This window comes from Lissotriton helveticus (assembly GCF_964261635.1).
Source record: "Lissotriton helveticus chromosome 1_1 unlocalized genomic scaffold, aLisHel1.1 SUPER_1_unloc_5, whole genome shotgun sequence".
NCBI classification, from domain to species: Eukaryota; Metazoa; Chordata; class Amphibia; order Caudata; family Salamandridae; genus Lissotriton; species Lissotriton helveticus.
The window spans coordinates 1077652-1149740 of NW_027611692.1; the positions used below are offsets into that span (position 1 = coordinate 1077652).

The 72089-nt window shown below is 46.0% G+C and overlaps 1 protein-coding gene across 1 annotated transcript; it reads right to left on the reverse strand.

Moving 5' to 3' along the window:
* Nucleotides 1–24026: 24026 nt before the first annotated feature.
* LOC144806130 (uncharacterized) lies at nucleotides 24027–56036 on the reverse strand. Its single transcript, XM_078672561.1, has 2 exons — nucleotides 55928–56036; nucleotides 24027–27607 (listed from the first exon to the last, which is right to left on the reverse strand). The coding sequence occupies exon 2, from the start codon at nucleotides 27179–27181 to the stop codon at nucleotides 25817–25819; it is 1365 nt and encodes a 454-aa protein (XP_078528687.1). The 5' UTR covers nucleotides 27182–27607; nucleotides 55928–56036; the 3' UTR covers nucleotides 24027–25816.
* Between the last annotated feature and the right edge of the window lie 16053 nt (nucleotides 56037–72089).

The window sequence follows — 72089 nt, forward strand, 5'->3', positions numbered from 1 at the left end:
CCAATAAACATACTTGTTTTAAGCTGTTTATTGTAGGGATAGCTTTGGAGAGACCTCTTCCCCTCCCATCAAGACTCTACACCAAGTATCAGTATGGAGAGCACGGACTAACTCCAGGAGAATGGCCGGCATGCCAAGGTCTGACAGTTTTCTCCACAGCAAGAGACGATCTACTTTATCAAATGCTGTGGAGAAGTCTATAAATGCTGTGTACACTTTTCCTCCTCTGACTTTAACATATATTTCATATATTACCTGTAATGCCGTTAAATTATCCATAGTTCGATGTTTTGACCTAAATCCGGTTTGTTCAAAGGGTAAGATTCTACCCGTGTCCACCCAATCATTAATTTGCATCAAGAGGCATTTGGCAAACACTTTACCCACAGCATCTAAAAGTGCAATTTGTCGGTAGTTATGTGGAACATCTTGGTCTCCCTTCTTGAAAAGGGGGACTAATATACTCCCCTTCCAAGACGGGAGAACCGTTTTCTTCATATAGCAGTAACTAAACACCGGGTAAAGGATTTTACTCCACATTGTACTATTTTGTTTCACAACTGTAATTGGGAGCTCCTCCGGGCCCATCGCCCCGGAGGATCGCATCCCCTTGATGGCCAATTCAATATCTTTTTCGGATGGCGATCCATACGATGAGAGGTCTTCATTTACTCCACTACAATCAATTACAGTTCCATTACTTGCATATAGGTTCTGAATATAGGCGAACCCATTTATGCTCCTCAACAGCAACTGGAAGTGGTCTTGATCTAACTGCACATCCCTCCCCGATGAGAGACCAAAACTTTCTTACTTGACCTTTCAACACGGCTTCTCTCAGTTTGATCCAAATGCTATCTTCCCTCTCTTTTCTCATCTTAACCTTCACCCTAGTCCTCCTCCTCTTTAATAGTGACATTCTATGATATTTGTCAGAGGAGTAGGTCAAGTACTGTTCTCTAATTAATTTATTTATTTCAATATTTAACAGACGTAGAGATCTGGGAATTACTTTAGTGTTTCTTTTTTGGTTCGACTTCTTTGCAATAGCAATCACCGTATTCATAAAGTCATCAAAACATTCGATTTCTGACCCATTCCATTTAAACAAATTCTCCACAGCAGCCTCTAAAATACTTTCCAAACCCCTGATTGCCCTTGTATCCCAATAGCATCTCCCTGATTTCTTACCAAAACCAACAGATTCACTGTTTAGTGACCATGGATCGCTCAGTATGGGATTTAAGTTTACAGTGAGAATTAGTACTTTATGGTCACTGTGGAGAGTATCGGAGACCTTAAGATCTTTCAAAAGGAAGAAGGAGGTACTTCCCACTATCACATAGTCTAAAAGGGAGTCACTGCTGTTCGATTTACAGGTAAAGTTTGCCCGTGTATCTGAGGGCAGTCTTCCATTTGCTGTAATGCCATCAACTTTTAGTAATTCATAATGGAGCAATTTCCCTCTCTTATTCATCCTAATATTTTGTGGAAAGAGTACATGTGGAATCTGCAAGGATTCTTCCTTTTCCTTATTTCTGAATATGTCCAAATTAAGATTGGCGATTTTACAGTTAAGATCCCCTAACAAAACTATATGTGGGGAAGGTTCTACTTCATTGGCTTTCTTAATTATAAAAAGACAGTCTTCAGGAGTACGTTGTGACAGGCGTCCGGTGGAATATAAGCATTTATCAAGATCAATGGTTTACATTTTGCAATGTTATCAGGATTGTACAATGTTATTGCCAGAAAAAGGTTGCTAGGATCTATATAATAATCATAATTCCATTTTATCTTATTTGACAGCAGGCATGCCACCCCTCCCTTGCATGTCCCCTCCTAGATGAAATTGCTATACCATCTAGAGTAAAATAATCCTTACATATTAATTCCTCTGTACACCAAGTCTCCTGAAGACAAATCACATTTGCATCTAATGTATATAAATATTGCAACTTCTCCCTACTATTCTTTATTCCTGCAGCATTCCACGATATTATTTTTAATTCATTGCTAACTGGATGGTTGCTGGGGGAGATTATTATTAGATCTGCTCGACAGGACACCAGGTAGCCAGTTCCATTGTTGGCTCTCCTCTTTGTAGTTCCATAGAGAGGAAACAGGGATATAGTCTTTAAATTTCACTTGTCTACCATTTTTTGTAATATAGATTTTTAATTCCTCTGTCCCTTATAGGCGATCTCTACTGCCTGAGTCTACCTGAGTTAACCAAGGCTTATTATCAAGGACTCTATTTCGTGGTTTCTCTAAAAACGGGATGACATCAATCCCCCTACATTGTAGGGCTTCTGACCATTGTAATATAAGATTTGCGATAATTTTGGAATTAAAACTTACCCTCATTTTATGGCCAACTTCTATTTTGAGGATGAAGACTAAACTTATTTCACTAGTTTGAATAAGTTTCAAACTTTCAATCTCCAAAAAACATTGAGTAGCGAAGACCTATTTAATATTAGATCTGTATCAAACAGAGGCATAAAATCTAACTGGAGTGTGTCTATACTTTCCCTGACACGTTCGACATCAGGCATCTCGGATTCTCCTTTACTTTTTAAAATTTCAGGGAAAGGGATAGCCAAGGGATTGAGTGCTGACGAAAATAGGCTGGCAGGTCCCTGCGGTACCGCAATTTTAACAGATGGGAACCCCTCTATTACAGTATTATTGGGAACTGGTATGGGGTGTGCAGTATCCGGGGGGGAGCTTTGTAAGTCATCATTGGCCCTATTGCTAGATCTTTGAGCTCCAGATTCACCTGATCAGCTTCATCTTTCTGATTCATATCTTGTGATACATTGTGCATCGTCCCATGGGAAAAATCCTTTGCATCTGAGGCCTCTAAGTTTTCTTTAAAGCAAGTTTTTCTGTTTCTTTTTTAAGAATCTTCGTATTGGTTTCATCTTTTTCCCTCTATTCTTTTTATTTTTCCCATTTTTCACCTTTTTTTCCAAACCTGAAGCTTCCAGAGCATCCTCTTTCTCATCATTTAACTGAGTTTTAAAAATAGGAAATAGCTCCTTGTCTATCCTTTTTTCTGAGTCCACCGGGTCTTTTACTTCTTGAGCTAACTCATGAACATAATCAGCCTGTATAACTTTTGATGAAGATTCGAGAGTCTTCTCTATCGTCACCACTTTATTCATTTGCTTATTAGCTTGGGGATTACCATCATGATCAATATGAATTAGATGACAGTTAGCATTGTCAAATATATTCTCCACCACCTTTTCTATCTTTACTTCCATTTCTACTTGTTTAGAGTCAGATTTTAAACTAACCTCCTTCTCCTGTTTACTTTTTAATAATACCTCTAGTACTTGAGTAACAGTTTCCAACACACAGTATGAACCTCCTACGAATTTTTCAAGTAGCCTTATAATGGAGGATAATAGGTGTTGTAAAGATAATAATGAGTCCGAGACTAATATATCCTTCCTAGTGGTTTGACTCGGTTGGATATCAGTAATATTTAAATCGGGGCTCGTAGAGGTGTTTGACAGCAATGGAGGATAATTGGATTTATTAGATGGGGTACTGCTGAATAATTGAAGTCCTGTAGGGACTGTTGTTACTGGGGTATTTGCAAATTCAATAATCCTGCTAGTATCACAGGGGATATATCTCCTGCAAAGCTCTAAATCTAGATCGGGAAGAGTAAAATACTTACTTCGAGCATCCTCAGCTAAATGGTGACCAAGAGGTTCTTGTATGGTTCCACAAGGGGCGTGTTGAGGTCTGTGCACAATCACATCCACTGTTTTAAAAGTAGGACCAGAAAATCCAAGGAGGATTTGTGAACTAATTTGATCCCCAGGAGTTCGTGCCGAATGCCTCTGGGTGTCCAGGGATTCTCGGGATCCACCCTCCCCGATAGTATGTGGTTCTGCAGCCTCTACCGTATTTACCATTTCAACCGTTTCAACATAATTGCTTTTCTCACTCACAGTTACTCCTCCATCTCTGTCTCTGATATTTGATCCAACTTGGGGATTTCTATCCTTTCTCCTTTCCAATAAACTAAATAGTTGACATTTTCCTTTCGACAGCATACCAGGAACATCATTATTTCGTAAAGAATTTGATTTGATTTAGTCTTTGTGCAAGTCCTACCTACCAGTAGTCGCCCAGACCTTAGTTTTTTGCTGTCATTATATTTAAGGATTATATAAAAAGATACACTAAAAACTAGTGCAAGCGTGTATGCAATAAAATTTGACAGAAAATCAAGAGATAATTTACAAATTATAAAAATATAATGCGGTGATATAAAACTCACACAGTTCATATAGCAACCATAAACGGCTTAAAAAGGAAAAATATGTCTGATTACTTCAAGTCTCAGGTTCCAGGCCTCCAAATCTCAACGCAGCCTCCCTTTGAAATAGGAACTCTTTCGCTGCTGGCATAGGATGGGGCCCAGAACTGAAACCACCCTTCTTCTCCGAGATTTTCCACACAATTATTTTTAGCCAAAAATGACTCAGTCAGCCACTGGACGTACAGGGGGTACGAGGGCGAGAAAGGCCTACTTGGATCTGCTTGGTCCTCCCTCAATGCCACCGCCTCGTAGTGTGCCAGTTGACATCCACTTCACCCCTCACGCCACCTCACCCAGGGCCTGGGCGATTCAACAACGTTTCAGCAAGAGCCGTATGCTGACCCCCGTCTGGCAACCGGGACTATGGTGGCTGAAGCAGTACCGGCGAATCGGTAGTAAGTGCGAGGGGAATGGCAGGGGCTGGGCCAGGGGCAGGGGCATCAGGCAAAAGTCTGCACGCAGAAGCTGGAACAAGATCACAGCCGACCAGCTCGCGACTTCCCTGAGCAAGAACCCACCCACCAGCACAACGAACCCAAGCCAGGCGGCCACCAACCTCGCGAAGTGGATCAGCAACTGCGCAGACGACCTCGCCCCTCTGAAGACCCCGCCTAGCAGACCCGGTAGCAAGAAAGCCCCATGGTTCACCGACGAACTCAAGAGCTCCAAGAAGAACTGCCGAGCCCTTGAGAGAACATGGCGCAGAGACCCAACACCGGACAACATGACTGCCCTCAAGCTCGCCACCCGAAAACACCACCAACTCATCCACGCCACCAAGAAAACTGCATTCAAGGAACGACTGGACAACAACGCACACAACAGCAAGGAACTCTTCAACATCGTTAAAGAGCTCTCCACCCCCAACGCCGGAAACAACGACATCACCCCTTCGCAAGACCTCTGCAACTCCCTCGCCTCCTACTTCCACAACAAGATCGCAGACATACACAACAGCTTCAGCACTCAACCGACGCACGCCACGACTGAACCACCGCCCCCCACCACCACCCTCCGCGCCTGGACCCCGATCAGCACCGAAGACACCGTCCACATGATGAACTCCATCCACTCCGGATCTCCTACCGACCCCTGCCCTCACCACATCTTCAACAAGGCCGACGCTGTCATCGCACCCCACCTGCGGGACATCATCAACATCTCCTTCGACACCGCTACCTTCCCGGAGAGCTGGAAGCACGCCAAACTCAGCGCTCTACTAAAGAAACCATCAGCTGACCCCACCGACCTCAAGAACTACCGCCCCATCTCGCTGCTCCCGTTCCCTGCTAAAGTCGTCGAGAAGACCGTCAACAAGCAGCTGGCCGCCTTCCTCGAGACGAACGGATCCCTCGACCTCTCGCAGTCCGGCTTCCGGGCCAACCACAGCACCGAGACCGCCCTGATCGCAGCCACCGATGACATCCGAGCACTGCTTGACAACGGAGAAACAGCAGCCCTCATCCTCCTAGACCTCTCCGCGGCCTTCGACACTGTCTGCCACAGTACACTAGTGAAGCGACTAAGCAACGTCGGATTCCAGGAGAAGGCACTGGAGTGGATCATCTCCTTCCTCGCCGGAAGGACACAGAGAGTCCGCCTCCCCCCGTTCAGATCTGAAGCCACCGAAGTCATCTGCGGCGTTCCTCAAGGCTCCTCGCTCAGTCCAACCCTCTTCAACGTCTACATGAGCCCCCTCGCAGACATCGCACGCCAGAACAACCTCAACATCATCTCCTACGCCGACGACACCCAGCTGATTCTCTCCCTCACCAACGACCCCGCCACCGCCAGAGCCAACCTTCACGAAGGGATGAAAGATGTGTCCAAATGGATGAAGAACAGCCGCCTGAAACTGAACTCGGACAATACGAAAGTCCTCATCCTGGGATCCTCACCCTCCGCCTGGGACGACTCCTTGTGGCCCCCCGCCCTAGGCAGCGCACCCAAACCAACAGACCACGCACGCAACCTAGGCTTCATCCTGGACTCCTCCCTCTCCATGACCAGACAAGTCAACGCCGTCTCCTCGTCGTGCTTCAACATCCTGTGCATGCTACGTAAGATCTTCCGGTGGATCCCCACCGAAACCAGGAAGACGGTCACCCAGGCCCTCGTCACCAGCTGTCTGGACTACGGCAACTCCCTCTACGCCGGAGCCACCGCCAAGCTCCAGAAGAAACTCCAGCGGATCCAGAACGCCTCAGCACGTCTCATCCTGGACATCCCCCGTCGCAGCCACATCTCCGGACACCTGAGAGACCTGCACTGGCTCCCGGTCAACAAGAGAATCACCTTCCGACTCTTCACCCACGCACATAAAGCCCTACACAACCAAGGCCCAGGATACCTCAACAGCCGCCTCAACTTCTACGCTCCCAAACGCCAGCTTCGATCGACCGGCCACGCCCTCGCCGCCGTCCCCCGCATCCGAAGAGCCACCACAGGGGGACGGTCCTTCTCCTACCTCGCCGCCAAGACATGGAACTCCCTCCCGACCCACCTCCGCCTGACCCAGGACCACCTCGCCTTCAGGAAGCAACTCAAGACCTGGCTGTGCGAGCAGTAGCGGACCCCCCTCCCCCAGCGCCTTGAGACCCTCTGGGTGAGTAGTGCGCTATATAAATGCTTTGATTGATTGATTGATTGATTGACTCAGCTACTCCAGCAGTGCCGTCCGTGGCTCCGCTCTCTCAGCACTCAGCGCTCTCCAAAGAACAGTTTACACAGTCACTTATCACAGCTGCTGTCAACTACCACGCTGTCAGCTGCAGCTCGCGACCTCACCACCACCTCCTCTTCCTCTCCCTGTGAGCCTGGGGGGGTGTGGCGAGGGCGTTTCTGAAGCCGCGGTAATGCCGCGCAGAGCTGCTCAACAGCGCAAGTTGGTTCAGGGGTTGTAGTCGCGGTCGCAGTTTCGCCTATGAGTTCAAACTCCAACTCCAACCGCCGCAGCTCTGAAGTCTGGGCTCTGAACACTGTAAAGCACCGCTAGCACAAACACCTCCTCCAACAGCACGTGGGAGGTGTTTCCTTCTCCTCTCAGGGGTTAAACTGGGCTTCTCAAATCTGCACAACCTGGTGTTAAGAATTCTCCTCAGACCTCCCAACCATGTCGCAAGTACAGCTTCAGTACCTTGGGACAATGGTGATTTCCCACCGGTGATTCACCAGCTCGCTAGCCACTCCCTCCTCACTGTGATGTTTGCCTACTTCCCCTTTAATGCTCAATGTTCTTTACCCACATTCTATGTTCTGAGAATATGCTTGCCTGGAAATTCTCACCATGTCAGTTGCTGTTGGCTGTTCATGGGATGAGGTTTTAATAAACCCACCTAATCTCTAATCTTAAGATTCCTCGTTTTTATTATATACATTTAACTAATTTTACACTGGCGACGATTGGACACCTCAACCTAAACAACTCGACAAAGAAAAGTACCTCGCTTTCTCCTCCAGCGGCAGAAATACGATAAGAGAAGCGTCGACTTCCCAGCGGCTGATTTCACATTGATAACGCGGTGAGGAGAGCGGGAGGACTGTTATTAGCATAAAAGAACTCAAGGGTTTTTAGTTGAGTCTATAAATTGAAAAGAAAAGTTTTCTTTTAGTCAATGCGCAATTTCAACGTTTTACGGCTTGGCTCGCGCTAGACTTGCCTCGCGCTACACTCAAAGCTGAACTGCGCGCACATACGTCAGACGCTGACGTGTGGGGAACGTACGCTGCGTTTCAATACCATAGCTGCGCTGCGTTCCAGCGCGGAGCGGTCCATTTCTGCAAGTACGTGGCGTTTCAGCACGTCATAATAAGCGCATTGGAACACAGTATGCGAACAGATTCTGTTTAACACAGGGAAAAGAATCTATCCTTCTGGAACGCATCTTACAATACAAGGAACGTTAGCCAAAGGACTATTCTAAAAATAGAATTGGTCTTTTATTGAAGTGTTCTACTCCCTGAATTTATTTACTAAAATGTGAAATATTATGATCTCATAGCCAAAGGAGTAAACAATACTTAAACAAACAGTCTACATTATCTATTAAACAATAAAGACTGAAATTGTTTTTGAATTATATAAGAAAGTGAAAGCAGAAGGACTACTTTAATTTAAATAAAAGTAGGAAAGCAATTTTTTTTATTTTTTTTGGCTTTATTGAACAAAGTATCTATTACTTACCTGGAAATTGAGTTATTTAATTACACAAAATGCAAAATGTTACTCAGCCAGCGTTCTTTCTAGTCAGTCCTGGTGAACCAAATGTGAAATGGAAGAAGTGGAAAAAGATTTTTGCAAACTATGCAAGAGTATGTAGAACAAATCTCAGTGCCGAGAGAAAACACTCACTTTTATTACATTGCTTAGGAGGAGAAGGGCAAGACGTTCTTGAGCATTTACCTGACCTTTCAGCTGCGGAACAAAGAAATCTAAATGAATATGAGATTGCTATAGTACAACTAGATAGACATTACTTACCTAGACTCAGCACGATAATGGAAAGGTACCATTTTGGTCTGAGAGAACAAAAGAAAGATGAGTCCGTCGAAGACTATGTATCCTCCTTAAGGAAACTTGCTTCCTCTTGCAATTTTGGTCAATCACTTGATGAGAGAATTCGTGATCAGTTTGTTTTAAGGTGTGCTCATGATGATATAAGAAAAGAACTTTGGTTAAAGGATGAACCACCTCTTGAAGAGGTACTTGAGATTGCTAAACAAGTCGAACATATGACGAAATGTGTTGGTGAACTTAAAAAGGAGAAAGATAAACCTTCTGTTTCTGACTCTAAAGAAGAAGTAAAAGTTGATGAAACGATTTGTCAAGTTAAAAAAACTGATGGGACAAATCTTGATGAAAAAACATTTAGACAAATGAATTCTTCAAATATTAGGTTCTCTTGTTTTAGATGTGGTCAAATTAATCATTTGGCTAATTCTCCTATTTGTCCCGCTCTGAAAACAACTTGTAACTTATGTAATAAAAGGGGTCACTATGCTAAATTTTGCAGGTCAAAGCCACAAAGCAATGATAATCCTAGGAGAAGATGGTCACAGCCTCATGTAAGATCAATTTGTTTTGAGGTGAATGATGGTGAATCGGATCATCCTTCATTTCTGGTCAAGGTAGAAAATAACATGATAAACTTAAAATTTGATTCGTGCTCAAGGATAACTATAATAAATGAGGAAATGTTTAATAATTTATTTGCAGGAAACGTAAAAATGTTTAAATGTGACATTGTTCCTTTAGGTTATAGTGAAAAACCAATCTCTATGTTGGGATACTTTTTGGCTGAAATTGAACTGGGATCTCGTATAATTGTGGGAAAAGTATATATTTCAAAAAAAGGAGATGCATTGTTAGGTTGGTTACATCAACGACAGTTGGGTGTCACTCTTGATCCCAATGCTTCTCCTCAAGTTCAAATTCAAGAGATATCTGATTCTCCTAGTACAACAAGTGATGTAAATTTGTCTTTTGCTTTAGCTAAAAAAATTCCAAATGTTTTTAAAGATGAGCTAGGATGTTTGCGTGGGTATAAACATTTGATCAAATTGAAAGATAATGCTATCCCTGTTGTAGCTAAAGTTAGGAGAATTCCCCTCTCAGAACAGGCTAAGGTACAAGATGAGTTAGATAAACTTATCAAAAGCAACATCATTGTCCCAGTTGAAGCTACAGAATGGCTTGCTCCTGTTGTCATAGCGAAGAAACCCACAGGTGAAATTCGCCTTTGCATTGATTTGAGGTCATTAAATAAGGAGGTGGTAGTCGATAGGTTCCCACTTCCTAACATTGATGAAATGATTTGCACTTTAGAAGGAGCTAGATATTTTACCACCCTTGATCTCACTTCTGCCTACCACCAGGTAGAATTAGATGATTCATGCCAGGACTTAACTGCCTTTATTACACCGATGGGTATCTTTAAGTTCAAAAGAATGCCGTTTGGCCTGGTTTCTGCGGCCTCAGTTTTTCAGAGGATTATGTCAAGAATTTTGAGAGGGCTAATTGGTGTAAAGTGCTACCAAGATGATCTATTAATATATGGTGGCAGTGCTGATGAACATGATACTCGAGTTTCCATGGTTTTGAAAAGGTTAGAAAGTGCTGGCATGACTTTAAAAAGGGAGAAGTGCAAATTTGGTGTACAAGAAGTTAATTATCTGGGTCATCGTATCACGTGTAATGGAGTTTTTCCAAAAAAGGAATTAGTGGAAACTATTGATAAAGTGAAGGAACCCACTTGCAAAGAGGAACTTCTTTCCTTTTTGGGTATGGTAGAATTTTATGGAAAATTCATTTTTAATTTTGCAGAGAAAACACATAACTTAAGAAGATTAACAGTAAAAAATTCTGTTTTTAATTGGTCACCTGATTGCAAATCTGAATTCTTAAACTTAAAGAAAGACTTGAATAAGGCACCGCCACTTCATGCCTTTGTCCCTGGTCTGCCTACTATGTTGTTCACTGACGCAAGTGACAAAGGACTTGGTGCAGTCTTAGTACAAAAGAAAAATGGAAAAGATTCTTTGATATGTTGTTCTTCACGTTGTCTCAGGGGATCGGAGTTGAATTACTCTGTAATAGAAAAGGAGTCTTTAGCAATTTTTTGGGCACTAAGAAAGTTAAAGAATTTGATCTGGGGGACCAAAATCTGTGTTTTGTCTGACCATAAACCGTTAAAGGAGGTTTTTTCAAAAAAAGGTTTAGACGCAATCTCATCTAGGATAAGAAGATGGATTGTTTCCTTACAAGAATTTGAATTTGAAGTCGAATATATTCCTGGAGTTGCGAATAAATCAGCAGATTGTTTATCTAGGTTGGTTGACCATGAAAACTCTGAGCAAGATGAAGTGTGTGATTCAGAAGATTTTGTAAATGTGTGTGAGGTGACTGATGGTGCCATTATCGAGTCTGAATGGAGATCTGAGTTGGAAAAGGATGAAGATATTTCAAAGGTTATTCTTTCTTTGAAGAATAATTCTCGTTTAGACAAGCCATGGTTGTTGGTTGCTGATGAATTGTCGGTGAGTGATGGTCTGTTAACTCGTGGAACTAAGCTGGTTCCTCCTTATTCACTAAGGAATAAATTGCTGTCACATGCTCATTGTGGTCATTTGGGCATAGTCAAGACTAAAGAGTTTCTTCGCATGCAGTTCTGGTGGCCTGGCATGGACTTAGAAATTGAGAGAATGGTCCGTGAATGTCCAGAATGCTGCTCTAGTGACAACATTTTAAAGACAAGACAAATGCCAATGGTGAAGAGGGCATTACCTGCTCACCCATGGGATGAGGTTGCAATTGACATTCTTGGTCCTCTCTCTGGGGTTTCTGATACCCCTTATCTTATTGTCTTAATTGACTTATACTCAAGATGGATTGAAGTCTCTGCAGTCAGGGAAATTACTTCCAATTCTGTCATCAAATTCTTAGAGTCTATATTTAATAAGGAAAGTTTTCCTAACAGTCTACTATCTGACAATGGTCCTCAATTTTGTTCCTCCCTATTTGCTGACTATCTGAAGAAATGTGGTATTAATCATAAAAGATGTTCTCTTTACCATCCTGAAACAAATGGTGCTGTGGAGAGAGTTAATAGGACTCTGAAAGAGTCTATACAGCTTGCTCGTTCCTCTGGGTTACATTGGAAGTCTACTTTGCAGGACAGGATTAATGTTTATCGTTTTGCTCCCCACTCTACTACTGGCAGGTCTCCATTTGAGCTTTTCAAAGGGAGGGTTCCCAACACGTTGTTGTGTCCTGGGTGGATGTGCCTTAACAAAGGTCTTGTTGATAATGATGTTAGTGATTGGAGAACTAAGGAAATTCTCAAACAAGATGCTAGAAAAACTAACTTTGATCTCAGGAAACGTGTATTTTCATGTGAGGTCAAGGTGGGTGATTTTGTAAAAATAAAGACCCCTGTAGGATGTAAACCTTGGTCCAAGTACACTGACATTAGATCGGTTGTCAAGATTTTTAAAAATGCTGTCAAAACTGATGATGGTAGAATGTGGAATAAGAGTCGAATTGTTGTTGTTAATGCTGATGTTTCTCCTCATGATGACAATCGGTGTTTTGGTACTCGTTTAAGCACTAACTTTCCTTTTCACAGGTCTACGTTTCCTTCCAGGAGAAGTCTAAGAGCACGGAAAGCTCCATCTAATTTGAAAGATTATATTTAAGTTTGAGTTTTATTGAGACGTTGTTTTCCTGTTGTTTCGCTGGTGTTTTAATTATTTTTCTGTATAAGAAGGAGCTCTGATGTTTTAATTTTCTTTTCTGTATAAGAGGGAGATGTGTGATGTTTGCCTACTTCCCCTTTAATCCTCAATGTTCTTTACCCACATTCTATGTTCTGAGAATATGCTTGCCTGGAAATTCTCACCATGTCAGTTGCTGTTGGCTGTTCATGGGATGAGGTTTTAATAAACCCACCTAATCTCTAATCTTAAGATTCCTCGTTTTTATTATATACATTTAACTAATTTTACACTCACCTCAGGACGTCGGCTCCTATCCTGCTCGCAGACCGTTGGTGAGGCGTGCAGGGTCACGCTGGAGATTCATATACACTCAGAGTGGAGGCCCAGCTGCCCATTCGTTAGGAGTGCTGCAGAGGGGAACTTAGCGTGTCGTTGTTAGAGGGTGGCCCCCGTCCCGTCCTCGAACGGGCTCAAACGGGCCCGCCCTTCTCCCGGGCTTCTCCCGGGACGCTCCCGCACAGCGGCTCAAGTGATTGGCTATATGGCGTCAATGGGAGATGGGCGGTACTCAGGGAGAGGAGCATGTGTGTGGATAGCCCAAGTGCTCCTGGGACTTTGAGTCCTGCACTGATGCCGCCGTGTCCCCCTCGCAGCTAAAGTTCCACTCCGGGTCAAATGAGCGAAATCAGGCAGCCCCCAGAGACCTCCGTAGGTGAGAACAACAGTAGCACACCTCAAATAACGATGCGGCACCTATTATCTATAATAGCAAGATAATCTAATTGCCACTAAATAAAGAAATGTAGAAATAAAAAGTTAAAGATTCTCTCCTTGCAGCATCTATGAGCAGTCCATACACTTGTCACAACCAGCGTTGTGTCCACAATTAATATTTGAAGATTTTTGGTGACTCAGCTCACTCACCAAAATGTTTCCCCGTCTTCCTTATCTGGGGCACTAGAAACAAAACAAACTATCCAAGATTATTTCCTGCACCGCTCAATTGCCAGCGTTAACAATTCCCTATCAGCAAGCACCGCTCTCTAGCCTGCTGTGCTGCGGCGTCTTCCTGCTTCCTGCTCACGAATACAGCCCAGTTAGCCTTTCATAAACAAGTAAAGCGAAGCAACCAGTTTTTTTTATAGCCTCTATGCAAGTATTGATGTCTTCAGGATGGTGAAACACTGACTTATCAATTGCCCCGTCTGTCCATTCAAGGACTGAGGATTTATTTTGCATACTTCCCCCTGTGGCTCCTCAGTCACCAAATGGGCCCATGCAGTTCAGTAGTATTATGTTTGTTATCCTTGTTACTTGGTGGTAGCCCAGTCGGAGAGGAGCGTGGTATAGCGCTATTGCCTTTGTCATGACAATTTATCATAGTAGACTCTGGGACAGGAAAAGGGCTTTATCAAGCTGCTTAGTGACCATGAGTCGGCTTTGTAAACAGGACACATAACTGGATGTGTTATCCCGTCACCACAACCAGCAGTGACATCGCAGAACACCTCAATCAAAGAATGCGAGCATAGAGTTAATAAAATCTATTTATTGTCTCTTGCGTTTTGTTGGTGGTTTAAAATTTGTATGGTGCTTATATACATAATCAAAAGAAGCACAAATGATTCGGGACGGGATTCGGAATAAATCAAACATTCACCCCCCAGTCAAGAGATCTTGTTTACATCCATTGTTCTTTTGCTCACAATGCCACGCCAGTTTAGAACCTGCCATATGCAAACCATTGGCCCTGCTCCTCATGGGAACAGTCCAGCTCGAGCGGCAAAGCCAGGTCTTCCCTGGACCGGAAACAAGCATCCTGGGACCGGTTTTGGGGAATCACTCCTCATCAGTCAGCTTGAATCCAGTGCACAGTGAGCCCAGGACCCACGTCTGGGCATACCCTTGGCCCTTTATATGGTTCCTCCCCGGGTGGGCTTTCCTATGGTACATTGGCTGTGCCGTAACCTTCTAATAAATGCCTTGTCACTTTCTTTACATTCAAATGGTTACTTCATTAAGAACACTTTGTCACATTCTCCAGGAACTCGCCCCGAGTTTTACAAAGCCACCCCGTGCTTCATCACCCAACTCGCCATTGTCTCCGAACACTACATATTCATAGCAGATCTCAACTTCCACATGGAAGACCATAGCGATGCCAGCACTGACAACCTAATAGAAAGCATGAGCATCGGCCTCAGCCAACTCATCATCGACCCAATACACATCGTAGAGTACATGCTTGACTCCATCTTCGTATTCAGCAAAACAATCAAGTACCACTATGTCACAGAACTCACCTGGACCGACCACTACATTGTCTACTTCACCATAACAGGGCACAAGGCTACAGAAACCAAAGCCAAACCACCCAGCACACTTCAGCACAACTTGAAGACTCTCTCAGATGAGAACTGGAACAACACTCTCCATGTCAACTGACCGGACACAGCTCCAAACCATGAACAGGCCAACAAGAACTTCACAGACTGGATCACCGACTATGTCACCCCCACCATGCCGAACAAGATCAGAGAATCCGCAAAGTGTGTCAACTTGTTTACCCCAGAACATTAGACCTCTCAATGAGACTGTTGTTGGCTAGAAAGAAGATGGAATACCAGTAAGGATCCAGTGCGCTACACCACTTCAGGACATCGATCAACCATTACCACCTCCTCCTTCAAGAAGCGAAGAAGAGTGCCGTCACATGCTGCATAGAGATCAGCTCAAACCACAGCAATGAGCTCTTCGCCATTGTTAGGGAATTCAGCAACCCTGCGTCCACTGCGAACATCATAACTCCCTTCTGGGATCTGTGTGACATGCTTGCTGACTACTTCCATTAGAAGATTGCCGTCATCTAAGGGACTTTGAATCTCAGCTCTCTGCAAGTGACAGCCTCAACCTCCTCACACCCACTGACACTAACTCCAAACTCCAGCCGCTTCCTGGGACCTCCTCATCGCACAAGATACCACCTCTATAATGAAGTTGATGCACTCTGGGGTACCCACTGATCCATGCCCCCATCTTATCTTTAACCTCAGGAGCAAGGCAATCAGCTTAGAGCTCACAAAACCACTGAACAGATCCATCGCCATGGCCTCCTTGCCAGAAGAGTGGTAACACACAGAAGTGAAACCCCTCCTGAAAAAAACCTTCAGCAGACCTAGAGCAGCTGAAAATTTCCTGACTGGTGCCCCTGCTCTCGTTCCCAGCCAAAGTCTTCGAGAGGTTGATCAAGAGGCAGCTGAACAGACACCTGGAGCACAACTACCTACTGAACTCCTCCCAGTTCACCTTCCGAGCCAATCAAAGCACAGAGACTGTCCTGATAGCAGCCAGAGATGACATCAGAGCCCTCCTGGACATCAGTGAGACTGCAGCCCTCATCTTCCTTGACCTCTCAGCTGCCTTCAACATGGTCTCCCACCAAATCCTGATCGACAAGCTCAACCACATCGAAATCCAAGAAAATGCCCTCAAATGGATCACCTCTTACCTCCCTAGAAAAACTCAATCAGACTCCCGCCCTACTCCTGAACCCAAGGACATCATCTGCAGCACCTCACAAGGATCCTCTGTTAAGCCCCTTTCTCCTACACTTACATGACACCCCTAGCAAACATTGTCAGGTCGCACGGGCTGAAGGCCATCTACACCGACTAGACCCACCTCACTACCTCCAGAGACAACTTTCATAGGTGCACGGCCAACATTACTGACTGGATGAAGCACAACTGCCTAAAACTGAACATGGACAAGACAAAAGTCCTCATCTTCAGTAACCACGCATCTCCTTGAAGCAACGCATGGTGGTCAGCAGAACCTGGCTTCTTCCCCTCCCCTACCGACCATCCCTGTGACTCAAGCATCTTCCTGGACAACAAGCCCTCTATGAAGAAGCAAATCAACATGATCTCCGCCATCTCAAATTCTATTTTTTTTTATTGTTTGATTAATTAAAATCATTACAATACCCCCCTGGAGTAGATTAAAAGTTACTTAACAAAAATCATTACAATCCTGTTTTAAAATTCACCTGGTTTAACACAATACCATGGTTCATGTACTTCAATACAAAATGATTAACAACAAAATTAATTTATAAGAATTCCTACTTTAACGGCGTTCTCCTGACATAAAACCAGTATAGCTCTAGGACTATATTCCAATGTAGTCCTTCCTCGGCTCCTGGCTAGAGCATAGAAAAACGGGCAGTAAAATAGGCAGCATAAGACAGCACCAAAAGGGCTAAGATTTAACCTCAGAACGTCAGGATTCACATTGTACGAACCCCTTAGGGAGAACAATGATATGAGTAAGACCCCATTGTTCAATGGTGATTTCCCGACCTGTCCTTTTATTTTGGCCAATGGCAGCTCATGGGAGTTCTGCTTTTACAAAGTTGCATGGGTCCACTTGTTGTACATGTTCCCCATCAGCTTGCTGTAAAAGTCTTCTAACCTTTGCCATGAATTTAGCCCCCCGGCAAGCGAGGATGATGGATGTGCCCTCCAGCCATCGTATCACCGCTTGCCTGCTTGAACGAATATTCAGATCCTGGAAGATGTGTTTTAGGTACTGTCTCCTCTAGACCAGAACTGCTGGACAGGCACATAATATGTGAGTTAGAGTTTCTTGTTTGAAGCCCCATAATCGACACGTCTCTGATTGAAAGGTCTTTTTCCAAGATGGATACAGGTCCTTTGAGACGTGCAAGCCTAATCGAAAGTTTATAAAGCTCTTTTTTAGCTGTAAGCTAAAGTGTGCAGATAAGTATGCTTGAGGCTTTAAACATCTGTAGGAATTAATGACTGTCCACCCGTGCCGGCACTTGATGATCGCCTTTTAGTCAGCCAACAGGGACTTCTTTTTTGCTGCGATATTTGCTGCTTTGCCGAAGGTTGCTCTTTCTTCCCTGTTTTACCAAACTGTTTCTAGTTCCAACTCAGCCAAAGATGTTCTCAAAAAGCTTCCCCAGGAGTTTGGAGTTTCGAGGTTCAACTGGTCCTTAATTTCATCCCAGCATAATCTATTCAGGGTACCTGGGTTTGAGTAGCGGATTTTATGACAGAGTTTAATGAAACCGCTCATTCCCCGGAATTTCTGGTGGTGAAGGCCAAATTCCAATCTGACCTGGGAAGGGGAGGCAGAGCTTGGCAGGTCAAAGATGGCTTTATGATCTCCGCCATCTGTTTCCTCACAATGCGCATGCGCCGCAAGATCTTTGGATGGCTCCCTGCCAGATACCTGCATTCCGCCTCCCTCTTCCTAGCTTAAACTCCTAGAGTCTAAGGCACAAGGAACGGAGTTCGCTCTTACTCCCACCTGGCTGCAAAGACCTGGAATGAACTCCCCCTGCACCGGCGATCTGCCTCATCACTGAATCTGGAAAGGACTCAAGTCATGGCTGTTCAACTGATCGGCCCCTCCGGACAACAACTCCTCACCCAGCGCCTTGAGAACCTCACTGATGATTTGCAGCGCTTTATACCCATTGATTGATTGAGTCTGTAGATTCATATAGATTTTTCTCAGTGGGGACTTGCTGATGCAGTTTTAACTCTCCTTTGCCAATAAATGCCTTGCTAAATTCAGTGCGGTCTTCAGGGTTGACTTTTGATGTCGAGTTAGTTCTCCATTGATGAATGCAAGGTCACATTCAATACATTTATAGAGTTTCTCTCCTGTGTGAACATACTGATATATTATTTTGTTTTGTAATCGATCCCTTGTCACATTCTATTCATTAATAAGGTTTCTCCCTGGTGTGGATTTGTATATGCTGCATTAGCGTATTCTTCCTGTGGAAGATTTTAATAAACTCTGTACATACATTGGATTTCTTGCCATGTATATTTTCAGATGTTGCTTCAGTTTTCCCTTTATTATGAATGCTTTGTAGTATTCAGAACATACATATTTTCTCCCCAGTGTGAATTTCCTCACCTTGTATTACATTTTGCTTTGTAATAAATCCCTTGTTACATTCTATAAATTCATGCGGTTTCTCCCTAGTGTGGACGCTGATATTCCTTTAACTCTCCCTTTATAATAAATAACTTGTCACGTGCGGTGCAGTTGAATGGTCACCCTCCATTTGGAATAAATGCTATGTCACATTTTGTACAATTATATGGTTTCTTTCATGTGTGAACATTCTGATGTATTTTTAAACATTGCTTTGTAATAACTGCTAAGTCACATTCAGTACAGCCATATCGGTTCTCACCAGTGTGGAATTTGTTTTTTTTTTTTGCTTTATTTAAATTTTCAAAAAGAAAAACAGGGCATCAGGAGACAATAGAACAAAGTACATAGTTTAGAAGTACATGTTGATACAAAAACATATACATATACATAACCAAATGAGTACACAACGCAGTTAAATATAGAATGAAGCAGTTACGAGAGCGAATCTGCAAGAGGAGCCCGGTTCTTAAATGCCAATAAACGTCTTCTCCTCTCCCTCAACAACAGCAACGGTGACTCTAATTTGTACCATGCAAGCATCCTAGCTTTCCAATGGATAAAGGTAGGAGTTTCGCTCACCGGGTTGACAAGGATAAGAGCATGTCGGCGTATACACGTTTTGGAATCAAGAGGTTCTGATGTTTAGACACGGACGCTTGGACAAAGTTACCATTAATGGGATAAGGAAGTCATTTATTGAAGATATTACAACTATAGGAATACGAGCCGGTTCCAACAGTTGAGGAGAATATAATACCTCTACCTGGTGAAGAGTTTCAACTCGATATTTCAGCATCCTCCTTTAGGGAATGCTATATTACAAGAGGCATAAGTCAGGAAACCTATAATAAATACAGGACCTAACCGCAGGATAGTTTTCCTGAATACATATACACATACCTCGTTTTTGTTCCCTGGATATTTGGGTTGTTTGATCTGGAAGAGGTCCTGAAGAAGGTGGCCTTGAGCCGCCGAAACGCGCGTCGACCAAGTGCGGGGTCTCAAAATTCATCTTTGAGACCTTCATGTTGGCAGAGATTTTCTGTCATTTAAGATTCAGTGTCTTTATTTCAGATAGTTGTATGCAGTTAGGGTGTGAATGTGTAAGAATGGTGTGACATAGTTTCTGTTACCAGGGACGTATATATTTAGGTGTTTTTTTGTATAAAAATATTTTTTTCTTGTGTATGAATTTTCATTGTATATATTTCAAATTCTTGTTCTTAAACTCCTTTCTAAAAAAATGAAAAATGTTATATGTATAAAAAAGAAGAAAATAAATCTTTATATAAACAGGTTATGAATAAATCAGAGACACTAAAATAAACTTTTCACTTTGTGAAGTAAATGAAATGCTTTGTCTTTGTCACCATTATCTTGTTATAAACTAGAGATACATGTTTATTAGATTTGTGTGGCCATAGAGGGAAAATTGTGTTTTTTCTGTGATATTTCATTCCCCTCCCTTCCCTGGCCTTATTGATTCTTGAGGGGGTCCCTTCATTATTGCTATAAGGAGTTTCAGGATTTAACCATTGCGATGTTATACACAGTCTAATCATAGCCATTGCAATGAACAAAAACACTGATGAATGGTGTGTTCTTTGAGAACCAGTTGAATATTCATATCCAATTATTATTAGTTCCGCTGAGATCTTAACCGGAATTAGAAGTGATTGATGAGAAAAACTTCCACTTCGTTTAAAAAGGAACTTAAATTGGGACATGAGTAGAACATATGTATGGCATCAGCAGAGCCCATTTTACATCTAGGACAAGAGCCCCCGCTAGTTGATCTAGGAGTCCCCCAACTAGCTATCTTTGCAGGGGTATGATACAAGTTAAACATGGCCATATGACTTTGAGTGCGCAGTGAGCCAGAGACAAGAACGGATCTAGCTAGTTCAAGCGAAAATTCCAGGTCTAATATTGGAACACCAAATTTAGCAGCCCACTTTGCATTCTGAGCAGATAGGTCATCCGGAAGTTCAGACAAAAGACTTTGGTACAGAGAGCTAATTCTAGACTCCTTCCGAATTGGTTCAATTAAATTGATCTTAACATACAGATAGGGGTTCCTGGAGAGGTTCATGTCGAAAAAGCTTCTAATCTGTAAATATTAAAAAAAAAAAAATAGCTAGATTGTAAGTGAAATTTCCCCTTCAAAAAAGAAAAAGGGGCCAAATGATCGGACTGGACTAAATCACCAATTCCCTTCAACCCTAAAGACCTCCATTTCATCATCAAACCATCATAAAATATTGGAGGAAGCTAGGCAGAGGCGTCTAATGGGGTATAATAATTAAGTTTTGGAATAGCCAGACGAGAGCGAATTTTCTGCCATACAGAGAATAAGGCCCAGCAGATCTTAAATTAGTTTTTTTTTAAGTAACTGATTTCCAGTACACGTGTTATAACCCCCTTGGCAGCATCCCCAAGTGCTATTTCATAAATGGATGGGGACATACAGATTGAAATCTCAACATTATCCCCAAGAAGGGGGAGGCCAAAGTGCTGAATCAAGGCAGCCCAATAATAATATAACAGATTAGGACCGGCCCAGCCTCCTCGCTCCCGGGGGAGACATGTCCATTTAGCGGGCCTTCTCTGCCTGCGATACCCCCCAGAGAAATCGTTGACATATTCTATCAGCTCTCACTAATGTTGAATTAGGGATTACGAGTGGGGTGGACCTAAAAAGAACTTTGGGAGAGCAAGCATTTTCAGGATATTGCAACGTCCATATAAAGAAAGATGCAGATGGTCCATTCTCTCAAGTTTCCTATGAAGCGAATCAATTACAGGGAGGTAATTTAGGTCTGGAATCTGATCAACATCGGCAGAAATTTGAACCCCATGGTATGTGGCCTCTTTGATTATAGAAACATGCGAGAGGGGCATAGCTGAGGATTGAATTATTTGGGTCTTTGAGATGTTGAGCTTATACCCAGACATAGCACCAAATTGAGACGCGAGACTCTCTAACGCTGAAAAAGAAGAGCCAACACTATCAGTTAGTACAACAATATCATCGGCATACGCCAATGCCTTGTAGTCCACCCCACGAACCCTGACTGGAGCAATCCCATGGCAATATTTGATCATACTCAGGAAGGGATCGATGAACAGGGCAAATAGTAGGGGGGAACAGGGACAGCCCTGTCTAGTTCCCCTACTAATAGAAAAATAGGCAGATTCTTTCCCTGAGATACGAATTGCGGCGGTTGGAGCCAGATAAAGCGCCTGGAGGGCCTGGATGAACTCGGGAGGGAATCCCTTCCAACGCATTACCGCCCAAAGATACCCCCAGGAGACCCTGTCGAACACCTTCTCGGCGTCCAACAGGATCACCCCGAGGGGAGAGCTCGTAGCCTGAGCCCAATCAAGAAGGGCAATGACGCGCCGAATGTGATCTGTTGTGTTCCTTCTGGGAATAAAACCATGCTGCCGGATTGAGACCAAGGGGACTATAACTTGAGCTAGTCTAAAAGCTAGAATTCTAGAATTGATCTTACTGTCTGTGTTAATGAGTGCAATCGGCCGATATAAGGCAGGGTTTAGCTCATCTTTGCCCTTCTTTTTAAACAGCACAATGGTGGCCCGGCGCCAAGAATCAGGAACAACCCCAAGTTGGGCAGCCCTAAAAACCGCTAACATTTCTTGTCTGAACAGTGGTGAGAAGGTCTTATAAAACTCGAGATGGATAAGGTCGGGGCCAGCAGCCTTACCGTTGGAAAGAGATTTAATAGCGGTTTCTACCTCATCCCAGCTAATGGGTGCTGAAAGGACTTCATTCTGTTCCATTGTTACCCGCCAGTTGTTTAAGGGGTGAAAGAAGTCATCCAGACCAACTTGGTTTTGAGCCATGCTAGGATCTTCTGTATATAATTTAGTATAGAAGCTCACAAAAACATCAAGGACCCCCGCCGGGGTCTCTTGCAGACGGCCCTGTTGGTCTGTAATTCGGGCAATTCGGTTCGCCATAGCCCTCTGCTGCAGTCTCTTTGCAAGAACCTTGCCTGAGTTTTCCCCAAACTCATACATTAGAGTACGAAATTGAACATATTTGGCTGCTAAATCTTGATACAAAGGTTCTAACAGATTAGACTTAGCTATAGTGACCGCTTTCTGACTATTGGATACATCGTGGCCCAGGCGGATATTATTACACAATTCAAGTTCAGCTTGTTGCAACTCTTCAAGTCTATCTTTAGTGTGTTGCTGTGCTGGTTTCCAACGGTGGGAGGCAAAGTTTTTAGTTTCCCCACGTAAAGCCACTTTAAATGTATCCTAGACGATATAATCAGAAGAGGTACCCCTATTAATATTAAAGAATTCTGGAATCCAAATAGCCAAACGCTCCTGATATTGCTGATCTATAAGGAGCTTGCTCTCGAAAGTCAATGGCCTAATTTGGTTAGTAGGACGGTCCCATGAGAGATCAATAATTATGGGATTATGATCGGATATTGTCCTGGGGGCAACTTCAATGTGTGCCGAAGAGGCATTTTGATCCGAAAGAAAAGCATAGTCAAGGCGTACCATTTTATTACGTGGGGCAGAATAGAATGTATATCCACCCATATCCTGATGGTGATAGTGCCATAGATCTATAAGACCATGGTCCAACAAAAGAATTTGGAGAGCCTTGAATACTTGAGGCTAGTTACGACAAGTTAGGAGATTGATTAGAAAGATTAATATTAAAGTTGCCAGTAAATAATATTGGATGGGGCCATCCCACTAATTCCAAATTTAGGCTCCTGAGAACTTGCGGATCATCTAAATTGGAAGCGTATATTGAGCAGACTGATAATGGAGATCTGTTCAGCAAGAGTTCAATAATTGCCCATCTTCCAAAATGTTCCACCTTCACCCTTTTAATAGATCCAACCCCATTCTTCAGGAGAATAGCTACACCCCTGATTGTAGATGTTTGTCTAGAACAGGCAACCAACTCATATCCAGGAAATCTTAACCAGCTACGTTTAGTCCACGGGATATGAGTCTCTTGTAAGCAAATTAGATCGACCTGTAGAATTTGGAGAATCTTGTAAAACATCCTACGCTTCTTGGGATCATTCAAACCACAGATATTCCATGTGACACAGCGTAGCCTACCCCACCCCATTCAAAAAGTAGAAAAACCAACAACCAACAAGACTCGATTTACTATTAGTACTGTACAGAAAAATTACTGGACCTCTGAACAAGAATATACATAGTGTAGACAATATTTGAGTCATTAGCGCATCAATCAGGTTTCCTAAACACAAAAAAGATACTAGAAACAGAAACAGCCTCCTGAGCACCCGCCACCAAAACACCCCCCCGAACCCCACCAAACCCCCCCAAACCTCCCCGAAACCACCCCCCACCTTCCCAACACCCCTCGCCCCCACCCCCATGTAGAGCAACAGGACCATGGTCCTTTTGATGGTCCGGTTGGTGAGATCCACTGTCTCCCGGAACCGGAGACCCCCCCCTGCGTTGAAGCACTATGGAAGACCGGACCGCCAGATAAATAAAAAAGCCAAAGAGAGAAAATCTAGCAAACTATCTGTCAGGTCATCTAAAGTCACTAATCTTTTAAAGTGAGCAAACATCCCATCCCAAGTCAATCCGAATTTAGTGCAACAAGTTAAATTAAATAAGGCAGTTCAATCTAGATAGTCCCAAGAAACTCCTTGGCCAATATCTCTGATGTAAAGTATTTAGTCTGACCTTTACAGATCACTTTCAACTTAGAAGGAAAGAGTAGAATGGCTTGAGCAGCCTTAGCCTGGAACAAGGGCATCAGCTGACGAAGGTGCCATCACCTCTCAACTGTAGCTGGACAGAAATCAGGCTGCACAAAAAATTGACATCCCTTCGCAGTCCGCTTTTTATCAGGTCTGGCGAATTCAAATATTTTCTCACATGCGAGAAAATTGTTGAAGCATATCAGGATGGCGCGTGTGAAGGTTTTATTGGTACCAGAAGCTGAGGTTTGCCGCTGCTGAAATGGAAACCGGTGTGCCCGCTGTATTTCTAAATTCCAGTCCCATTGTGTAACTTCTGGGAACGCCTCCGAAAAGAGCTCGACTATGAACTGCCTAGCATCTTCGCCTTCTATATTTTCTTCGATTCCTAAGACTCTTAAGTTGTTTCTTCTCGCTCGATTTTCTAAGTCCGTGAGCTTCCATAGGATATCAGTACGTTGTTCCTTAATCTCTGTTGTGAGTTCTTTCTGGGCCACCACTGCATCCTCTAATGCCGAAATCCGCCTCTCAGCTTCCCCAACCCTGGAGGCAATGTCAGTACATGTTTTCACCACTCGGCGCAAGGAGTTCTGCATTCTACGGCACGCCCCCTGTGTACGAATGTTCTCCTGTCTTGTAGCCTCACTGTGGCTGATGATAGTTTGGTAAATTGTTGAGAGGGTAACTTCCTCACAGGTTTCTGTTGACGAGCCAGAGGGATTGTCAGGTGTAGCTCCACCGTTAGTTACAGCTTGGTCTAATACTATATTCTGTAGGTAGGTGGAATTTATCAATCCCTTGGGGCAGGGGGCTTTACGAACTGTATTAACAGCGCTCGCAGCATTCACATCCTTAGAAGCCTCACTAAGACGCTAATCCCCTGATTCACTTTCGTAGTCAGACCATTCAAGTTCAGCATCAAACTCCGGATCCTCCTCCGCTGATGAATGATCCGAAACTGAATAAAATGTATCCGTGGCCTCAGTGCTCTCTGACCCCCTTGAATCGAGACCAGACTCTGGAGTAATGACTGTACCATTCGCAAACAACAGATTAGAGCCTTGCTCCAGGAGAGAGACCGAATGGGCATCAGATTGAATACATGGCTGAACTACAGTTCCCAGCATACATTGAGAAGGAGGTATGGGTGCAATACTAGACATATCACTTGAATTTTGTATAAGAGTAGCACCTGAGTTGATATCGTGTGGAATTTCTGATGTAGTATTTATCTTTGCCTAGTAATAAATATCTTGTTGCATTATGCACATTCATAGGGTTTCTCTCCTACGTGGACTATCTGATGTTGCATAAGATGCTACATTCCAATAAATGCCTTCTCACATTCAGTGCAGTTGAATGTTCTCTCTCCGGTGGAGATTTTTCAATGTTGCTTCAGATCTCCATTGATTAAAAATGATTTGTCACATTCTGTACATTGGTATGGTTTCTCCCCAGTTTGGACCTTTTGATTTTGCTTTAGCTGTCGATTTGTTATACATGCTTTGCCACATTCTGTGCATTGATATGGTTTCTACCCAGTGTGGAATTTCTGATGTAACATTAGATGTGCCTTTCTAATGAATGCCTTCTCACATTTATATGGTTTATCCCCAGTATGGACTATGTGATGTCGTTTTAGATCTTTATTTGTTATAAATGCTTTGTCACATTCAGTACATTTATATAGTCTCTCCCCAGTGTGGATTTTCTGATGTTGTTGTAGGTTTCCATTTGTTATAAATGCTTTGTCACATTCTGTACATTTATATGGTCTCTCCCCTGTGTGGAATTTCTGATGTAACATTAGATGTTCCTTTCTAATGAATGCCTTCTCACATTCTGCACATTTATATGGTTTCTCCCCAGTGTGGATTTTCTGATGTAACATTAGATGTGCCTTTCTAATAAATGCTTTGTCACACTCTGTACATTGAAATGGCTTCTCCCCAGTGTGGATTTTCTGATGTTCTTTTAGCTTTGCAATTCTTATAAATGCTTTGTCACACTCTGTACATTGATATGGTTTCCACCCAGTGTGGAATTTCTGATGTAACATTAGATGTGACTTTCTAATGAATACCTCCTCACATTCTGCACATTTATATGGTTTCTCCCCAGTGTGGATTTTCTGATGTTGCGTTAGCCCTCCATTTCTTATAAATGCTTTATCACACTCTGTACATTGATATGGTTTCCACCCAGTGTGGAATTTCTGATGTTCCAGTAGATATGACTTTCTAATAAATGCTTTGTCACACTCTGTACATTGAAATGGCTTCTCCCCAGTGTGGATTTTCTGATGTTCTTTTAGCTGTGCAATTCTTATAAATGCTTTGTCACACTCTGTACATTGATATGGTTTCCACCCAGTGTGGACTTTCTGATGTAACATTAGATGTGACTTTCTAATGAATGCTTTGTCACACTCTGTACATTGATATGGTTTCTCCCCAGTGTGGCCTTTCTGATGTTCCTTTAGATGTGACTTTCTAATGAATGCTTTGTCACACTCTGTACATTGATATGGTTTCTCCCCAGTGTGGATTTTCTGATGTCGTTTTAGGGCTCCATTTGCTTTAAATGATTTGTCACATTCTGTACATGTATATGGTTTCTCCCCCGTGTGGATTTTCTGATGTTGCTTTAGCAATCCATTTATTTTAAATGCCTTATCACATTCTGTACACTTATATGGTTTCTCCCCAGTGTGGATTATGTGATGTCGTTTTAGATATCCATTTGTTACAAATGCTTTGTCACATTCTGTACATTTATATGGTTTCTCCCCAGTGTGGATTTTCTGATGTCGTTTTAGATCTTTATTTGTTATAAATGATTTGTCACATTCTGTACATTTATATGGTTTCTCCTCTACGTGGACACTCTGATGCTGCATTATGGCTTTCACGGCAAAGAAAACTTTTCCACAGTCAGTCCATCAATATGGTTCTTCTCCAGTATGACTTTCTGATGTTGCACTTGCTTTCTCTCCCTAATAAATGCGTTGTCACTTTCTAGATATTCATACGGTTTCTCTTCTGTGTGTTCTTTCTGATCTAGGTTAGCTCTTCCTTCGTAGTGAGAACCTAATCAGACTTGCTTCAGTATGTCAGTGTGTTATTTTGTGAATGTTTATCAGGTGATCCCTAAGAGCCACGTACAGACCACATTGGGCAGTTTGGATTTTCTGCTGTAGAAAGACTTTGGCGAGCCATGAGCCTTCAATGGAAGAAATTTTAAGGTGCACTGTTTTTACGTTACTTCCTACACAACTGATGTTTAATTCCTTCACTTTTTTTGTTCATTACTGCATTTATTTCACCTGTTGGGAAAAAAAAAACACTGGATAAGCTTAAATGGTGTGTCCATCACGAAATTCTATTGGCATTTAATGAGACATTTAATTCACCACATAGACAAGTGCGCTGAAGAAATTCTAGATTACACTTTCAATGTAAAGATGCCATAGGCAGAGCAAGGGTATATGATCCTTCCTTGACGCCCTCTTATCGCGGAGTGTGGACTCAAGGAGTAACCAAGACTCCAGTTGAGTCTTTTGTGTAGCACCACAATTCTTCTGACAGCGGTTCTATGTAGCTCCAAAAGAGTCGGATTTGATGGGGCCCGAGACTCAGCACTTACGTCCAAATGGGCCTTATATGTGAGGGAAACTTCAAAGAGTGGTTTTGAAGTTCACCAGTATCTCTTTCAATCCCAGCACTCACTCCAGACTACCAAAGGGAGTTATCATTCCTTTATATGGGGTCAGTCTACTACCCTGTGAGGGATAAGAGAGGGCACCTTCCACCCATCTGCCCAGAAAGACCCATCAGGATGCAGATAAGTGCTAAATCACACCCAACTCTTGCAGTGTCTGTGGCTCTCTAGAAGGAATACACAAAGGGGTCGGTCACCTAGCCCAGACGTGTACTAGGACAGGGTGTAAGGCACAAAGAGCAGTACAAGCAGAGAAAAGTCCACTTTCTAAAAGTAGCTTTTCTAAAATAGTAATGTTAAATCCGACTTTACCAGTAAGGAAAATTCTACGTACCAGTATGCATCTGTTCTTGGCATGTAGAGCTGCAGAGTTGTACACTTAGCATTAGATCGCCACCTGGTGGTGGGCTCGGATGATTGCATGTTGTCATCTTGGAAGAAGTCTTTGTAGTCACGAGATAGGTGACTCCTCCCTTGGACGATAGTGACTATGGGCATCGGCTCCATCCTTAGATTGTTTTTCGCCATGATGGGAAATGATGGAGTTAGTAGAAGTAAAGAAAAAAGAAGTCCATGCATGTGCATCTAAGTAGGATAAAACTGGAACAGATACAGGTCCCGGGGAGGCGGGTGGGCTTGTACAACTCTGCAGCTCTACATGTGTACCATACTTACAAGCCTGTTAATGAGAGGGAGAGTCACTTCACTGTACTCAATTTTCTTGCAGAGGTAGACTTCCACAATATTCTGATGATCTGATCTGGGTCGCAAACGATCTGTATTCACAAGAAGAAAGGCTTGTAGTTGCTGACTAAAGGCTGTGTTCTTTGAAGTTCCTTGTTAGACTGATAAGTACTTGCTGATATGTTTTATTACCTTCTAGGAAGAGCGTCCATGAGAGGTCTGATGTGTTACTTACACGCAATACTATAGTCGCTTCTTGTAGGATCCTCCAGGTTTATACAATTACCCCTTTGCCTGTCAAAGAGTCTGATGCGACAGGCGGGTTTAGTTAATGTTTCATTGCTTAGATGAGCTGGTTATTATTTTAATGAAAAGTCTTACTGAAATGCTTAATGAAACGTTTACCCCTTGACAGGAAATGCAATCTGCACGTGATTCATGAAATGTCTTAATGAAATGCTTATCTGAAATGCTAATGAATTACCAATGCATTGATCTAATTGAAAGCCTATATAAACGATCTTGATTTTTCAAATACAACTACTGGTGTGGTCTCCATTATTGCGCCACTATGTGTTTCATTGGATGTGTGTGTTAAGTAGCTGCTTTACACGCAAGCCCCTGGCTGCCTTCCTGCTCGAGCCATGCTACCCCCCGGAGAACTGGTGGTCCCAGTTCTTACATTGGTGGCGAGCGGTGGGGTCCAGGACCTGTAGCTACCTAACACCCTCCAGTGGGACAGAGTGCGCTGCAATTAATTGGACACCTATCGTGCTTCAAGCAAACCCAATTGCTCACCACTGTCTAGCCTGCAACAGAGTGTGTTGAACCAGTATTGTTGCCCACGTCCTAGAATTTTTCTTCCAGGTTATCTAGGTCCTCACCTGACAGAATGGAGTTCCAGCTGGCTGACCTTGATAGGTACACGGCAGTGCAGTTAAGGGAGTTTTGTCAGGGGATGGGGGTGCCTGTGGGGACGAGAGCTGTAAAAGAAGAGCTCCGTACCGCCTTAAGGGCATGGGTAAGGGCCCACCCAGAGGAAGAAGAGGATGGGGAACAGGTCACACACGGGGAGGAGGACACTCAAGAAGACCCAGGCCTGCTCAACATTGACATATCAGACAATATATTGCCAGGAAGACGTTCCGGGGCAGGGAGCAGTGTATCTAGGGAGAGTGTGTCACAGCAGGAGTACGAGGACAGGAGGGAGGAGAGGCGATTGAAGTGGGAGCTTGCCAAGTTAGAGCACGAGAAGGAGAGAGAAAGGGAAGATAAGCAGTTTGCTTTGGAGAGAGAGAAATTAGCATTGGAGGAAAAGAAGCTGGCGCACGAGCTGCAGCTCAAGGAAATGGAGCTGCAAGCATTGCAGTTGAGTGCGCCAGGAAGTCCTAATGGTGGCAGCGTACCAGGAGCTCATCAGGAGCCCAGATTCTGGTTACCCAAGGAGGTGATAGCGAGCTACACCAAGGGGGATGAAATTGCCAGGTGGTTGGAGGCGTATGAAGTGGCCTTGACTGCCCATGGGGTGCCTGAGAAACATTGGGGAGGTGGTTTGTACCGGTATATACCTCCTGATGTCAGGGACTCACTCCTGTATTTGGAGAAGGCAGACCAGTTTAGGTATTCCCCCATGAAGGAGGCGCTTATCAAACATTTTGGCCTCACCCCTGAAAGGTATCACCAGAGGTTTCGTGGCAACCATAAGCTGTCCACGCAGAATTGGGTGGATTTTTTTGAGTATGCCCGAAAGGCTCTGGATGGTTGGGTGCGTGGCAGCGAGGTGCGAGATTTTGAGGGTCTGTATAACCTTTTTTTTGAGAGAGCACCTCTTGGATAAGTGTTTTCCGGAGTTGCGCCAACATTTGGTGGACCGCAAGCTTACTGATTCCCATGAGCTCGCGGAGGAGGCGGATATTTGGGTTAGCACCCGGGTGTCACACAAGGGCCCCGGGGGAGATGGCCTGAAAGGTGGACTGGGCGCCCCTCAGAAGAAGGAGGGGGGAGATAAAAGAACAGAGTTCTCACGAGACCCACAAACTAGACAGTTTGGGAAAGGAGTAGGTACCCCACCTCAGAACCGTTCCCCAAAACCCACTTACCCTGACAAGAGTCAGCAGCCAAAAGTGGTCCGGTGCTATGAGTGCGGAGAGGTCGGGCACTACAAGGGAGACCCCCAGCGTCGCAAACGACCCCCAGCCCCCACTGGTGGCAAGAGTCCCGGGGTGGCTAGTATAGCGCTTGGGTTGGAGCTGCCCCTACATAGGGAAGGGGAGTGGACAGGCCTGACCCTGGTTTCACTCGGGGATAAAGAGATGGTCCCAGTGGCGCCCTTACCCTCGAATACTGCTAAGTACCAGCAGAGGGTGAAGGTCAATGGGGAGGAGGTGGACGCTCTGAGGGACACAGGAGCCAGCATGACCACTGTAGTGAGGCGGCTGGTGTCCCCTGAGCAGGTTGTTCCTGATGTGTACCATCCGGCCGTGTTGGCTGACGGCAGAATGAGCTACTATCCCGTGGCTCAAGTTCCCTTTGAATGGGGAGGAGTGTCAGGCCCGTTGAGAGTTGCGATCAGCCCTGCCTTGCCTGTGGACTGTCTGGTCGGTAATGACCTCGAACATACCGCCTGGAAGGAAGTGGAGTTTAAGGCCCACACTGAGATGCTGGGATTACCAGGGTGGACGTGCGTAGTCACGCAGTCCACGGCTGCCCGGCAAAAAGCTCAACCCGGGCTGGAGCCTGAAACAACGGCCCAACCCACTGTCGGTCCAGAGGAGAGTGTTGTGGAGGACACACCCCGTGTGATGGATGGGGAAGCCGCGGAGGTAACCCCGGAGTCCATGGAGGTGGATGTCGTTCCCGTGGGGGATTTGCCGACCCTTGCCGAGTGGCATGTGGAAGGAGGTCCTACCCGGGAGGAATTCTGTCGGGCGCAAAAGGAGTGCCCCACGCTTGGAGGCATGCGGCGACAGGCCGAAGCCCAAGCGTCGAACAAGGAGACCGGCGGCTATCACGTGTATTGGGAGGATGGCCTCCTGTACAGTGAGCCAAGGGTTCCGGTGCATGGGTTCTCGAGGGCCTTAGTGGTCCCTCAGTGTTACCGGGCCTTTTTGATGGAACTGGCGCATGAGATACCTCTAGCCGGACACCTGGGCCAGGACAAGACCTTTGCGAGGCTAGTCCCACATTTTTATTGGCCTAGGATGAGAGTTGCCTCTGACACCTATTGCAAGACCTGCAAGACTTGCCAGGCCAGTGGCAAGACTGGGACCAAGTTGAAGGCCCCATTGGAACCACTCCCAGTGGTCGTGACCCCTTTCAAGAGGGTCGGTATTGACATAGTTGGGCCATTGGACCCTCCGACCTCTGCGGGACATCGGTTTATTTTGGTATTGGTGGACCACGCCACTCGGTACCCGGAGGCCATCCCTCTGAGGGCCGTTACTGCACCTGTAGTGGCGCGGGCCCTGATGGGGATATTTACCCAAGTGGGATTCCCCAAGGTCGTGGTGTCGGACAGGGGCACAAATTTCATGTCGGCCTACATGCAGGCCATGTGGAAGGAGTGCGGAGTGACCTATCGGGTCTCCACTCCTTACCACCCCCAGACTAACGGGCTTGTAGAGCGCTTCAACAAGACCTTGAAGGGGATGATCCGGAGTCTGCCAGAAGACCTGAGGCGGAAATGGGACATCCTCCTCCCTTGCTTGCTGTTCTCGTACCGCAAGGTACCCCAGAAGGGAGTCGGGTTCAGCCCCTTCGAACTGCTCTATGGCCATCCCGTTAGGGGACCCCTCAGTCTGGTCAAAGAGGGGTGGGAGAAGACTTCGAGGAAGCTTCCCCGTGATGTTGTCAGCTACATGCTGGCATTCCGCAGCCAGATGGCCAAGCTGTGGAAGGAATCCTCAGACAATCTGGAGGCTAGCCAAGCCGTCATGAAGGAGTGGTATGACCGCAACGCTCGGACGGAAGAGTTGGACGCTGGACAGAAGGTGTGGGTCATGGAGCCTGGGGAGCTTAGTGCCCTCCAGGACCAGTGGACTGGTCCGTACGAGATTGTGGAGCGAAGAGGCCAGACCACCTACGTCGTGGACTTGAAGACCCCCCGACAACCCCACCGGGTGCTCCACGTCAACCGCCTGAAGCCTCATCATGAGCGATCAGAGCTTGCTCTCCTCATGGTGACAGATGGGAGCGAGGAGGCGGAAAGTGAGCCTCTTCCTGACCTTCTAGCGGCTCAGGAGAAGGATGGTACAGTGGAGGGAGTTGTCCTCTCCCCATCCTTGACCCCAGAACAACAGAGGGACTGCCGCCAGGTTTTGGCGCAGCACGCCTCGTTGTTCTCCCTCACGCCTGGAATTACCCATCTGTGTACCCATGATGTGGACACAGGGAACAGTCCGCCAGTGAAAACCAAGTCTTACCGGCTGTCCGACAAAGTAAAGAACAGCATCCAGGGTGAGGTGACCAAGATGCTGGAGCTGGGAGTAATCGAACCCTCCAGCAGCCCGTGGGCTAGTCCGGTTGTTCTGGTGCCGAAAGCGGTTCCACCGGGCGCCACCCCAGAACTTCGGTTCTGTGTGGATTATCGGGGGTTGAACTCTGTCACCAAGACAGATGCTCACCCGATAACACGGGCAGACGAGCTGATTGACCGGCTGGGAGCAGCCAAGTACCTCAGCACCATCGACTTGACATCAGGGTACTGGCAGATTGCCATGGCCGATGGAGCAAAGGAGAAGACAGCGTTCTCCACCCCGAGGGCCACTTCCAATTCCGAGTGATGCCCTTCGGGCTCAAGAATGCTCCGGCCACTTTCCAGCAGTTGGTGAACCAGGTATTATCTGGCCTGCAATCCTTCTCAGCAGCTTACCTGGATGACATAGCTGTCTTCAGTAGCACCTGGGAGGACCATCTGCAGCATCTCCAGGAGGTGCTGCGGACGTTACAACGGGCTGGCTTGACCATCAAAGCTAGCAAGTGCCAGATTGGACAGGGCTCTGTCGTGTACCTGGGACACTTGGTGGGTGGAGGTAAGGTGCAACCCCTCCAGGCCAAAATTGAGACCATCATGGCCTGGGAGCCCCCCAAAACTCAGACTGAGATCCGAGCTTTCCTCGGCCTCACTGGCTATTACCGCAGATTCGTCAAGGGGTATGGTACCATTGTGGCCCCCTTGACTGAGTTGACGTCCAAAAAGCAGCCACATCAGGTCATCTGGACGGCTGCTTGCCAGGAGGCATTTGAAACACTGAAGCGCGCGATGTGCACCGCTCCGGTGCTGGCCACTCCGGACTTCCAAAAAGAATTCATCGTGCAGACAGATGCCTCAGAGCATGGCGTAGGCGCCGTGCTGTTGCAACTCAACGATGATGGCCAAGACCAACCTGTGGCCTTCATCTCCCGAAGACTTCTCCCGCGGGAACGGCGATGGAGTACCATCGAGCGAGAAGCCTTCGCTGTGGTCTGGGCTTTGAAGAAGTTGAGGCCATACCTCTTTGGCTCTCACTTCCTGGTTCAAACCGACCACCGACCCCTTCGCTGGCTCATGCAAATGAGAGGCGAAAACCCTAAGTTGCTAAGGTGGTCCACTTGCCTACAGGGGATGGACTTTAGGGTGGAACATCGGCCCGGAGCTGACCACGCCAATGCTGACGGTCTCTCCCGGTTTTTCCACCTTAGTGACGAGAACTCCCTAGAGGTTGGGTAGCTCTCCCCACTTTCAGCTGGGGGGGACGCATGTTAGACGTGTCAGCCCTAGGGTGGTCTTTCCCCGTGATTTTTTGCACTTACCTCATTTTTTCCACCTACTTTTTGTTGGCCCTTAGGTCTTCGGGCACCTTTTCATAGCTAATCTGTGTTAGGGTGCAGGTGCTCTCTACTTCCAACATGGCTGCCACTGGCCCCTGCTACTGCAGCGTGGTCTTTTTAGTGTAGCACCCTAGTTGCCAGGAGCAGGCTGGGTCCCCATACAATGTTGCAATGCCAGCCACCCAGCCCCTGTCCATAGTTAGAGTGGGGAAGCTCCTGGAACCTTCCAGAAGAAAGGCGGACCTGACTTTTCCCGCCTTAGAGAGTGGTCACCTGACCTGGGCATATATAAGCAAGGGAGGGAACTTTTTCTAGTCAGTTGGGGCATCACTGACCTGGGGAACCAACGCAGGAGTTTTAGGCGGAAGGGCCTAGTGAGGAACCTATGCTACTGGGAGTGACAGGATCTAGGTGCTGCCTCTTAAGCTGGGTGAGGTGTCCAAAGCTAGCCCCCTGATCTGGCCCAGTCGTAGGGAACCCCAGGGCCCATCTGCAGTGACTGAGGAGAAATTCTTCAAGCCTTCAACTCATCACCCCCCCCCCTCTTCCACTTCAAGAAACAAGTAACTAAGGGCGCAGAACCATCCAAGTGCCAACAAAACTGCTTCCTGAGACCAGGTACTGGACTGTGCTGCCCTGCGCATCCCCCGCCTACAACTGGGCCTACCTGTCTCCCCCTGACTGAACTGTATGACAAGCGCTATTATTTGCTCCCATCCTGCCTGCCCTGAGTTAACTGTGCCCTCGTGACTCTAGCGCTGAAGTCCCCTGTAAGGCACTGGAATTCCTAGGCGTTTTTCCCCTCAGGGAACATCCTGCCTGCGAGGCGCTGCGTTGGCCCACAAGCGCTCACCTGCTGTCCCCGAGCGCTGAGCCCAGAAGCGCTAATTGCTAGGCCAACTCACCGCCACGGCCCGGAGCCGTACGCGCCCTCCCGGGGTGTCGTGGAATCTCCTCAGAGGGAGGGTGTATCCCCCCTCAGCGGCCCCCGTATGCCAGGAGAGGGCCGCCGGAAACCCTGAGAGGCCGCGCTGGGCCGGGAAGTATCCTCTTTCGTCTGCCCCGGCACTCCTGTGAAGGGGCGCGCCATTGATTCCTCCTCGGAGGCCCCCGGAGTCAGAAGAGGGCCGCCGCAACGTAATCACTAGGCCGCTAGGCCTGAGGCCTTCCCCTACCTGCAGCACGTGACGGGGGAACTCCGGCCTCGTCATCGGCCACGGCTGCTATTGGCTGCTCCGATCCAGCCCTTCTTTTAAGGCCGGCACCCGGAACAGGCCACGATTCATCGCGGAGGGGGCCCGAAGCTGGAAACGCCCCTCCGCTTGGTCCCGCAGTGTGTGTTTCTCGCCCCTGGCGCCGGTGCGCTGTAGCAGCGTTTGGCACCGCGTCAGGCCGCGAGAGGTCCCCCAACCGGCGGAAGCTTCTCCCGCCGACTCCAGCCTACGCAAGGGCCCCTGAGGGCCGAAGCAGAGAGGTAACCCCCTGGGGAGGAGGGCGGTAGGCCGAGTGTGGCCCGAGGTCGCCTCTCCACCGGGGTTAACTGTGACTGGGCCCTGTTGGCCACCTTTTGAATGTGCCTCAAGTATTTGGAGGCAGGAGGGTCAGGCACTTTCCTCATTAGACCGTAGTGCACCATATTTACAAGCCTGATATGTTCAACGTGCACCATATTTACAAGCCTGATATGTTCAACGTTCCCCAATATTTACAAGCCTGATAATGTTCAAAGTGTACCATATTTACAAGCCTGTTAATGAGAGGGAGAGTCACTTCACTGTACTGAATTTTCTTGCAGAGGTGGACTTCCACAATATTCTGATGATCTGATCTGGGTCGCAAACCGATCTGTATTCACAAGAAGAAAGGCTTGTAGTTGCTGACTAAAGGCTGTGTTCTTTGAAGTTCCTTGTTAGACTGATAAGTACTTGCTGATATGTTTTATTACCTTCCAGGAAGAGCGTCCATGAGAGATCTGATGTGTTAGTTACACGCAATACTATAGTCGCTTCTTGTAGGATCCTCCAGGTTTATACAATTACCCCTTTGCCTGTCAAAGAGTCTGATGCGACAGGCGGGGTTAGTTAATGTTTCATTGCTTAGATGAGCTGGTTATTATTTTAATGAAAAGTCTTACTGAAATGCTTAATGAAACGTTTACCCCTTGACAGGAAATGCAATCTGCACGTGATTCATGAAATGTCTTAATGAAATGCTTATCTGAAATGCTAATGAATTACCAATGCATTGATCTAATTGAAAGCCTATATAAACGATCTTGATTTTTCAAATACAACTACTGGTGTGGTCTCCATTATTGCGCCACTGTGTGTTTCATTGGATGTGTGTGTTAAGTAGCTGCTTTACACGCAAGCCCCTGGCTGCCTTCCTGCTCGAGCCATGCTACCCCCCGAAGAACTGGTGGTCCCAGTTCTTACAGGTGGCAACTACTACCAGCAGTGCTCTGGCACCAGCATGGAAGCAGTTTTTGCGCCAAATCTTGCAAATACCTATATGAACTATGTGGAGCAAACATTTGCTCTCAATATTGACAATGTGTACCGCTCCAACATTAAATGTTGGAAGCAGTACATAGATGACATCTTTCTGATTTGGACAGTAAGTGAGACAGACTTTGACAATTTTGTCACGTACCTCAACACCATCCAGAACCATCCCACATTTACATCCATAGTACATAAATCCACCATTGCATTCCTTGATTTAAATATCAATCATAACAAACTAAGACAAGACGGTACTAAGGAGGCACAAACAAACCTGTTAACGAATCAGAAGTCAGCATGTACGAAGAACATTGACACAAGCCAATGACAAATATGGGCAGGGTTTGACTTCTATTCTCGAATACAGCATGCCTCGCAGAGCAGCGCATGAGCTGCCCAAGCTCGACCTAAAAAGGCAGTTCTCCTTCTCTTTGTTTAAACTGCACCTGCAATGGGGCTCTTTGACCTGCCTTTCACCTTGGCTGTTGGCTCTGGCAGCAGGCATCATGTCACAACTCACTGTAATAAGTTATTACGTCTAATTGTGGCCAACCGCAATAAGAAAACAACAGATCTACTCTACTGTAATAATGTATTAGATTCCAGCTGAGGAGTCACTGTGCCCCCAGCAACATATTATAGAGAATATGAAAGGGAGGTCGCTGGACAGAAATGTTGATGCCGCCTAAATGAAGTGAGACTTGATATATCCCTCTCTCTTTCTTCAGATCTTTTTCCTCTGGAAATTCTTCTTCAATAGCTGATAAGGATGCACTTATTGAAACACATTTCCTTACTTTACTGTTTAAGTTGCTATACCACAACATGAATATATCCAGGAGTTACCAGAAATCATACACTCGGTTTTAATACTTAAGCTACATAACATTTTGGCTACAAGTAATAAACAACTGATTGTTAATACTAAAGATCTCACATTTTTCATTAACTAGATGCCACAAAAGTTTAAAAAAGCACTGAGGGAAAGAAGATGGAGTGCATGACCAAGAACTGTAACATAAATAAAATATCCCTACCATATGTAAACAGTATATTGCAACTCACTGGGAGGTCCATGACTCTATCTTGCAATATCCTTTTAACGTAAACCAGGGGGTAGTTCACAAAGTATTCACACATTTCTAAATATATCAGCAAATGTGTACTATTATTGTCTGTTGCAAATTCCTTTACCACAATAAGTAGTTCTGCCTTCTACATGGTACAGTTGTGTACAGCACCCAAAGAGATGAATGCCTCATATTAACAAAAGCAAAAGAACAGTTAATGGACAGAATGCAGAACAATGTAATACATTTACCCCAGTACAGAGCTCTGGGCCTAAAGAGATCTGGGCCTAAATCCATCGTTTTTTTGCACTCCACACCACCCCAGTTCAGACATGGCCATATGCAAATCAGCCTTGACCCTGTGCCTCATGGGGAAACCGGTCCTAGGATGCTTGATTCCGGTCCAGGAAAGACATGGCTTGGCAGTTCGGGCTGGACTGTTCCCATGAGGCACAGGGTCAAGGATGATTTGCATATGTCTCTCGTTTCCCCGTTGTCGAGCAGGCACCTGATGTCGTCGGTGGCTGCGATGAGGGCGGTCTCGGAGCTGTGGTTTGCTCGGAAGCCGGACTGTGAGGTGTCGAGAGATCCGTTGGTCTCGAGGAAGGTGGAGAGTTGTCTGTTGACGGTCTTCTCGATGACTTTGGCTAGAAAGGGGAGGAGCGAGAGTGGGCGTATGTTCTTCAGGTCATGGGGTCCGTGGTGGGTTTCTTCAGGAGGACGCTCAGCTCGGCATGTTTCCAGCTCTCCGCAGGTTTGCGGGTGGTGTTCTTGAGGGCGGTCATGTGTTCTGCTGTCTGGTCGTGGCGCCAGGCTTTCTCGAGGGTGCGGCTGGTTTTCTTGGAGTTTTTGAGGTCGTTGGTAAACCACGAGGCTTTCCTGCTGCCGGGTCTGCTGGGAGGGTTCTTCAGTGGTGCGAGTTCGTCGAAGGGGTCCGTCGTGTTGGTGGGCGGGTTCTGGCTGAGGGTGGTGGCGAGCTGGTCGGCGGTGATCTTGGTCCAGCTTCTGCGGGAACCTGTTGCGGGTGGTGGTGGGTCGTGGTTCTCCTGAAGTTGAAGTGGACGCAGCGTAGTCCGGTGGAGTGGCTGAAGGAGATGTGCTTGCTGGAGGAGAAGACGGGGTCAAGCGTGTGGCTGGCGTAGTGGGTGAGGGTGTTCACCAGTTGCTTGAGTCCGAGGTTGGCGAGGTTGTCCAGCAGGGCGGCGGTGTTGCAGTCCTTGTTGTTCTCCAGGTGGAAGTTGAGGTCCCCTAGGAGGATGTAGTCTGTGGAGGTGAGGGCGTGTGGACTGACGAAGTCTGCGATGGCTTTGCTGAATTGTGTGCGTGGTCCCGGGGGTCTGTAGATGAGGGTGCCTCTGAGGGTGGTCTTGAGGTCTTGCGAGGGAGTGATGTTGGTGTTGGCGGCGCTGGGGTTGAAGAGCACTTTAACGATGCTGAAGAGCTCCTTGCTGTTGTGGGTGTTGTTGTCCAGTCGTTCTTTGAATGCTGTCTTCTTGGTGGTGCGGATCAGCTGGTGGTGTTTGTGGGTGGCGTTCTTGAGGGCTGTCATGTGTTCTGCTGTATGGTCGTTACGCCAGGCTTTCTCGAGGGTGCGGCAGGTTTTCTTGGAGTTTTTGAGGTCGTTGGTAAACCACAAGACTTTCCTGCTGCCGGGTCTGCTGGGAGGGTTCTTTAGTGGTGCGAGTTCGTCGGCGCAGTCGGTGAGCCACTGTGTGAGGTTGCGGGCTGCTTTGTCGGGGTCCGTCGTGTTGGTGGGCGGGTTCTGGCTGAGGGTGGTGGCGAGCTGGTCGGCGGTGATCTTGGTCCAGCTTCTGCGGGGAAACTGTTGCGGGTGGTGGTGGGTTGTGGTTCTCCTGAAGTTGAAGTGGACGCAGCTGTGGTCTGTCCAGTGTAGTCCGGTGGAGTGGCTGAAGGAGATGTGCTTGCTGGAGGAGAAGATGGGGTCAAGCGTGTGGTCGGCGTAGTGGGTGGGGGTGTTCACTAGTTGCTTGAGTCCGAGGTTGGCGAGGTTGTCCAGCAGGGCGGTGGTGTTGCAGTCCTTGTTGGTCTCCAGGTGGAAGTTGAGGTCCCCTAGGAGGATGTTGTCTGTGGAGGTGAGGTCGTGTGGACTGACGAAGTCTGCGATGGTTTCGCTGAATTGTGTGCGTGGTCCCGGGGGTCTGTAGATGAGGGTGCCTCTGAGGGTGGTCTTGGGGTCTGTGTGGATCTGGAAGTGAAGGTGTTCGGCGGCGGTGAGGGTGTCGTCGGAGTTGGTTGTGATGCGGATGGTGTTTCTGTGGACGATGGCGATGCCTCCTCCGGTTTGGTTGATGCGGTCCCTCTGGGTGATCGTGTAGCCATCCGGGATGGCTATGGCGATGTCGGGGGCCGAGGAGGCGTTCATCCAGGTTTCCGTGAGGAAGACGATGTCTGGTGATGTTGTGTCGAGGAGGTTCCAGAGTTCCACGGCGTGCCTGTGGACGGAGCGGGTGTACTTGAGGTGGTTGTTGCTGGTGCTCAGCTTGGCGGGTGCGGTGCAAGTCCGGCGGCAGGTGAGTTGGCAGGCTTGGCAGGTGAAGGGTCCGTGTGTGCGCCTCGGGGTGGCTTGGTAGCAGGCGGTGTTTTGGGCGGCGTTGAGTGCGTGGAGGGTGGCGGTGTCGTAAGTTCGTCGGGTGCGTTGGCATCGTCGAGGACCAGGGGTCCTAGCGCTGGGCGAGGTCTCGGCGCACAATCGGCGTGACCGCTGCGCGTACGTGCGGGCTTCATTTGAGGCGAAGTGGGAGGGAGGAGCAGCTGGGAGCGGGGCGGCCAATGGGGTCACAGAATACAAAGGGGGCGGGCCGCGAGGGAGCAGCGGCGGGAAGCGGGGAGCGGTCACACCAGGGGTACAATATTGACAAAAAACACAAAAACTACTGACAGAAGAAAACACTAAAATACAATACAATTATGAAATGGCAAGGATGAGGGCAACAGCGGGAGGAAAAAACGAGCAGCAGCGAGGGGGCACCGAGGTCAAGGACGAACCTGTGGCGCTGAGACAGACGCGCCTACAGCTGGTGGGCCGTGTGGTGTGGGGGTGTACTGGGGTCAGGTCACACTCGCCTACGCCGCGCGGGCTCCATTCGAGGCCAAGTGGGAGGGAGGAGCAGCTGGGAGGCGGGAGCGGGGCAGCCAATGGGGTCACAGAATACAAAGGGGGCAGGGTTATTAATGTAAGCAAGGGCAATTGCAGATGTGCCTGGTGGTCTATACACCCAAGTAAATACATAAATAAATCTGCAGGTCTCCAAGAATAAGGCTTGTTTTTATAGTTGCTCCTACTTATTTGCAAGACTTGTTTTCCTGCTAGTGAGAGGCTGATTGCACAAATGTGTTAAGAGGCTGCTGTAATTAGCACACACACACACATGCAAATGCCATGTGGAAATCGGTCCTCATAGCACGCTAGTCCTCACAGTGGTGTGTGTCTTGTTTTGTCAGTGGTTACCAACACTGGGAGGAGCTACCAGTGTATGTGAAAAAATAAAACACACACACACTAAAAATACTTAGATTTTGAAATGTCCTGATTTATGCAAAGAAGAGGAATCCCAAAATGACCCGGGTGCAGGTTTGTGTTTCCTCGCATGTTTGGAATGTGTCACGTGGAAGGTGAGTGAAGGCCCTCGAGGGAGTGAAAAGCTGGAGAAGGATGTCAACAAGCAGCATCTCAGTCTGGCATAATGAGTGTTGTGCCTTGGAATTCCTGCCACGGACGCCCGAGTCTCATGACAACGAACTGATGCCCCTCTGACCCACATATGAATGTGAGGGGAGGCTACCAGCAGCACAACATGCGACAGACAGGGAACCCATCACTCGAAGCTCTGTGTAAACATAGATCCGAGTAACGCTGCAGGACTGCGCCACAGCAGACGTTCAACCTCCAACAAGATATCCCCACCCCAGGTCTTTTAATACTTGATTTTTAATAAAATATTGCCCAAGGAATCAGATGCGTGCCATGTTTCCCACAACGTACACCAAGCCAAATATAACAGCATTTAGACCAGAAGCAACACAGAGTAGCCTGTCCACATGTTGACAGAGTGCACACTATACGTCTCCCTGCTACAATTAGGTTCATAAAAAACAAGACAATTGTTGCCTCTGGCCAAGAAATAGCGCAGAGAATAAAAGCAGAACAATAACTGCAGAGATGAACCCTGGTGATTCCAGAGATACGTAGTTACTTAGACTCCATTATAGCTATGAACCAAAAAGGAAGCACCACGGAGATGAGTCCATCTTTACACGCCAGGCCCAGGCAGCAGTGACAGCATGCGGCCCCCTCTGACTTCACGCAACTGACAGGCAAGAGAAACTACACCCACCCTACCTTCGAGCAAACGCACACAAGAAAAAGAAAATGAAGCTATAGCAGACATTTATTTATGCGAAAGTGGGACAGTAAATCATATTTTAATAAAATTTAAATAAAACACAATTACTGTATTTGTACCCTAATTTATATAGTGCTGGGTCTTGTTGATAGGTGCTCCATTAACAGATTCGCAATACTAAATGTAACAGAAAACAGAATACGGCGTCACCCATAACCCTGATGAGTTATTACCAATAGTATTCCCACTTTCCCCCATCAAGCCCCTACATGTTGAAACAAGCACTCAGCCCCTTTAAAGTTTTTTAAACTATGGCTCCAGTTTGATCTTGAACACATTTTAATAACCATCTTGCTGCTGACATCAACCTCGGATAAAAAGAGAGGAATGGAGTGCAGCAATGGAGTGCAGCAATGGACCGCAGCAATGGAGTGCAGCTATGGACTGCAGCAATGGACCACAGCAATGGACCGCAGCAAAGGAGTGCAGCAATGGACTGCAGCAATGGACGACTGCAGCAACGGACGTCTGCAACAATGACCTGCAGCAATGGACTGCAGCAATGGACGACTGCAGCAAAGGTGTGCAGCAAAGGAGTGCAGCAATAGACCTCAGCAATGGACGACCGCAGCAATGGACGACCGCAGCAATGGACGACCGCAGCAATGGACTGCAGCAATGGACTGCAGCAATGGACTGCAGCAATGGACGACTGCAGCAATGGACTGCAGCAATGGACGACCGCAGCAATGGACGACTGCAGCAATGGACGACCGCAGCAATGGACTAGTGCAGCAATGGACTGCAGCAATGGACTGCAGCAATGGACGACTGCAGCAATGGACAACTGCAGCAATGGACTGAAGCAATGGACGACTGCAGCAATGGAGTGTATGTATGTATGGCATATTTATATAGCGCAGAGACTGTCACCCAAAGGGTATCCTGGCGCTTTTGACTTTTGACCAACCATACGCAATGTTACACTGCCACAGTCTTTACACTGTCCTAGGAAAGAGGTATGTTTTTAATCCTTTTTTAAAGGAGGAGAGGTCCCCCATATTTCTCAGAGGTAGGGGTAAAGAATTCCACCGTTTAGCTGCGGTAAATCTAAAGGAGCGTCCGCCCATCCGAGTCCTCAAAATTTTAGGGATTAACACCAAGCAGGCTGACGAAGAACGAAGAGATCTGGTAGACGTATACCAGGAAAACATCGCCTGCAGCGGAGACTGCCCCTGACCATGAAGGGCCCTAACTACTAGACATAATGCTTTAAAATCAATGCGCTGGAGGATTGGCAACCAGTGAAGGTCCATGAGCGCCAAGGAAGAGGAATCAGAACGCCGTCGAGAAAGAGCCAGCTTAGCAGCCATGTTCAGTACTCGCTGCAGTTTACCCACCAGGGTAACAGGCGCACCCAGAAGTAGCGCGTTGCAGTAATCAAGCCTGCTTAAGATGATACTACGCACTACCTCTGGTCGGGCGTGACCCGGGAGCAAAGGAAGGATCTTCCGTAATGTGCGGAGCAGCATCATACAAGTAGCCACAGTTTTGCTCACAAACGTGTCTAACTGTAAGTTAGATTCGAACATCACACCCAGATTTCGAACAGAATCTGCCGCCAACACAGTGCCCTGGGAGGAAGAAGGCCAAAAATCCCGTGGCAGAGGCCGAGGGTAGCGATCCATCGAACAGTGCAGTACCTCAGTTTTTGAGCTGTTAAATTGCAGGGAGTTTTGACTCAACCAATCCGCGGTAGCTGTCATACAGCGGTGGAAGGTCTCCTGAGACACAGCATCCCTACCCTCAAAAGAGAAGATAAGTTGCGTGTCATCGGCGTAATTGATGACCGCGATGCCGAAGGACTTAATCAGCCTGACCAGGGGACGGAGGTATAGATTAAAAAGAATAGGGCTAATGGCCGACCCTTGGGGTACGCCCTGCCCCACTTATTTGATGTCAGATCGATAGGGCGGCAAGGCTACCACCTGGTGTCTATTACCGAGATAAGAGACCAACCAGTCAAGAGCCAGGCCGGACACCCCAACTTCCTCTAGTCTCCTGACCAGAATGGCATGGCTGACCGTATCGAACGCGGCCGACATGTCGAGTAGCACTAGAAAGGCTGCTCGACCAAGGTCGACACGCGAACGAAGGTCATCCAAAGCGGTCACCAGTGCGGATTCAGTACCGTGGGCTGGACTAAAGCCAAACTGAGCCACGTCCAGACAGGTGTTGGTCTCTATAAAGCTGGACAGATGTTTAGTAGCCAGCTTCTCCAAGATCTTCATTGGGAAAGGAAGCAATGAAATAGGCCTGTAGTTCGCTGAACAAGTAGGATCCAGCGTATCCTTCTTCAAAAGCGGAGATACCACGGCCAACGTCCAACAATCCGGAACCCGAGCGGTACTGAGGGACTGACAACAGATGGCATGAAGGGGGGGGGAGAGCTCCTCATGGAACAGTTTCCAAAATTTATGTGGTAACGGGTCAAAGGGAGAACCCGAAGAGACCCCGTCGGCCAATGAGCAAAAATCCTCAAAGGACGGGAGGGGGAAGCTGTTCAACCGAGCTTGTCTTCCATCCACCTCCAGGGTCCTGGGGGTGGTCACCAGTACAGAATTAGGCGTAGACTGGGGATCAAGGATGGACGAAGTACCCAGATTGCTCAAGATGGAAGCAATCTTGTCCTCGAAGGCCTTTGCCAGAGAGTCGCATAACGATTGAGAGGCCGGAATGTCATTAGTAACACAGGCAGGACGAGAAAGATCCTTAACGATCCTAAACAAGGCCTGGGATTTGTTCACTGCTAGCGATAGCGTCTCCTCGAGAAATCTGGCCTTGGCACACTTAATCTGCGCTTTATAAACCGACAATGCCTGTTTAAAGAGAGTCTTATCTGACTCAAGATACTGTTTCCTCCAGGCACGCTCCGCCCGTTTACACTGGAGTTTCAGCTGAAGAAGCTCCTTAGAAAACCAAGGCATGGCATGTTTAGCCCTGTCCCTGGTTTTCCGCAAAGGAGCCAGTTCAGCCAATGAGTCAGAAATTTGCTGGCTAAGGATCTCGTAACTCTCCTCAACACTGCCTCCCAAGGAAAAACCCTCTGAAAGCAGAGTTGGCAGGCTCGACTGTTGCAGGAGCCTTGACCATTGCCTACCAAACTTAGTAGTAGCTCCTGTACTGCCACTCTTCAGTATATCGACAGGGAGTAGAAGAGAGAAGTGGACAAGAGCATGGTCCGTCCAGCATTGAGGAATGATGTTCCGTACAGTCACCCGACTAGCATCTGCAAAGATCAAGTCCAGGGCGTGACCCTTTGAGTGAGTCTGGGAGAGTACCAGCTGCTGCAGCTGGATATTGCAACAGGCCTGGACCAGATCTTTGTAAGCTAGGTCTGTAGACCCATCCCGCCACAGATTAAAGTCTCCCAGAACCATAGCCTGGCATGGGAGTTGGAAAGATCGTAAATCAGATCTACCAGCTCAGGCACGGCTGACAGGGCATTGGCCGGGGGTCTATAGCACAGCAGCCCGGAATATAGGACGCCTCCTTGTCCTTTTAAGGAGAAGCCCATTAGTTCACAACCCGGGATTTCCTTAGTCTCCAGCTGGGAGATATCCAATGCTTCCCTAAAAATGAAACCTACGCCACCTCCTCTAGTCCCTACACGAGGGTTGAGTCTGATTTTATAGCCCGGGGGACAGGCAAGGCCCAATTCCACCGCACTATCCGCTCTGGTCCATGTCTCTGTCATGAAAAGCACAACTAACTCATAAGACTCAATGAGTAGTGCAATTTCCACGTGATGCTTGCTGAGAGATCTAACGTTGAGCAAGCCACAGGACAGGGACTCCAGACGGCTAGCAATGGTGTGAGGCTGGCGGCTCGGTATAGAACGGGGGTCCAAACTTATAAGCTCATCTCTCGAATAAGTAAAATGAGTAAGAGACAGAGAGGCAGCATTCCCGGCGCCCGGCGCAACCTGTGCGCTAATGGGCGCAAACGGGCTTACCTCTGGCGCACCTCCGGCGCGCCTACGTTGCGCCCGCTGCGCGCCCACGCTGCGCGCTTGGGAGGTGTCCATCTTAAGTACCGTAGATCGCGGAAGTCCTGTGAGGGCAAGCCGCTGGCCCCTCAGCCAAGATGGCGCCTAGGAATTGTCACCTCCTGGAAACCCACACCCAATATGGTGGCCAAAATGGCACGAAGCGGACCCAGCACGCCCTGATATCCCTCTGTCCCGCAAAGTGCGGGTGCCCAACCATTATAGTGCAGGTAAGCTCTACCTAAAATTCCCAATGTATCTACAAGGTCAAAAGCGCCTGCGTCCTGTACTCGCACAGCGTGATTGAAGCGAATGCAAATATATATTTTAAAAGGTTAAAATCAGAAAAGCAATCAGAAGGGCAATAGCGAGTCAACGCAAGCGCGCAGCAGGCCAGTAAGTCTACCTGACTCAAAGAGGATCCCAACTTATGTAGACTCCACCTCCGAACGCGGAAGTCCTATGAGGGCAAGCCGCTGGCCCCTCAGTCAAGATGGCGCCTAGGAATTGTCACCTCCTGAAAACCCACACCCAATGTGGTGGCCAAAACGGCGCTCAGCGGACCCAGCACGCCCTAGATATCCCTCTATCCCGCAAAGTGCGGGTGCCCAACCATTATAGTGCAGGTAAGCTCTACCTAAAATTCTCAATGTATCTACAAGGTCAAAAGCGCCTGCGTCCTGTACTCGCACAGCGCGATTGAAGCGAATGCAAATATATATTTTAAAAGGTTAAAATCAGAAAAGCAATCAGAAGGGCAATAGCGAGTCAACGCAAGCGCGCAGCAGGCCAGTAAGTCTACCTGACTCAAAGAGGATCCCAACTTATGTAGACTCCACCTCCGAACGCGGAAGTCCTGTGAGGGCAAGCCGCTGGCCCCTCAGCCAAGATGGCGCCTAGGAATTGTCACCTCCTGGAAACCCACACCCAATATGGCGGCCAAAACGGCGCAAAGCGGACCCAGCACGCCCTAGATATCCCTCTGTCCTGCAAAGTGCGGGTGCCCAACCATTATAGTGCAGGTAAGCGCTACTTAAAATTCCCAATGTATCTACAAGGTCAAAAGCGCCTGCGTCCTGTACTCGCACAGCGCGATTGAAGCGAATGCAAATATATATTTTAAAAGGTTAAAATCAGAAAAGCAATCAGAAGGGCAATAGCGAGTCAACGCAAGCGCGCAGCAGGCCAGTAAGTCATGCCGCCATGGATCACAGTAATGGACCGCAGCAATGGAGTGCAACAATGGACGACTGCAGAAATGGACCGCAGCAATGGACAACTGCAGCAAGGACGACTGCAGCAATGGAGTGCAGCAATGGACGACTGCAGCAATGGACTGAAGCAATGGACTGAAGCAAAGGAGTGCAGCAACGGAGTGCAGCAATGGAGTGCAGCCATGGAAAGCAGCAATGGAAAGCAGCAATGGAGTGCTGCCATGGAGTGCTGCAATGGAGTTCAGCTATGGAGTGCAGCTATGGACGACTGCAGCAATGGACATTAACCCACTGAGCTATCAGTATAAAATACAGTTCCGTAATATGCAGCAGACTCTCTGCAGGAGGCGCATTAACCCACTGAAATATCCATATCAAATACAGCCCTGTAATATGCTGACAGACTCTGTACAGGAGGCGTATTAACCCACTGAGCTATCCATATAAAATACACTCCTGCAATATGCTGGCAGACTCTAGGCAGGAGGCACATTAACCCACTGAACTATCCATATAAAATACAGTCTTGTAATATGCTGGCAGACTCTCTGCAGGAGGTGCATTAACCCACTGAGCTATCCGTATAAAATACAGTCCTGTAATATGCTAATAGACTCTCTGCAGGAGGCACATTAACCCAATGAGTTCTCCATATAAAATACAGTCCTGTGATATGTTGACAGACTCTCTGCAGGAGGCGCATTAACCCACTGGGGTATCCATATAAAATACAGATCTATAATATGCTGACAGACTCTTTGCAGGAGGCACATTAACCCACTGAACTATCCATATAAAATACAGTCCAGTAATATGCTGACGGAGTCTTTACAGGAGGCACATTAACCCACTGAGCTATCCGTATAAAATACAGTCCTGTAATATGCAGCTGACTCTCTGCAGGAGGCACATTAACCCACTGAGTACTCCATATAAAATACAGTCTTGTGATATGTTGACAGACTCTCTGCAGGAGGCACATTAACCCACTGAGCTCTCCATATAAAATACAGTCCTGTAATATGCTGGTAGACTCTCTGCAGGAGGCACAGTAACCCACTGAGCTATCCATATAAAATACAGCCTGTGATATGCTAACAGACTCTTTGCAGGAGGTGCATAAAACCATTGAGCTCTCCATATAAAATACAGTCCTGTAATATGCTGACTAACTCTCTGCAGGAGGCGCATTAACCCACTGAGCTATGCATATAAAATAATCCAAATCTGACCTACACTGTGCTACTCCCATTGGCATGGTCCGATCACAGTGCCATTTTATTTGAACCGAAAGGGTCAAAAGGCCTTCAACCGAGGCCTGAACCCATTACGAAGATTGAAAAAAGAGCCTGGAAAAATGTAGATTGTTTGAAGAGAACCTTGCACCCTCTCCCCTCGGGGGTGGACGAGGCTACGTCGGCCTATACAGATTGGATAGACGTGGCATGCAATAAATTAGTTCCGGTTAACCACTGGACCCCTAAACGGGGCCAAACCTCAGCCCCCTGGTACTCAGATGATTTAAAAACCCTGAAACAGCCTGTAAAAGATTATAACGGGCATGGAGGAAAGGGTATAAAAGCAAGGATAGAGAACTGTATAAGCACAGTCTCAGAATCTATAAGGAACTATTGCTGGAAACAAAAAAGAAAAACAAATTTCTCGAGCTAAATCCAGTCTCAAAGAACTCTTAAAAGTATTACTAAACTTGCCACACCAGCCCATAAGAGCTTAAGTAGTCCTGAATTGTGCGAAAAATTGGCTCCTTTTTTCCAACAAAAGGTAGAATGTATTTTTTCTACATTCACTTTAGCCCAAAAAGGTGAAAGAGTGCAGCCACCTAAAATAGAACCTAATAGACCCAGCCCTACACCAGTTTTAGATAAATTCTCATTGCTAGAAACATCAGACTCAATCAATCTTTTGAACTCTTTTCGATCAGGGTCAATAGACACATGTCCGGCGTTTGTATTGAAATTAATCCCGGAAGTCATAGGGTCAGCTCTTACCCCTTTGCTCAACACAATATTCACCACCGGCATATTTCCCAGGGACTGGAAGAAGGCCTCTATCCTCCCTCTATTAAAAAAAACAACTCTGGTTCCTAAGGACCCAAGTTGTTATAGGGCAATTTCACGGCTTCCGCCTCCTGCAAAAATTGCTTACAAAGCTATGAATACCAAGCTCGATTTATTTCTTCGAACCAATAATCTACTCGATCAGTCTCAATACTGTTTTAGAGGCAAACACAGCACGGAGCTGGCCTTATTTAAATCTACAGAGGAAGTGAGGGAGGCCTTGGACTGTGGAGGCAAGGCAATACTGATTATGCTAGATTTGTCAGCGGCCTTTGACACGGTCCATCATGAAGCTCTGATGGACCGGCTGTGTGAAGCAGGGGTACAGGTTGCTGCTTGGAACCTCCTGCAGTCCTTTCTATCTGAAAGAACACAAACAGTTGATCTGGACGACAACAACATGTCAAAGCCGTTTTCCCTCTCTTGTGGGGTGCCTCAGGGCTCATCGTTAAGCCAGACACCTTTTAATGTGTACCTGATAACTCTGGCATGTTTAATAAGATCCTTTGGCTTCCAACTCACCTCCTATGTGGACGACACTCAAATTGTCTTATCTCCTAGAGATGGGGATAAAAAGGAAACTGGGGCATGTTTTCATGATTGTCTGAAATCCATCTCAGGGTGGATGTCGACCAACTAATTGAAACTAAATTCGAGCAAAACAGAAGTCATCATATTCGGGAATAACCCACACCTATGGACACCAGACTGACGGACAGAAGATTTTGGTATTTGCCCTGCCCCCACCGGGAACGCAACAAATCTGTGGGTGTTCGTGCATAACAAACTTACGTTTAGTGACCACATAAGCACGGTGGTGTCAGCTTGTTTTCTGATACTCAGAATCATAAGAAAAATAAAGCTTTATCTTCCAGAAGAAAGTCTCAGGACGGTGGTAACGGCACTTGTTATGGCACATCTGGATTATTGCAAGAGCCTTTGTCCGAATGCCCAAAAACAGCACATTAACAGGCTTCAGATCACACAAAACACGGCGCCCAGGTTGTTAACAGGGACACCTACATTTTGTCAAAAAAGAACTAATACAACTACACTGGCTCCCTGTGAAAGAAAGGGTACGCTTTATGGGCCTCTGTATGGCATTTAAAGCCCTCAATGGAATTGGCCCGACCATCTGAGTCAAAGATTCAAATGATATGTTCCTGGAAGGACTCTTCGGTCCACAGTAGCAAAACAAGTCCTAGTTCCTATATTTAAACAAGCATTTACAATGCAATAGGTCTCGCATTTGCAAAAGTTAGAGCTAATGGCATTGTAAATGACAAACCTTTTATTTATGTGTTGGTTTTGAAACCAAAACGGATAAATAAAAGGCATTGTCATTTACAATGCCAATAGCTTAATCTCTCGCAAATGCGAGACCTATTGCATTTGCAATGCAATAGGTCTTGTATTTACGCGTGTTTGAGCTATTGACATTGCAAATCACAATGCGTTTTATTTATGTTTCAAAAACCAAAACATAAATAAAAGGCATTCTCATTACAATGCCAATAGCTCAAACTTGTGTAAATGCGAGACCTGTTGCTGCTCTGTCAACCGCTGATAAACTTTAGTTGTTTTGCCCTTAAAATGATAACAGTGAGCGTGCATTACAATCAAGTCTCTGATATGCAAATTGAGTAAAGACTGTCTGTCACAGCAGACACCTCCTGCTCAAGTATTTTCTGACACTGGTATTTGTGAACTATCCATAAAAATATAATCTCTGCAAAACCTGCATTAACCCAATGAGCTGACTTGAAAGGACTTAAACCAACACATTACAGATCTTCGCAGCTCACATATTTTTGATACGGGAACCGAGAATAGCAGAAGTCGATATGTGCAAAGCAGGCGCATTAGCCCCACTAACATCCTTTCTAGGATTATAATCTTCACCATCCTCATGACACATACTTTGCAGCCCAAACACCCCTGCTTCCTTACCCTACATTGATTTTGAGCCTGCACTTCAGACAGAATTTTCTAAAGTATGCACATTAGCCCACTGAGCTACATTACTATACACTGCATTGATGGGTCATGCTCAGGCAACTTGATGATTCACTGAGCAGTTTATGGTAAACTACTACTCGGCAAAGATGCATTCATGCCACTGATTAGGCCATGTACGAACTGAGTTGCAATCCGCCGCTTTAAGTTAACACATTCAGCTTTGTTCTTCTGAAGGACACGTGTTTAACTATAATCTTCCACAAACTCGGTTAACCAAGATAAAAACAAGAGATTAAAGCAATTTGGCAGAACGTGAAAAGAGCAGCAGAGCTAAAACAACCGAACATCATCTGAATGAAAACTTGCCGGTTGAATGGGCCTCTTGTTGTTTGGGTCTCTGCAAATGACTTCCTCCTTTCCTGGCACCTATTGTTTGCAATTATATCTTTCACTTGTGACAGCAGCTCCTGTTGCTTCACCTGTGGCAGCAGCTCCTGTTCTAGAGACTGCCTCCAAATTGTCCAGGGTTGCCACTTTAGAGGTGGAAGAATGTTTTTCTGGGTTGCACATGTGCCAGAAACAGATAAAAAAAAAACTGGCTTTGGAGTTGTGCAGAGCAACAATGCTTTGATATTCACTTGTATTTTCAATAGGCGATGGTGATGCACATAACATGGACCCTCTTGACGGGTGCGTCTACAGTGAAGTGTTTAGAGAGAATTACTTCGCGAACGTTCTGTTCAAGCTCGGAACTCGTATTTCAAAAAAATAGAAATACATTTTTGCTCGACAGAAAACCGTGTGCATTGTTTGCGAGTGGCTGCGGGTTGATTTCTGGGGGTGGGCTGGTGCATATAATTAAAGCTACATGGCACGGCACACTTGAAGTATTTAAGGCATGTCCTGTTCACGCTCGGAACTTGTATTAGTGGGGTCAAAGTTATTTCAACATTCATTAGATAAGTGACATGTTCACTTGGGAATCATGAAAACAATTAAAGGAAAATAATATAAAAATATACTCGTGGCTATGTACGTTGGCTATCACTATTATAAAAGCGTGTTAGTAACTTAAGACTTTGTGTCCAAGTGGTCGCATGCCACGGCAATGCCACTACGACCATTTCTAAAATTTACATTTTGACGCTACAAGTCACAGAATGGAACATACGGTTTGGGGAAGAGGTCATGAAAAAGCCTGACGCAAGGTGAAGCACATAACATGGGGCCTCTTGACGGGTGTGTTTACAGTGAAGTGTTTAGAGACAATTGAAAGAGTTCTCCATCGCCAGCCTCGGCCAGACCCACACGGGAGGAGGAATGAGGGGCCATCACATGCCAGAATAGAAAGAAGCGTGAACGCCGATATGATAGCCCACAAAAATATTCAGTGAGTGAAATCACCTGGGAGAGAACCAGGCACCGAAAGGAGGGGCATTTACAACAAGCGCAGCAGCGAAACCCCGAAAGTTAAACCATTTGTAACCGGACACAACACAGATGGCAGGCTGCGTGCGCTGCTGACTTTGGAGCTGGAGAACAGGGTTCCGATACTCGGCGTGGGCTGCATTATTTACTTATTAAAAAATAAACAAGAATCTCGGAGGGGGGTGGGGAGAGATAAATAGAAAAAAATAATACACATGGAGACAGATACAATTTTTAAAAAGCACGGTTGAGAGGGACAAATGTACCATCTGAAACCAAATACAACAAACGGTGCAAAGAGGTGGCTCAATAATAACGCTGCTGACTTTGGAGCAGGAAAACAGGGTTCGAGCCTCTGCATGGGCAGCATCATTTAAGCCTGATTTAGTTATGAATAAATTAAAGGTAAATAAATAAACAGGTTTAGGTAAGTGCAGGAAGCTGCCACATGTGGAAATGCCACAAGAAAAAAAGTAGTCCCTAAATAAAGAGATAACAGCCAGCAGCGTAAGTTAACTGTATTTGGCCTATGCTGCTTCCTCCAGAAACCAAAGAAAAAGGAAGTGATGTATCGGACCACAAGCCAACAATGCGCAAGATAAGAACAGCAATGCCAGATTCCACCAATGGCAAGCGACAATACAAAGACAAATGCAATGGGTGGAGTTTCAGTAGTAATACTGATTACTTGATGCCTCGCGGAGGCAGCGCATGCGCTGCCCTATACGAGACCTAATAAGCCAGTTGGGGAGCTCGGAGTTTCATCACCTGGAATGATCTGCCGTTCCATTTGAGAAATTCAGCAGCTCTCCTCTCTTTTACAAGGGGCTGAAAACATGGCTGTTTACTCAGTGACATCATTTCTCCTGAAATGCAGTGCATAGCGCCAGGACACCTCAGGGTAACCGTTGCACTCTAAAAGTTTAATTAACATAACATGTACTTGCTGCCGTTCCTTTCTAACTAGAGCTCGGCTGATTGTGGGCCTTTTGAAAGTATTTATGTTAATCACAGTGCCCGTCAAGGGCTGCACTTAACAAATACTTTCAAAAGGCATACAACCAACCCCAAAGCTGTGCTCTATTTAGAAAAGAAATGCAACAAGTCTACAAACATGAGGTGTGCTTTCAGAATCATCTGAAAGAACAAGTACGTGCTTTTAAACTTGATGCATTTATTTTCTAAATACAGCTCAGCTGTGTGGCTTATTGTGTGCCTTTTGAAAGTATTTATGCTAAATGCAGCCCTTGACGGACGCTGTGATTAACATAAATACTTTCAAAAGGCCCGCAATCAGCCCTGCAGCCGTGCTGCTTTAAGAAAAGAAATGCAGGACATTTAAAAGCACAATGTGTGCTTTCAGATGATCCTGGATGTTGGTGAGTGGTAGTGATGGAATTCATGGAGAAGAAGGAGATGGGGCGCCAAGAAAGACTGTTGCACAGTGTGCGACGCGTGCTAGGGCTATCACTGGGTGGGAGTGTTAGCCCCCTCCCGAAGGTTGGGTCTAGTTGCTCCCCTGATCACAGCGTACGTCATGGGCTGCATTTTACATAAATTCTTTCAACAGGCAAACCATCAGCCCCGCATTTAGAAAAGAAATGTAGCAAGTTTTATATAGTGGGAACTCAACCCAAAGGTATTGGAGAGATTTACTGGATTTTTTTATTTATATGCCTGGGGAGATTCACTGATTTGCAGAGAATCACAGAATGTTAGTCTGACCCGAGCCAGAAAACTCATCTCCCAAGTTGGCAGCTCGAGCATTAAGCCACAACCTCTACCACAAGACCAGAAGCATTTACAATATGATATACAACTTTATGCAACGAACAACTATTGACAAAGCCAATAATTCTGGCTTCTTGTAGGTGTAAAGATACTTGTATTATATATTTGGATGCAATGACAGAAGAAGCGAAATATCAGTCGGGTGGCACACTATGCTAAACTATCTTAATTGCTTTGTAAGCCATGTCCTTAAATGCATTGGTCAGGCTTTTAGAGAGACACCCTAGTTTTTTTATCTCACTTAAAGCTCTGGTCTACATGCGTGGCCAGGTTCTTGAAGCACATAGCCTTGGCTGCAGCACACAGAGACCTTACTCTCTCGCACACAAAGGATAAAAATAGAGGGAATATTGCTTGCGTGGTATTGTAATTAAATGAGTGACTGTGTTTATGAAATCATCTCCACATTTCCCAGGTGTTGGAAGCCCTGGGGTAATATTGCAGCTAACGCTCCTTGCATCGTCACTAAAAACGTTAACAAAGCCAAATAGCTCTCAGATAACATTAGAGGTATTTGGCTTAGTCAATGCTTATTTAGACATACTGCAAAGCACGCAAACTGCTGTGCAACATGGCTTAAAGAATAACAAAGTCCAAGGCCGCGGTGCACTCTGGGGTGTCAGCGCTTTGCTCTGTTTGACTTTACTTTGAGCTGCATTCACAGCAGCCGCAGTGCTGTGCAGCATGTCTAAACAAACATTGGCAAAGCCAAGAGACTTTGCATGGGAGCAATCTCTTGGCTTTGCCGATGATTTTCCAGGACCTGTGCTCTGAGTGCATAGATACAGAATTCACGAATGGTTCATAAAAATGCAGATCATAAACTGAGGCTTGTAAAGACCCCGGGCCTCGAGGAGCCTCCAGGAGGAGTCAACAAAGGGTCAGTGGGGTCAATGCTGAGGGTCGATGACAGAGATGAACCTCCCACCCCTCTCACTCCCCCCCCCTCTCTCTCCTCAGCCTCACCTCTGACTCACCAGCCTCACAGCGCCTGGAGATGAAGCCTCTGCTTCGAGGCGCCCCGGGGCTGCAGCTCCACTGTCTGCGATCACCACTTCTCCTGGCTGCAGCCACGGAGGACGTCACTTCCGGAGGTAGTGAGTGTAGATCTGCGCATGCGCTGAACTCGGATTACGTGTTTGTGAAAAGATCGATTGTTTACAACTGCGCAAGCGCGGACCTTCAGTTGTAGTTGGGATCAAGACTGAGGTTTAGGGGTCTGCGCGTGCGCGGCGCAACCAGTGTGCAACCATGACAGCTGCCCGCCAGGGTCTGCGCATGCGCAAAGGGGCCGGTATAGTACCTCTGACCCTAGGGTTTGCTGCAGACAGAGCAGGATCCCCGGTGCAGGGGTGAGTGCAGCGTCATCACTGTTTGTGTTGATGGGATTTCAGAGCACCAGAGAGAGGTGAACCAGACCCAGACTGAGGGGGGGTCACTGGACAGGGGGGGGGGCGGATGGGGACACAGGAGGTGAAGGATTCTATGGGGGCCCTGGGGGGGAGGGGCAGGAGGTGAAGGATTCTATGGGCCCCCTGGGGGGGAGGGGCAGGAGGTGAAGGATTCTATGGGCCCCTGGGGGGGAGGGGGCAGGAGGTGAAGGGTTCTATGGGGCCCAGGGGGGGAGGAGGGGCAGGAGGTGAAGGGTTCTATGGGGGCCCTGGGGTGGGGGGGGGCAGGAGGTGAAGGGTTCTATGGGGGCCCCTGGGGGGGAGGGGCAGGAGGTGAAGGGTTCTATGGGGCCCCCTGGGGGGGGAGGGGCAGGAGGTGAAGGATTCTATGGGCCCCTGGGGGGGAGGGGGCAGGAGGTGAAGGGTTCTATGGGGCCCAGGGGGGGAGGAGGGGCAGGAGGTGAAGGGTTCTATGGGGGCCCTGGGGTGGGGGGGGCAGGAGGTGAAGGGTTCTATGGGGGCCCCTGGGGGGGAGGGGCAGGAGGTGAAGGGTTCTATGGGGCCCCCTGGGGGGGGAGGGGCAGGAGGTGAAGGGTTCTATGGGGCCCCCTGGTGGGGAGGGGGCAGGAGGTGAAGGGTTCTATGGGGCCCCTGGGGTGGGGGGGGCAGGAGGTGAAGGGTTCTATGGGGGCCCCTGGGGGGGAGGGGCAGGAGGTGAAGGATTCTATGGGGCCCAGGGGGGGAGGGGCAGGAGGTGAAGGGTTCTATGGGGCCCCCTGGTGGGGAGGGGCAGGAGGTGAAGGGTTCTATGGGGCCCAGGGGGGGAGGGACGTGACATCATACTATATTTGCCCCGCATTGAAGAGATTCCCACCTTTAGTTTACTAGAGGCCACAATTACTATTTTACAATTACTCCAGAGCGGCAGAATATCTGCAATAAACAAGGTTGTCATCGTATATATCCCAGACACGATTAATAAGCTGTGGGTAGCCTGTGAGGGGGATCTGGGCCCCTGGAAGATGTTCTCTATCACGCGGAGGATGGCTTTCTAGCGGGTATTGTATGATACCATTCAAATTACTTATTTACATAGGGCTCCTTTAACGCCACCACAGCTGTGGTGAACACAGCATAGCCCTGGCTCATCCTGCCTCAGATGTCAAATAGAGGGAGGAGATTTATTCCTCAAGACTTGCTTGAGAAGCATTATCCATCCTTTCTGGAAGGTTTGGTAAATGTGTGCAGAACAGATTGAGGAAGCCTGGTCCCTCTAAGTCCTGCAAATATCCTGGAAGATGAAGGGGCACAGAGTGGAGAAGGTCCTACAGAGATTGGCATTGGCCTTGGACAGACTGGGCACCAATCAAACATTTTATGAACAAAGCTGGTGGCCACGCAGGGTTTTTATGTCAAAAGTAGGCAAAGGACATTATTGGCTAAAAACTAAAAGACCACTAATGTTGACTCTGCTACTCACAAGTGGTAGAAGTGGTACTTTACTTATGGAAATATTTTAGCTCTGATGAAAAGTGCGGGAAAGCCCCCTTTTAAAATACATTGGAAGTGCTTGGAGTCTGTAAGTGCTGCTCGTGTAAAGTAGTGGGTGGGAGTACATGCAGCCTGGAAGACTCTTTTGGGCTGTCTAGGTGTACATAAGTCATAGATCACAGAGGGATTAGAACACTGGCTTTATAAGTGTGGAATTACATATGTGTTTCCAGAAAATCATAAACAGTGAAGCATTGTTATTAGTAACAGCTGATTGCTAGTTCAGGTTGTTGTGCATTAAGACATGTTCCATCCAGCATGAAGTAGCAGAAGATTCCAATTAAAAACATTATCCTAATTGTTATTATTTTCTAACCATATATTTATGGATTCTATTAAGACATTGTTCAAACACATCGGGAAGGTTATACCGTACTGACTTAAAATAAGTATTATTGTTGCTTGATGAACCCAATATCCTTATAGGTGAATCTGTTTTTATACAATTATTTAGCTCAAAATGCAAATGATTGGCATATAATAATGGTTAGAGATATCAGTCTGTCTCCCCCATGAATATCGCTGTGGAACCTCCAGGAGTCCAAGGACCACAGTTAAGAACCACTGATCTACACGAATGACTCCTTACCAATTCAGTATTGTAGCTACTTTTAGAGCAGCCTACCTTTCTGGGTTATGTGTATTTATTTTTGTTTCAGCATATATGAGCTTTCATGTAGAATCTGAGGCTTAAAAATAAGAAGTAAGTAAGTCTCTGTGGATGAACCCAGTGCCAGTCAGCGATGACTGGTCTAGAACAAACCGTAAGCACCATGAGCTCAAAATATTAACAAGGGATTGGTCATGTGCTGCTGCGGGCATGTACTGTACAAGTGAGTGAATCTCCTTCATTCCCCTTTGGTCAGAGGTGGTCCTGGGCAAAAGTAATACAAGTGAATAGTATTGTTCCGTGGCATACCCACAGCATGGGGATCCTCATGTACACTATGTTTATCCTACAATGTCTGTGCACAAAGCAAACTAATTAAAGCAAACGTTTCTAAATCAGGCTTCTCCAACTGGTAGCTTGTGAGCTAGCTGGAAGTAGCTCTCTTATGTGCATCCCAGCCTGCTAATGTGAAACGTTGCTGCTTTGTTGAATTATTATCTACCGACCAAATGAGTGTATTCAAGACAAAAAAGTGTTTTCGGAACTCAAGTTAATGTTTGGAGTCCAAAATGTCTGATTGTCCAAAATATATGTAACACTAATATCTGAGTGATAAATCATACACTATTACTGATATTACTACCTTGGTGCTAGGGGCAGGGCCAGCTACGAATGTCATATTAACCGTATGGAGGCATTCCAATCTGAAAAGGCTTTTTTACTTTACTGCTGGCAGTCCTGCCGAATGTACTGAAGTGATCACTGTGAGTAATCTAGCATGGGGGGCCACTAATGTGATCTTGTCTGATGTGGTCACTATTACAGCACAAATAATATTAGTAGCTCACAAGGTTGGCGGTCTCTGCTCTAATTAGCCTACGCCAGATGCTAGCGCGTGCGCTGGCGCCTCTTACTCCTGTGTGCTGTGCGCTCGGCCCGAGCCGCAGCAGACTTCACTTGGCAGCAGGCTCAGTATGTAACAGTTGGTAACAACATGAAAGGGAGGTTCCCAGTAATCTAAAAGACCAATAGGTGCCAATATTAACAATTGCCCACAGAACAGCTGATTGTATTTAAATCATTTTATTGTCATTTAAATTTATAAAAATTCATTACTTCTGTAAATATAGCAGCATATATAATTCATATAGCGTTGGCCTAGAACTGCAAGTAGCAATAAAAACATTTCTCATAAATCATTCATCCAAAAAATAAATCACAGTCACGCTCATGAAAAAGAGCATCCATCTAGATACAGACAACTACGAAAAAAACACATACACTCTCATCATTCAGACAGAAAAAAGCGCTGACGCGCGTTTTGGAAAATGCCACAGTGGGGAATTCCTTCATCAGGGCGCCAGTCAATTAATTTTATACAGCCATCAAGGTCCTTCAAAGTTTCAAGATGAAAGAATAATCTCAATTTCAGAATTTTTCGGGGCAACCAGCAATGTATCACAGCGTATCTGTGGGCAAAAAACAGAATAAATCAAAACCACATCTGATCTAGTATAAAACAAAGGGAGGGGGAAGAATCGGGAGAAGATCTTGGTCCATACATGGAGTCAAACAAGACATTGTCAAAACATACCACATCGGATCTACATACATACAAAAAGGCAAATAGATTTCTGAGAGAAGATGTCTCTGTAAAAATAACACTCGAACAGAGAGGTTACCCAGAAGCTATTCTTAATACTGTGAAAACAACAAGTCTTACAGTAGAGCCTCATGAGACGCGATAGCGCGCTAATAGGAGGTCAAGAGGGAATCTAGATGTTTTACATACCATAAAGGAGAGACTCATCAGAGTCTAACACAAGCAGATGGTGAACAGCAGTCCTCGCAGAACATAGCAGAGGAGGTCATTAGCCGGCATGAGAAGATCGGTCTCTATAAAGAAATATATATATCGATAGAAAAAACACATATACCCCAAAAAAATTTTTATAGGACATAGGTACCAATATTTCACGTTGAGATAGGACACAGATAAATAAGGTGCATGTAATATATACAGAGAAGATTATCCAAGCTGTAGATATTAAGCCACAAATGGCCTCAATTCATTTCCAAATCTAAATCCAGCTCAATGACGCTAACCGGCAGCAAAAGCTCACCTGAATGAAAGGAGGAGCAACGATTCAGAGGAGCGAGTGGAACACAGCAGTCCTGGTCCCAGCGGCACGAATTAGACAGTGTATATATTTTAGGAAGTGTCCTTCAGAAGTAAAATAAACATGGAAACAAAAATTAAATTATAAATAATGAAAGAATAATGACAGCTAGTACACGGATGAAACAATGTGGCAACAATGCAACAATGCAAACCGGAAATGAATCGTAGTATTAAAGTTGTCGTAAACTAGAAAAATATTAAGCAGTGAAACTGAACAATTCAAAATAAACAATGCCAAGGGAGGGGTCTAGTAAGAACAGCTAGACATCGGGTAGATCTTAACGTAGCGGCTATCGGCTGGGACGATATAGTCAAATGCGGCTAGACATTTGAAACAAAGCACAGGGCGGGTTTAAGTTCGGGAAAACAAACGTTAAGTGTAAAATAGTTACCTTTCAATTCTCAGTCGGACAAGGCAAGATGGAACAAACGCAAGGAAGCTTCAATCAATATATCCAGCAGATTAGAGCTAGAACATAATTCAAAGACCCTCCTGGAAAGACATCAAACAGACGTATTAGCCAAAGGGCAGGGGAGAAGTTTCAGAGACGGAAGACGATACAGATGTACAGCGTCGGACTTACTTGATAGAGAGTGATGAGAAACTCGGAGTATCAGCCACAGTGGTCACGTACTTCGCCGATGTGGGAGAGGGAACCATAGCCATCGCGATGTATATATATAGTGCTAGAACGTACTAATAAGGGGCACCTGTGTGCAATAGAGTGAGACCCAAAATAGCACTAGACCGGTAACCTCAATTCCAATAACGAGCATGGGAAAAAAACGCAGCGGTTTAAAGTACTACCTTGCTGAGGCCTCGAAGAGCTTCAAGAGAAGTGATAACGATAGAAAAGGGACAAGAGAATAAACACGGCAAAAATAACCAACATTGTCGCTATTAATGTTAGACGAAAAAAAATAAAAAAGAAATAGGGAAAAGGGTCCTGCAAAAAGATATTAAAAAAAATATTAAAATTACCAGGGAAATATATACACAAAACAAGAGAGAAGGGAATATAATCAGTTCTTTCGAAGACATGGTGAATTGCTGATCATAGACAAAAAGCTCAATGAATCGCATTCTCCCATTGAATGGATTTATTGTATCGCATTCTCCCATCAATCCTGAGACAGCCGTCTCAAGCAGGAAAATCCAATAGACTTCCCTTTTGCCCCGCAAGGCATCTGAATTGCCATCTTTGGGACAATGGATACGCTCGAGTATGAGCCACCTGAGATCCTCAATCTTATGCCCAAGGTCCTTCCAGTGTGCAACTAGAGCTGCTCCCAGCCGGGAGTTTCTGATGCAGGATTTGTGCTCAGAAAATCGGGTGCGGAATTCTCTGCCTGTTTCCCCTACAAAGCCTTTGGAGCAGGGCAGGTAAGTAGATACACCACGTTGTTCGTCCGGCAATTGGTCATTTCTTTAAACTTGATAACCCTCTTCCCCCATTTCAACTCAGGGGTACAGATGACTTGGTCACAGGCATGGCAGCCGCCACATTTGTGACTCCCTGTAATAGGGTTATTACCAGTGATACTTTTTTGATTAGGGCCAGGGGTAACAACAGATGGTGCCCTCACAAGAAAGTACCTCAGATTTTTATTACGTCGAAACGCAAAAATAGGTTTGTCCAATTTGTCTATGGCTTTATCTACATTAAGCAGATGCCAATGAGAGTTAATTTCAAATCTCAGTTTTTCATTAAAATTAGAATGTGTCGAGATCATAACAAGTTTGTCGTCATCCTTTTTTTCTTTTGGAACCAGAAGGGTCTCTCTGTTGCAGTATTTAGCTCTTTTATATGAGTCTCTGATCAACCTCTTAGGGTATCCTCTTTCAAGGAATTTCTTTTTCATCACTCCCACGTGATGTTCAAAATTGCTCATGTCGGAACAGTTACGTCGGAGCCTGAGAAATTGGCTGAATGGAATGCTATTCCTCTGGCTCCGCGGGTGGTAACTGTCGTAAAGGAGCAGTGTATTGCGGGCAGAGGGCTTGGTATAGAGTGACACTTCAATGTGGTTGTTATTGACTAAAATCCAAACATCCAAAAACTCAATTTTAGTTGAGCTGATATTAGAACTAAACCTGAGATGTGGATCACAAAGATTTATCCACATAATGAACTCATCCAATTGTTCTAAGGGGCCACGCCAAATAAAGAAAATATCGTCGATATATCGATTGTATTAGGTAACATTTTCAGAGAATGGGGCAAGCTCGTTGTAGATGAATTTTTCTTCGAATACCCCCATGTACGCATTCGCTACATTCGGGGCACATACCGCTCCCATGCTTATGCCCAGTATTTGTTGATAGATAGTTTTATCAAATTCGAAAAAATCTCTCTTTAAGAACAACAGCCAAACATTCTAGAACAAACAATTTCTCAGTGGGACAATCAGCAACATCAAGAATCTTTTTGACTGCTTTCAGAGCCCCTTCTTGGGGGATATTCGAGTACAGTGCCTCAATATCCATTGAGACGAGAAAATCAGTGTGTGGATTGAATTCTAAACCTTCGATCTTCGATATCAGGTGTCCAGTATCGCGAGGGGGCCGTGGCTTGGACGCTGAGGGAAATGGCTGCGTGAGCTCGTAGCTCCGCGCCCGATCCCCCGAATTCATCCTGAAAATGAGCACTGGGGTGCCTGGGGCCGCTCTCCCGGACAAGCGGCGCCCACGCTAAGAGCGGAGGGCTTCCTTGAACCCATACACAGAATCAACTGGCCAGGGGTTACCCGCGAACGCCGACCGGCGTTGGCTGTACGCGGGATTCCAAGATGGCGGGCGCGGCCTGAGGTACTGGGTTTTTAAGAACCGGTACAGAACCGGTAACCCAGCGGTGCCAGGGGATCAACACACCAGAGACCTCGGGTTCTCCTGAGTCAGACCTACAGAAACTTCAGAGTCTTCCAGGTGAAGTCAAAGATTAGTTTATTGGCTGCAACCAAGGTGACAGGGTCCTAGAAGTACGATACAAGTATATTCAGGAGACTGCACACTTTCACAAAGTTAGGCTTCTCTTCTTATACACAATATTCACCCTTTGGCAAAACATTCCTTGGGTGCGTGGTATTTCATTTATGGTTACTGATTACAAAAGAAAAGCAGAGTCATGATGACATGTACATATTTCACGTCGTGCTGCCCATAACAAATCATCCGGCAAGGCCCAACATTTCATCAGATACCGATGGACCCCTAATAAAAATGGTCACCTCCCCACCATAAAATAAGTGAGGAAAAGGAGTGGAGAAAGATGTGAGCGAGATATGGCAGGTGTGCGTGCTGAAATGGTTTTATGGCTGGTTGGGCTTAGATGCTATCTTGCTCGGCCACTGGGAGGGAACTGACCTAACGAGCTCGGCCTGGGGCAATGGTTCTAACTTGTACTGGGGTCAGGAAGAAGTCGATTAAGGAGTATGTGTCCTTGTGGAATCAAATTCGACTGTATTAAGGCCTATGTAGAGGGCAACATGCAGCTAAGGGTTCAGAGGGCAAATGACGATTTCGAGGTGAAATCGTCACTCGAATATGCCGAAAATACATGTACTTGATGTACTCGCCATTCTCGGTCTTTTGATACCAAATTCGTCCTATTTCGACGAAGTTTTTATTCTCGAGTCCGGTACTATTATATGGATCCAGATTTTTCAGAACCACAGACCCTCCTTTTGCCCTTACATAGGCAATTAATCTATCCTCATGTTAATCTGAGTCCAGATCTATATTCCCAAAGTCATTGAGATGTTGCTGCAACATCATTCTAGTGCTGAGCTCATGTCTTGACACAGGCTTCCTTACACATGATGTAGCACAGAGTCCACATATTGCAGGAGCACACTGTATGCATAGACAGAACAGGAAAAGAATGGCTAAGACCATCCCAATGACCATCAGAATTTTCCATCCCCAGGCAGATATCAGTCCCCAGAACCATCCCATTAATGACCAATCTCCTTTATCCACATGAATATATTCGGAAATCTTATGTAGTTTGGAGATGGCCCCGTACACTGTTGGAGCATTATCTGGAATAAAAATGCAACAACTGGACTGGATCAATTTGCATACTCCACCCCGGTCCGCAAGTATTACATCCAAAGCGACCCGGTTCTGAAGGGTCATCAGTCGATCCGACTGGAGCTCAGCAGTCAGGTTACTAAGGGCACCAGCAGTTTCAATCACGGTGGATTCAACTACCCTTGTCAATTGCCTTATGTTTCTGCTGTTAACCATGGCTCCCCAGAACGGCAGAACACCCATTGCAAAGTCACCAAATTCTTGACCCGCAGTGTCTTCTTTACTCAAAACACCTCTAACTACCCTTGTCCGATGGTAATCCGCCGCTGCTGTGTAGGTGGGAGGTAACAGGAATGAAACAAAACATGAGCCTGAGAAGTCAGGGGGCAACCATGTATAGGCTCTATCATGGCAGATGAAATAAGTACCCTTAGCGGCTAAAAAGGCAGGGGAAGTCTGAGATCCAAAAACGTACGTTTCTGTGCAGACACTCTTCCCTAGCTGAGCTCTGGGATTCATACCAATACCTTGCAGACACAGGTGACCTTGATGGGGTACGATCCAGATTGGGGACGATCTCTTGGCTTGCTGTTTCTCGCTTACTGTAGTGCCATATCCGGTCACATTCCAACCTACATATGCAAGTATCTCATCATCCGGGGTATCTTCGTAAGAAGTTACTACCTTGATCATGTCAACTATACCCTTGACTAGGGCGCTAGTCTTGAGGTTGTCTTTTACCGAACGTAGGGGTTGGATTTCTCGTGCATATATGAACATTGTCCTATATGCCCATACTGACCCATTGCGACTAAATGGTAGGACCAAATAGGGGATACCTCTATCCGTGGTGTGGGGCATGAGACCACACACCCAACAGTTGGTTGTGTTCATCACAAGTTGGTGTTGGTGTAATAGCTGAACGAAGGAGTTATTAATGAACTCTAATCTCCTATTTGATTCGTGGTCAGGCAAAGAGTGGAAAGAATGAGAGGAAACAGTAGGGGGAGGTATGGGTGATGTAGTAGGCGTGAATGTCACATGAAAAGAGAATAGAACATAGCTTATTAAAAACACCATTACGCTAAATAGCATAAAAATACACATCATTATAAAAATTCTCTTCCTCATTGTTTTCAAAAGTCTCTGCTTAAAGTTCATTTGTTTGGCAGTTCTCTCCACATCAGGAAACTCCATCCTCTCTAAGGTGCTGCCCGCGGCGGTAGGTTGTTTCTGCTAAAGGATGCTTCCGTCAGTCTAGGGTGGCTCCCTTCAACCAACTGGAACCAGCAACCTATTGTTGTCAGCTGCACCCAAAAGTCTTTAATCAACCGCGACCCTAGCAGCGGAACCCGGATGGCGGTTCGAAAAAAAACAAAAATAAGCAAGTTACCTAGATGGGAGAATCTGCACTTTCAAAAATAGCATTTTTGGAAAAAAACTTATTTTTTATTAGTCCACAGGTTTTTCTCTCGGATCATAAAATAAATCACTTTTACTTTAGTCTGTTTTTCTCGGTCGTAAGTGGTAGCGTCTTTTCCCGGGTATTGTCTGGTCCGGAAATAGTAGCTCAGGTTCCACAGAGTTCAATTGTTCTGATGGCGGCGTAGTTTCTTGAAGAATGTTCCCACTTTCACAATCACGTTTAGCTTCTTTTACGCGTTCATCAGTTGTGCACTTTGAGTCAGTGCCTCCTGTTCGGACCCATTGGTCATGTGGCAGAGGGAAAGGTATTTTCTTACAATGGATCCCGTGGACCCAATTGGCCTTCCCCTCCACTCTAACAGTCGACCTTGTAGACAGGAGGACGAGGTGTGGTCCGGTCCATCTGGGCTGGTCGTTTCTTGTCCTTTGGAAATTCTTGACCAGCACCCAGGAACCAGGGTCAATGGAGTGACCTGGTGTCTCGGAAACCGGAGGCAAGGTGTTGTGGACCTGTTGATATAAAACACGCAATTTAGCCGTCAATTCATACAAATAGTCAAGCAAAATGGGGTGTTGCAGCTCGCTAAACTTCGTGGGCCTAGGCACTCCCCATATGTTGGCTGGCCGACCAAAGATTATTTCATAGGGGCTGAGTTTCATTCGCGAATGCACAGTCATTCTGGTGGATAGGAGTGCTAAGGGTAGAGCGTCGGGCCATTTAAGACCCGTGCTCGCTTGGATTTTGGCCAATTTAAGTTTAAGCGTGCCATTGTAACATTCCACTAATCCAGCTGATTGGGGGTGATTTGCAGCGTGGAACTTCTGCCTAATGCCTAGCCCTTCACACACTCTTTTCATCACACAACCCACAAATTCACTTCCGTTGTCCGACCAGACCATTCTAGGCATTCCGAACCTGGGGAAGAACTCTTTCACAAGGGCTTTCGCTGTGGACAAGGCAGTATTGTCCCTTAGGGGATAGGCTTCTACCCACCTTGAGAAGGCACAAACAACTACGAGCACATATTTTAAGTTGTTGCACCTCTCCATGTGTATGAAATCTAGCTGCAAAACCTCGAACGGATACGTAGGAGGTGCGAAATGACCAGCTGGAGTTGGGGTTCCCCTACCAGGATTGTGCTTCAGACATACCATGCAATTCTTGACAACATTCTCTGCACACCTGGGAATCCCTGAATTCTTCCACACTGGGGCCAACAACTCGCAAATCCCTTTCGCGCTGATATGGGCCATCCCATGAGCCATTGTAACCACTGCAGGCACATAAGCATCGGGTAACAACCATCTCTGTTGCTCTGTCGATTCAATCCAACAACCATTTGCATCCATTCTCCCTGTACTTTCTTTCCACATGCTTAACTCTTTCTCCGTGGCCTCAGCTTGGATGGACTTCACACTTTCTATCGTGTCTTCACATATTCCAACACCACCAGTCCATCTTTCTGGGCTCGCAACATACATTCGGCTCATCACATTCTTTGCCGTTTCCTTAGCAGTTTCATCAGCAAATGCATTTCCACGACCAACATCATCAATCACTTTCTTGTGTGCACTACATTTTACGATCGCTACTTTCAGGGGCAACGTCAGTGATTCAAGAAGCTCATTCACCAACTGACCATGCTGAATCTTAGCTCCATGCGAAGTCAGGAACCCTTGTTCTCTCCACAATCGTCCAAAACTGTGAGCCACTCCAAAAGCATACTGACTGTCGGTATAGACAGTCACTTTCATTCCTTTCGATAACACACATGCTCTCGTTAATGCCACGAGTTCAGCGGCTTGAGCTGAACCATGTGGTATTCGCGCAGTTTCAACGATTGTGTGCAAAGTCGTGACAGCATATGCTGTAGTCACGTTACCATTTGGGAGTTTAAAGCATGAACCATCCACCCATAGTGTACCATCACATTCAGCAAGAGGAGTGTCGAATAAATCAACTCTTCCTTTTGTCTCTTCCTCCGTTCTGAGGAAACAATCGTGCTGTTCTGAAGCATCCGATTCCTCAGCAATTGGTAACAATGTGGCTATGTTCAGGGTACTGCACCTTTTGATGTGCACATGGCTCGCTAGTAGCGTCAATTCATAACTGGACAGTCGAGCTGTCGTGTATTTCTATAGGTTCTGATTCGATCCCCCTATTCCTGACCCTATTCTGGTTAAACTTACTAGCTAGTTAACTAACAGTCAGCCCATGAGGCAAGAAATCCCCCATGATGCAGATACCGTTATCTGACGCAGTCACACTACGGCACAGGAACGTGTTATCTGATTAGGTCATAACGCTTGAGATCTAATTAGACAAGCGATATTCCTCCAGCCCCTGATAAGGCATACGACGTTCTCATAACAAATCAAACCTATGACAACCTGGATAATCCGTGCGGCCATTGTTTTGATTTCACAGAGAACTTTAGTAAAGAATGTGCTAACGAGCAAGTCGTATGACATCTTTATTGACGTACCTATGTCCATCCTTACGTCAATCTCGGCACCTTTAAGGTATAAATATTGCCGACCTTGCCCTATGCAAACACACGCGTGGTGACAAGACGGAGCAGCCATACTTGCCGAAGCCGAGAGCAGAAGCAGACCCCGCAGGCAGCAGCCCCGCCTTCCTGACGCGCTAAGAAACGCGCTGCTATCTCAAGCCGAGAGACCCAGCACCGGCGCTTCTGGGCAGCCCTCGCAGGCAGCCTGGAATATCGAGAGCAGAGAAAGAGATACCATTCCTCATTCATCCTAAATTCCAGGTACAGAACTGAATAACCCCTCCTAGAGAATTCTTTAGTTATTCACTTGGCAAAAACAAACTTAAACTAAACTGTAACTTTCTATTCCCGCCCACGCATTAGACTTAGGTCAGGTACACGGGGTAGGCGTATTTAGAAACACCAGTTGAGTACGTTTAGTCAAATGTATATGTGTATGTAAATATATTTTAATCATTTTAAACATCATATGGCTCAGAAACCATATCAATGTTTTTACAGTATTATTTTATACTATTGCTTCTAATGTATGCACTTTACTTAACTATAAGTATTGCAATAATATCGATCCATTTCTCTTGTACGAGAAAAGAGACTGATCAATAAATAACATCTTTTATTGAACACGCCCGTCTCTTCCTTTTCTCTACATTCTGATGAGACTAAGAATGCACGTACTGACTGAGTAAAATAATTGCCTTGTGCTCACACGACTCTCGAGATTGACTCTTGATTAGGGGAGAGCAAAGTTGTCATGTTCTATGGTTGTCAGAAACTAAATCCCTTCTTGTCTAATCAGGGGAGTTCATCCTTCCTTGAACATTCGAGAAAGTTTCTAGCGAACTCTGAGCTTAGCTGGCAAACCCAAAAATTAAGTCTAGTATCGACAGTAGTAGACCTAGTTAACGTCTGGCCTAGGCCTTTACTGCTGTAGGTACTATTCCAATGCGCAGAGCCTATTGGGAAAATAGGAGCTACACTACATGGCGCCCAACGCGTTTGGAAAGGGCGATAAAACTAACGTAAGACATTTAGAGTAACTCAGTCGTGCTTTCTCACTCAGACCCCTTTTCCCAAATACTCCAAAGACGTCTGGAGTGGGTGAAAGGTTATTATATCCTCCAAAACCTCGCAGGAGGGAACTCCTATGTACGGTTCTTGGTCTAGTCAACGTTGAAGGATAAAACAGTTCCAAAATATTGTGCACCTAATCTCTGTTTCCATAAAGAAACCTGATCTGCAAATAAAAATAATACCATCCTGTCAGTAAAATGGGAGACAGTGATGGAGAAAGAGAGGCAATTAGATTAGCTACTGAAATAGCAGATGCTGATGCTACCATGCAAACAGCAGACCCGGATATAATACTCATCCAGGTCGCCAAAAGGAGATCTATAACCTTAAAACTTATAGAAAATGGACTGACACCTAGAGGTGGCACAGTCATATTCGTAATTGAGGCACACGAATATCGGCAGACAGAGGTATACTATACATGGATACATTTTCCAGCAGCAAATGCTGTAACAAAGTACTTCCACTATTACAAAGTAGAGGAACCTCCTGAAACGTACACTCCTTTCGAGGAGGTGGAAGTACCACTCAAATTCCAAGAGCATTTGCTCTTATTTGATGGCGCCCTAAAACATAATAATCACATTACAAGGCTCGGTCCTTTAGGAAGACCAGGAGCAACGTGGCCGGTCTTAGCCGGATACACACCACATCCAGACATCGACGAGATGACTGCACCAGAGCTATTAATACAGCTAAAACAACTACTAAAAATTCACAGACAATTAGTTCAGTATGTAATGCGGACTTCAACAATTCAGCCAGCGATTAAAATTCCACAGCTGACCCCTCACCAGGGGAACACAAATAAAATCACACCACAGAACATCCAATCCTGCCTAGGTAAAGTTCCAGCTAAACGGGAACAGATACCATTCTGGTTGGCACAGAAAATCACCCAAATAGAGGCGGTGTTTCCTGACACCACCCCATTAGAAAAGCACAGGATTCTGACTATATGTCTCCCAATGGGAATCGCACCACACATTGAGGACTGTGACACTTGGGGTACGGTCTTTGCTTCAATCTACACAAAAACGCACGGTGTTCCATCCATTTCGGTAATACCAGATGTGCTAAAACAAATTCAAGATGAATACGGTCCAGAACCTGCTTTAACTCTTGGTATGAAATTACTGAAAGACTTCAAGCAGGTCTCGGCTATATTACTAGCCAACATAAAGGGTGAAGCAGCAAACGTGGCGATCCGCCAGAGGTTAAAAGAGACAGATATAGCAGACCAACCAGCTGAAATTGCCAGAATCATAGAAAAATCCTATGAAGAACTAGGCAGAGATAGTCTAGGTGGAATACCAGTAAAACCGCAACTGACTACAAGTCCAGAAAAAATATTTTTTAATAATAATTCACCAAAAAAGAACTGGGATGGAAATAAACAATCCAATCCTAAAGAAAAGAAATTCCAGTCCAGAGGAAGGTCTCCTAGGCGAAGAGAGAAATCTCCAAACCCGAGACAAAGGTCACCTCAGAGTGAACCCTCTGGGAATAGATATAACCTTAGAAATAGGGATAATATTAAAAAACCTGATAGATATCAAGACATTGATACACGTCCGTCTCAATCTTTTCAGAATTCCTCGCAGAAATCGGAAAGAAGAGGACGATCAGAAGAGCACGCCAAGTCCAAAGACAAGGAACCTGCTCAACTGAAAAAGAAATCACAATTTCCAAAAAAGAAGGTAGCCAGTATCAAGGTAGTTAACAATGCCGAGAATACTGAGGACACAACTGAAAAACGGAGAATGGGCTCAGACAATGCTAGACAGCGCAGCAGAGGTGAGCATAGCTCGCAAAGTCCTTATGAATCATCTGGAGACAGTGGACACGAATGAATACCTTCAAGTGGAAACTGCAGATACCAGAGTTAGCAAGCCCCACAAAATATACGAGATAACATTACGTATAGAGGGAGATAAGACTAGGAAAATAAGGGGACTATTTTGGGATAACCTATCCAAGGGCTATGACATCCTTCTAGCTGAAAAAGACTGGCCACCGGAGTTTGTCAGGGAGTGCCCTCATGGCGAAGAAGTAATTATGCCTGCCTTCTCGAATCAAATACCGATTCATAAAAAATATACACTTGCTAGAAAGTGGGCAGTGGCCTTAGCACCTGCTTTATATAAAAATCACGTAGGATGGGATGAGGATTCTCCTCCTCACAAAGTCCAGTTAAAATCACAACCTACTGCACAAAGGCAGTACCCAATTAAGCAAGAAGCTAAAAAACAAGTAAATGAAATACTAGATCAGCTAGAATACCAGGGGGTGATTGAAACTTGCACCTCACAAATGAACAATCCTTTGTTTCCGGTCTCCAAACCAGACAATTCGTACCG

Coding starts and splice junctions, on each gene's coding strand:
- LOC144806130 (XM_078672561.1), bottom strand. CDS start 27,181: ATGCAGCATCAGAGTGTCCACGTAGAGGAGAAACCATATAAATGTACA.